Here is a 72,089-nt window from a genome sequence, read left to right as displayed (position 1 = left end):
TGCCAGATGATGTCAGATCCTTTGAACTATCAACCAGCTTAAGCTGTGGAGCTCATTAAGGGTGGAATTTTTCTAAACCGTCTCAGTGATTTAGGAGCATGGATTTCTGTTGACTTCTGATGGCTCATGTGAAAACAAGGGTAATTTGTGTACCTGCCTATGAAAGTTTCTTCCAGAATTTTTCTGCTGGTAGCCAGATTTGGCATATCCTAGATGTGTCTTTATAGGCAAGGTTATTCAGGATAACTAGGGTTCACCCTATTGTCACAGCTGAAGTGGACTTTTAACCCATCTTTCCCAGGTTATATAAGCCTCCTGCCCTATTTCAGTTGTGTGAAAAAGTTTGTTGGGGTATATCCAGGGATTTGTAAAATTGATCTGAGAAGTTTGGAGAGTGTGGAGAATCTGTGTGGCATGAAGAATAAATATAATGCATTAATCAAAAAAGAAAAAATAATGAACAGAGGTATTACGTTGCTGAAGTTGCTGTTTTAGCAGTTCTCAACTACTTTTGGAGCAAAAGCAATTTCCAGGAGGAAGTTTCATGAAAAATATTTTCACGGTGACAACTGATGAGGCACAGGAAAGTCAAAAAGTGTTCGTGCCTCATCCTCTGAGCAGCAACATTGAAGACTGGGTGAAAACCTCATTCTTTTGATGGTGAAATTCTCACTGACTTAATCATAGCCAAGTTTTCACCCTAAGTCCTCCCTGAGTACAGACTGAGCAGTCATGCACCTCAGTGCTCTTTTATTAATCTTTATTCTTACAATATTTATTGCATCTGAACTACCTTCAGTTTCCATTCATCTTCTGAGATTACCTGTGTTTAGGTTTCATGAGATTGAATAGCACAGGCATATGGAAACAGAAAATAATTTTTGAGGCAGAGCCACAAGAAAGTCAGGTATTTGCTTGCTATGGTAGAAGATTTGCACACACCTTGTATACGTGGAGCATGTTTTTGCGATAATATAGGGCTGTGATTAATAAAATTAGTGTTGAGTGCAATGATTTAAGGTTTAAATCCACAAGCAAATTTTCACCACCAGTTCTGGTTTTAAGTCCAAGTACATCAAAAAGGCACTTCTCAGTGTTTTGGACTGCACTGAGTAGTGTCAGTTTCTTCCTCTTTTCATCAGAATTTCAGCAAAACATATTTTAATATGAAAAGCTGGCTAGCATCCCATCAACTAACAAGAACCTGAAACTGGGCTGTGTTTCTATTGCAGTTAATTAAAACACAAATCTCTCTCTCCTCTTTCTGTGGGAATAAATATTAAGTACGTATGTTAGGGATTGTTCACAAACTGCTGTCCCTTTTGTAGTGGTATCTGGCCTATGGTGCTTGAAATCAATGCAGTTCATACACAGCACAGCCACAGCTCCCACGCCACAGTGAGTTTCTCTGGCTGTAGAGGGGTGTGGGCTGCAGGATTAGGCACGACACCAGGGGCGCAGCCCGATGTGCACCATAACCTCTCCCAGAGCGGAAAGTAAGGCCAGGCAGCACTGTTGCCTAAAACTGACTTGTGGATTTTTCTCTGCTCTGCAAGCCCTCCAGCTCATAGCACAGCAGAAGCCTGATACTTCATTCATGAGAATACATTACTCTTGCTTTTCGGAGTGTTTGTGACTGCCAAAGCCCTTCTCTGCCTATGCTTCCTCCAATATCTTCTCTGTTTAGAGGATTGTGTCTTCGAGAAAGGAACCTCCTGCAGGATCTGAACAAACCTGTTCCCAAAGGAAGCAAGCAAGGGGAGATTTTACTCTGAGGATAGTTCTTTTGGTAATCACAAAATTAGTGTCAGGCAATTCTGGGACCTCTTTCATAGATGATGTAACCCTGGTACTGCATTCTTGGTGGCAGAGATAAAAGAAAATTCCTAAGGGAAAAGAAAGTAAAAGAAAAAGTGAATAAAGTACAATTGAGGAAAAGAAGAGGAAAAAAGTGCCCATTAATTTTGATTAATTGCAGATTTCTCCTCTCTTCCTCTCAGTGGTTTTCTACGCATTTGGAGTCCTCAGATTTGCCAGGTGAGACTAATAGGAAAGTGATCCTGCTTTATAAAATCCTAAGTCTAAGTGGAAGTTAATGAGGTGGAAAGGAGTTAACTTAAGCAGCAATTTTCCCCAGTTTTCATTTTTACTAGTAAAAATGTTGCAAAGCAGGATTAATCAGCCTAACAGCAGCTCTGCTACTGCAGCTCTGCAGGGCTCTGACCCAGTCTAGGGCCTCTGCACAACACTACTTCGAGGTCAGTAGACAAACCTCTCACCCAGCTCCATCTTGATCACCTCCACCACAGTGCCTCACTGCACAGGAGTCTACATACCATTGTCCACCAGCCCTGCCAGCATGGCCCTTCAGTAATGTGGCCAAAAAAGCACCTTCTAATCCTGCAGGGAAATCCTGTGGATGGCCTGGGTGAAGCTCAGAAGACACATCCTGATTTCACAGATGCTATCTCGCATCACGTTGTCGGAAGCTTGTGCCCTTCTGGTGATGGGAGCTTAATGGCGGTGCTTTTAATATATCATACGGAAAGGCAAGCAGGCTCAGTACCTACAGACTCAGGAAGAAGCCTGGCCAGAGCACTGGGCCTTGCTTTGAAAGGATGCATTGTCCCTGTCCTCACCAACTGCTTTCTCAGCAGCTTCTGCTATTGCTGGCATGACCATCAAGGACTCATTGCATTATGGAGGTGCAAGGAACCTATCTGTTTTCTTCCCTACAGATGCATGTCTCTGTAGGGCTAGCTTCACATAAGCCTAGGATTTTACAGGTCTGATCTGAGCCCAAGACTGCAAACATTATACAGGCAGAACTCCATGGAAGTCCAGTAACCAGCTACTGGCTGAACCATTTTCCACTTGGAGACTGGTATAACCATGGAGCAGGTGTGAATGCAGACATTGTATCCACCAGAATGAAGACTATGCAACACTTTCTTAAAAAAAAAAAAATTAATATATGGCACATAGCGCCTTTGAGACATTTTCCTTGCAGATTCTGTAATGCATTTAACCAGATTGGAAAAACAAAATAAAATAAACAAACAAGTAATGAGAAAAACAAAAATCTACTGTCGATTTCAGCAATCTGTAGGATTAAAGGGGTAGTCTCCCCTTTCATCACACTGCCCACTTCAACCTGCTTGCTCAGTGTCTGCCAGGAAACTGTTTAAAGTTCCTGTGGCTTGAGAAATGGCCAATCTTTACAAAGAAGGAGATTTTTATCTGACCAGCCAAGATCTTAGAATGTCAATAGTTGGCTCTGACAAATAAATAAACAAATATGTATGCACATGCACACATCATCTAGAATGGCAGTCTATTGCTAGGTAGCTAGATTTAAGTCATAATGGATTCAAATCCTATTTTGTTTGAAAAATAGGATTTGAATTAATTAAAAAATTAAACTTTCTTCTCAGACCTATTAAATAAAAGAAGTTTACTATAAATGTTTGTCATATTACAAAAAGATTGAACTATTCTATTTAATTATGTTAAAATTCAATAACAAGTATAAAGTTAAGGAACAAAAATTACTAAAAAGATCTCAGGGAGCCTGCAGTCTTTCATCCTTCTACTGGGCTTACAGAGAAGTAGGACATGACATTTCAGATCTGTCTCTGTCATAGAATCATAGAATCATTAAGGCTGGGAAAGACCTCCAAGACCATCAAGTCCAACCATCAACCTAACACCACCGTGCCTACTAAACCATCTCCTGGAGTGCCACATCTACACGTTCTTTGAACACCTCCAGGGATGGTGATTCCACTAGTTCCTTGGGCAGCCTGTTCCAGTGCCTGACCACTCTTTCAGTAAAGAAGTGTCTCCTAATATCCAACCTAAACCTCCCCTGCTGCAACTTGAGGCCATTTCCTCTTGTTCTGTCACAAGTTATTTGGGAGAAGAGACCAACACCCACGTCCCTACAACCTCCTTTCAGGTAGCTGTAGAGAGCAATGAGGTCTCCCCTCACCCTCCTCTTCTCCAGACTAAACAATCCCAGTTCCCTCAGCCACTCCTCATAAGACTTGTGCTCCAGACCCCTCATCAGCTTCATCGCCCTTCTCTGGACACACTCCAGCAACTCAACATCCTTCTTCTACTGAGGGACCCAAAACTGAACACAGTATTAGAGGTTAAGATAAGGTAATTGTACTCCAGGAGGTAGTACCCCCTCTCCAGGATGTCTAAACAATGAGGCTTCACTCTGAGGTCTCCTACATTTAGAGACTTGACTGGTGATTATGATTACAAATCTATTTCAAGGAGAGTCAATGAAGCATTGAAATGTTCATTGAGAATTCATCTAGAAGTAGCCCAGCTTACCTGTTCAAGAGACAGGGTTTTACCCTTGCAAGAGTAACCAGTCTTCTCATGCCCTGGAAGATCAACAGGGGCAAGGAGCAGGAATTTTACCCTATTACTCCGCCACTGAACTGAGAGAAAGGTTGAAGCCTGGACTTGTCATACAAATATATTTATTAATTCAGTGATCTTCTCACTAATGCTATTTACAGTGAGAGTTCCTCACTCCAGTTCAGCTCCCACATCTAAAGTAACATATACGACAGGACATGTGGATGCTGAAAAGCTTGGCTGTCTCTCTAAACTGCATGTGGAGGCAGGTAATTGAAGAATTTTAGAAATTCTGAATTTAAAGGCCAGGGGAACAGAAATTATTTTGAGGTGAATCTTGGAGCTTTCTGAAGTGAAACAGCTTTTAAGGGAGACACCTTAAAAGACACACTCCAATATTGAGTACTCTGTAAAACAGGGAGACTAGCATAGGAGCCCACCTGCCATGTTGAGCACAAACATAAGGTGAGTTGCCACTGGCTTAGGACTTTCAATCTTTTTGGACTTTTACGATTTTTGAACTGGGATTAGTGCAGAGCCAGAGTAGCCCATGACAGAAAGACATAGCAGAAGCTTTCCTGCTTGGCAGCGAGTCTCCTTTCTACACTGAGAGAGGCATGTAGTTTGTATTACATAGGGGAAGCAAAACCACGCGTTACCTTTCCTTCAGAATACCCAGCAAGGGGCAGGTCAGTCTCAGAATAGGCAAGGATTCTCCTTGCATTTTTGGCGTAGTCCGTGACACTCAAAGGTGCTGCGTGTTGGAGAGACATGGGAAGAACAGCACAGTGGCCCAAAACGTGCTGTTTCTCTGGATAAGAGCTTCAAGCAATATTGCTCTAATTTTATTAGAGAAAAGATAAAACTATACATTTTTTAACCTAATGTAAATATTTTCCTTCTATTCCCCTCCCTTTGAAAATATTTACCACATTAAATGGGAATATTTCAAAATATTAAAAAAAAAAAATCCAATCTGCAAAAGCAATGATATGTTTTCATACTACCTCATGCTGATGGCAGATGGGAGTAATTTTTCACTTTCTCCTGCCTCACAGTTAAATCTTTTGAGGCAGCAAGTCTTCCTTAAATTAAAAGATGAAACACACTGTAAAGGAGTGCTAGTTGGCATGTCTGCTCTGTCTTTGCAGCACACTTGATCTATATTAGAAGAGAAAATTTGGAGTCCAGTAAATGCTCCTGTATCCAAATCTCTTCTACAGCACACAGCTACAGCAATACTACTTGAAAAGCAGAACTGTACTATCAGACCAATTGCAAAATTTTGCAGGGTTCGTGTAGGAGCCAATAACGTTGATTGCTCTTTTACATTTGCTTCTCCAAAATGAGAAAGCACAAGACTGCACCTATCTTTCAAAAGCTTCACTTCTGATTTGATGTGTTTTCTTGATCTGGCTTAAGTTTGCACCTTTGCCTTCAGCCTTTGTCTAATTCTATCTTTAATTCTTTTTGGTTCCATTTTTTTTCCTGCAGTATTTTTTGAATAGGCAGCTGTTCTGAGTTAATCTAAATGAAAAAGTTTTATTTTTTTTTAACTCTGCTTGAATTATGTTCAACTGATGGTTTTGATTTATCTTCTGCTTCAAAACAGTATCAGTGTTATTTTAAATACATTTCCCAAAATATCGATTCCTTGTAATATGTATTTCTTTAATTCACCTGGCAGTTGTTTTTCATGCACACTTATGTAGCAGCACCACTTGAGTTTCTGAGCCACTTATTATGGGATCTGAAAACTCAGCAGCTAATAAAACAGTCAGTTTTGGATAATGATCAGTCCAGGGAGGCCATATGGGGACACTAGGGGCACTGGGGAATTTTTGCTTCTTATGGAACTGAAAGAAATGGAAAAGTTGGATAACCACTTATTTGAAAATGCCAGTGATAAATTAGGTGATATTCTGGGAGGAGTTGACAACACTGTGTCATTTCCATTGTGACAGTCAATTTTTGAAGTGAAGCACAAATGAAGGAAGAAAACCAGGAGATTAGTCTCATATGTGCTTGATATGTTTCTGACACAGGAATAAATAAGCTTGCTTTGAGGGGGGTGAGTTTGTATCAGAGAAAACCCTTTGGTTTTTTTGACCTCCAAAGATACTGAAGCAGTTGCTGAAGCCAAGTTTTCAGCTCCTTTTGTTTTCTTCAAGTGCTTTCACCTTCGTATGTTTTTCCATGCCACTCCCAATGGAATTATTTCCTTAGTCCAGAACTTGAAGAGCCTTCTTTCTTCATTTAGGGTCTGATTCAAGTCCCATCTAAATCAATGGAAAGACTTTCATTGACTTTAGTGGGCTTTGGACCAATCCTCACATTCCTCCGGAATACGCTTTTCCTTCCATGGTTCTTACAGAAAACAATGTCAGATTTGCATAGTCCAGAAAAAAGATGAAATGCAGAGGGCTCAAAATACATGCTATGTTAGCAGAGATATAGGACTGTTACCACTTCTCAATAGCTATGTGAAGATGCATTCTATTTCAGAAAAAGAAAATAAAAAAAAATTCTATTCTTTTTTTTTCTCCTGAAGTGTTAGTCAGCTATCATCATGCTGATCAACCAGTTTAAGAAGGAGAATCTCAAGCTGTCCCTTAACATATTCTTACCAGACCTTTGTGTTTTTTATCTTATACTTGTGGGCTTTCTGTCTTTTGAACATTGTGAATAGCCAAAAAAACCAAAATATGGCAACTTGGTCACCAACTTGTCGCACAGCTGCTCCAGCAAAATGCCTATGTGTGCATCAGTTCGTCCTTTCTCCATAAGAGGATGCTTTATCATAGATTCAGTGACAGTACTTATGCTCTTATTGCAATCATAAGGAACTTGGGAGCTTAAAGAAGAGTGGAGCACTATGTCCAAGCACACACAATTCCACGTCTATTCAAAGTTCAAACGGAGACCTCAGAGGGACAACCTAGAGGGTAGGAGGTAAGAGTACGCAGATGTCAGTGGCTTGCTAGCAAGAACAGTTATGCACAAGCAGGTAGGCAGAAGCTGAGTACAGCCCTAGAAATAAGAAAAAAAAAAAACACACTCTGTTGGACATCAGTCTTTATTTCTGGAGAAGCAATTTCATACGCTTCAGTTGGGGTCAGTTGTTTTTGCAGTACTGATGATTTGGCCAGAGTTTTTGTGGAAGTGGAAATTCAAGGCACCGTCCAACACAGTTCAGGAGTGCTACGTTTTGAGCAGGAGGAGGGAGCTGAACTCTGCATTTGCTGACTTCCAAAGTAACTTCCCTATGATAAAACTACTTTGAGACTAAGTAACACAACAAGTGGGAACAATCAATTCATGGTCAACCCAACTAATCTCCTGCTAGAATTCTTGCTCAAGACTTTAGTAATTCACACTCAATCATTTGACTTTTTACATTGATTCACAGCTATGGAAAATAAATGTTTCTGATTCATTATTTCTTATTCTTGGAAGAGAAATATGGATCTATATTCATGTTAGATAGCTCAGTTTGCATATTGTTCCCCTTATTTCTACTTCAAAAACTGTGAGATCTCTGTTAAAGAATTTAGAAGAAATTATTAATTTCTCATCACAAAGCTGTGAAGAGTGATGGCTCAAAGACAGAATTACAGATGGTATCATACCTGGTCCTGAAGGAAATGCAGTAATCTTATTAGAGATAAAAAGTAGAGATAAAAAGTAGATATAGGTTGATATAACACAAGCTGTCTTTGATGACTGCCAGGTATTATATGACTGTCATAGTTCAGCCCTGATTGGGACCAGACTACGCAGTCTCTCTTTCACTGCCCCCACCCTCTGAGAGAATAGGGGGAGATAATATAAGGAAAACGGCTCAAGGTTTGAGATAAGGACGGGGAGAAAATCCTTAAAGTTACCGTTATGGGCAAAACAGACTTGACTTGGGAAAAACTATTCATTTATTACTAAAAACAGTAGGATAATGAGACAGAGAACAAGATAACCTCCCTCCACCCCTCCCTCTTCCCAGGCTTAACATTATCTCTACCACCTTCCCGCTTGAGTGGCACAGGGGTGAAGACGGAATGGGGGTTGCGGTGAGTTCATCACACGTTGTTTTACGCCGCTGCTTCATGGTTGGGGAAAGAACTCCTCACATTCCTCCCCTGCTCCGTTGTGGGGTCCCTCCCATACGCCACAGTCCTTCGTGAAACTGCTCCAGCATGGGTCATCTCTTCTATGGAGTGCAGTCTCTCCAGAACAGCTGCCCCAGCGGGCCCTCCATGGGCCATAGCAGCCTTCAGGCCTCCACCTCCCCCAATGTGAGGTCCTTCATAGGCTCCAAGTGGATCTCTGCTCCTCCGTGGACCTCCATGGGCTGCAGGGGGACAACCTGCTCCACCATGGTCGTCACCACAGGCTGCAGGGGAATCTTGGCCAGGAGCCGCATTACTCCTCCTCCTCCTTCTTCACTGACCTTGGCGTCTGCAGCCGTTCCTCTCACCCTCTCACAAGAAAAGTTCTTCACAGCAGGCTGGCAGACGCCTCTCAGAATCTCTTCACATCATCCAACTCATCTCCTCTCCACTTCTTGCAGCCAGGCCGGGCCGAGTCAGGCCCAGTCGGCCGCCTGGTGGGAGGCCAGAGGGTGAGGCCTGCAAGGCCCATGAGGTCTGCGCCTCCCCCTCTGCACCTCTGCCCCTGCTCAGCTTCTTCACATCTTCTCTCTTTTTTTTTTCTGTTTTCCCCTTCTTAAATATGTTATCGCAGAGGCGTTATCACGGAACATTCTGCTACCAATCGGCTCGGCCTTGGCCAGCAGCAGGTCTGCCCTAGGCCCAGCCAAGTCCACTGAACAAAGGGGAGCAACTTCTAGCAGTTTCCTACAGAAGCTACCACCTTAGGCCCCTCCTCACTAAACAAAACCACAACAATGATAAAGAACACCCTTTATAAACAAATACTGAGTCATCAGCTTTGATGCTGAAGAAGTGAAGATTATTATGAACTTATGTAAAAACGAATTTAATTTTATCTTATGGCAGTGACTCACCTTTCTCCCACACAACGTAGTGTTTTCTAACTCTCCTTTTGTTTTATGCTTGTACAGCATGTAGCAAAGAAATTTACTACTTAAATGTTTGTGCTTTATGTTTATAGAAAACAATACAATGAGGAAATTTTTCCTAAACAAATTTCCAAGGGAAAGGACCCAAGAGACAACAAACCAGTTCAAAAGACATTTTGAGGACATTGATGTTCTAATTTGAAATAATTTTCTTTATGCTAAAAAACATTCTGAATATTTCCACTTCAGTGTCACACTTCATAAAGCTTCTCTCTCACTGTCTGCCATAAGTGCTAAGAGAAAACTCTTAGAATACGCTGAACAACTGGAGTGAAGTGTTGCACATTAGATTCAAGGAGTAAATAGCGAGACATATATCTAGAGTACCAGGACACATGCTGGAGATTTTTGTCTAACTTGTCACCTGCTGACATCAGAAATCTCAGATGCTGGAAGGAGTGCAATAGTATTTCCTCCAAATACAACATACTTTTTCCAGCCAAGACTTCAATATTTGGCTTCAAGAGGTTCACTTCAGTCTCTGTCTTCAGTGAATTTCTCATTTTATTCTACTTCATTAAATACCTCCTCTCCCCATATTGTCTACAGAATTATCCTTCTCTTTTAGTCTCCATTTTTTTTAATGCTTTGGCATAATTTCTCTATATACTTTTTTTGTATTCCTGCCTCTATGGTATAAAAATGATCACTATCTTCTCAGCCACCTCACTAATAAGCAAGCTTCTCATCGTTCCTCAAGAAAACCTCTGAAGTAGCAGTGCTGAAATTCTCCCTTTCATTACCCACCTACATACTTGTCAAATCTGATTCTTACTTTGCTTTGCATTTATTTGCCCTTCTTCACGTAGCATTGCTCTTCATAGTTCTGCTGAGAATTAATCTTCATTTATCTCTTTCTTACATGCAAAATATTTTGGATTGCTTTGTTGTTCTATAGTTTCTACATTTTCTAACCAATCTAGAAATTTTTTGTTCACCCTATTGTTTAAGATCTTTTTTGTTCACTTGTTCATAATAGCAGATTTTGCTCAGAATCCAGCTCTGTGGAGACTCACAAAGTTCTTTGTCTATTCTTTTTCCCCTACTAGTCATATTGCCAGCTCCATATTTTCCATCTTACACCACTAATCATAGAATCATAGAATCATAGAATGGTTAGGGTTGGAAGGGACCTTCAAAGGTCATCTAGTCCAACCCCCCTGCAAGGAGCAGGGACATCCCTGACTAGGTCAGGTTGCTCAGAGCCTCATCCAGCCTGGCCTTGAACGCTTCCAGAGATGGGGCCTCCACCACCTTTCTGGGCAACCTGTTCCAGTGTTCTATAACCCGCATCGTAAAAAATTTTTTCCTAATTTCCAATCTAAATCTACCTCCCTCTATTTTAAAACCATTACCTCTCGTCCTATCGCAACAGGCCCTACTAAACAGCCTTTCCCCATCTTTCTTGTAGGCCCCCTTGAGGTACTGGAAGACCGCTATCAGGTCTCCCCGGAGCCTCCTCTTCTGCAGGCTGAACAGCCCCAACTCTCTCAGCCTGTCCTCATAAGAGAGGTGCTCCAGCCCTCTGATCATCTTTGTGACCCTCCTCTGAACTTGCTACAACAGGTCCACATCCTTCTTATGTTGGGGGATCCAGAGCTGGACGCAGTACTCCAGGTGGGGTCTCACCAGAGCAGAGTAGAGGTACAGAATCTCCTCCCTCAATCTTCTGGCCATGCTTCTTTAATGCAGTCCAGGATGCAGTTGGCTTTCTGGGCTTCAAGAGCACATTGTCGGCTCATATTAAGCTTCTTATATCCACTAGTACCCAAGTCCTTCTACTAAGGGCTACTCTCGATCCATTCTCCAGTCAGCCTGTATGTGTGCCTGGGATTGCCCCAACCCAGGTGCAGGACCTTGCACTTGGCCTGGTTGAACTTCATGAGGTTGGCACGGGCCCACCTCTCCAGCCTGTCAAGGCCCCTTTGGATGGCATTCCTTCCCTCCAGCGTGTCGATCACAGAACACAACTTGGTGTCATCAGCAAACTTGCTGAGGGTGCACTCTATCCCACTGTCCATGTTGCTGACAAAGATGTCAAACAGGGCTGGGCCCAATACTGACCCCTGAGGAACGCCACTTGTCACTGGTCTCCACTTGGATATTGAGCTGCTGGCCACAATTCTTTAAGTGCAGTCATCCAGCCAGTTCCTTAGACACTGAGTGATCTGTCTGTCAAACCCATGCCGCTCTAGTTTAGACAGGATGATGTTGTGCAGGACGGTGTCAAATGCCTTGCACAAGTCCAGGTAGATGACATCAGTTGGTTGTCCCTTGTCCGCCAATGCTGTAACCTCATCATAGAAGGCCACCAAATTAGTCAGGCACGATCTGCACTTAGTGAAGCCATGCTGGCCGACACAAATCACCTCCTTATTATCCATGTGTCTTAGCATGATTTTGAGGAGAATCTGCTCCATGACTTTGCCAGGCACAGAGGTGAGACTGACCGGCCTGCAAATGCATTGCATCAAGTCCCATTGACTTGCGCATCTTCAGGTTCTTTACATGGTCTTGAACCTGCTCTTCTCCTACACTGGGCAGTTCTTTATTCTCCCAGTCCCTGCTTTTGCCTTCTGGAACCTGGATGAAATGGCTAGAGCCCTTGCCAGTGGAGACCGAAGGAAAAAAGTTGTTAAATACTTCAGCTTTCTCCATGTCCTAGGTAACCAGGTCTCCCGTTTCTTCACGGAGAGGGCACACATTCTCCTTGATCTTCCTTTTATCCCTGATGTACCTAAAGAAGCTTTTCTTGTTACCCTTAACATCCCTGGCCAGATTTAATTCTGTTAGTGCTTTAGCCTTCATTACTTGATCTCTGGCCACTCAGTCAATCTCTCTGTATTCATCCCAGGCTACCTGTCCTTGCTTCCAGTCCCTGTAGGATTCCTTTTTGATTTTTAATTTGTCCAGAAGCTCCTTGTTCATCCATGCAGGCCTCCTGATATTTTTTTGCCGACTTCCTCTTTGTTGGGATGCATCACTCCTGAGCTTGCAGGAGGTGTTCCTTGAATATCAATCAACTTTCTTGGACCCTTCTTCCCTCCAGGGCTTTATCCCATGACATTAAGGAATGTTCAGAACATCATTATATATTCAGAAATTTGTGAGTCAGTATGCTGGCTGTTAGTGATAAAAGAATAATCTGAGAGGATAATGTGACATTTTTTAATCAGTCATTCTTCCAGCTATGATAAAGAATGAGTTGTTGTTGTTGGCTGTAAAATTAGTGTGCAGTGTTGAAATATTTTTATAAAGAAAATATTGTTTTGCTTTCCCTAGATCCTTGGCATCTCACATGTTTCTCACGTGTTCATAGTGTATTGATCAGACTTTGGACTGTCCTTTCACATTACAAATGAAACAAACACCAAAATTAAAGTCAAGTCCTCAAAGGGGGCATATATCCAGCCAGCAGTGTTAGCTTTAAGGCCAAGACCGAGACACATTCCTGTATATACCCAGTTTTAAACCTGGTGTCAAGTGCTTTACTGAAGTCAAAAAGAGCTGGAGACTAAAAATTGTTGTGGAGAATGGACATCTGTAGCCTCTGTGAAAACCAAGATGCTTGTGTGAAGTGCATTTGTCACACAAGTTTCAAGGGATCTTTCCAAAATCTGAAGAGTTTTACAGGGCTGAGTGTACTCCGAAATATTTGTCATACTTAGTCTTAAAAAATAACTTGTCTCACTATGCTGCTTCTCTAATAACTGTTTTATGTTGATCTCTAATAGGTCTTCCAAACAGGGCTTATGAAGTCAGAGAAGAGGAATTAGGCTGCTTTGCAGGACACGGCAATGCAGTTGACCCATATCTGCAGTAATGTATGGAATGGCTGAATGTGCACTTGCTGCCACGGTGATGTAAGAAGCAGACATCCCGCGTGACTGCCGTTGGAGCCGCAACCAGACGGGCAGTCTCGCTGAGGTGAGCGGAGCTGCTCAGCTCCCTGGCCTCAGACCAGGGTGCTAATTATTCATGCACAGTGGGCTATTTGCCTGTGGAAAAGGGATACAGTTAGAAATGCATTAGATCAGCTGAAAATTCAGCAGCATTTTTTTTTTTTTTGCAGAAGACTACAATGCAGAAAGTGTTGTTTGATCAGAACTCTGAGTTTCATAGTGTTCTCTCTTAAATTATAAAACTAACATATATGCAACGTTATACATCTAACTGCATTTGTGGTACTGCTATGGCCATTGGTTCTACGCAACAGCTATCCCCTTTAACAGACATCTGCCGTGTTAGTAGTGACTTTCACTTGAAAATCCCTTTTTAAATGTTCAGCTGCCTCTGAGATCAGAGGTTGGCAGTGTCCCTTACCCCAGCAAGAGAGCAAATGTTTTAGACAAGAAAAACTGTCAGTGATTTAGGTATGTCTCATACTGCCTTGGGGTCAGTAGGTAAAAGAAATGACCTCTTGATGCCTTTCACCCTGCTCCCATCTTAGAAATGAATGTATTATGACATGTCCTGTGACTAGATTCTCAAGTGGTGCAGTCCTATGCAGTTGTGTTTGTGGCCTTACGCTGACTTCTGTTAGGGGCATCAGGCCCAGCTCTACCAAAGCATGCCATAGGGTATTCCACTTCCCTGTTAGAGGAGTTCAAGACTGAAACAGAATGATACATTTTTAACTCACCAATTGAAGGTTATTAATTCCAAGGTTTAGGCCAAGTCAACGGGCAGTTACAAGATTCACATTTGCTATCATACTCATTGCAAACAAACCTTGCTCCTGAAAGTAGCACTCAGCTTTCAGCTAGGGCTGAAGAAACTTGTTACATTAAATAGTCTCATGTATTTCAGTTGCAATGCTGTTTGCTTCCTTCTGAGGAATGTAGAACAAAGCTTTCAGATCCCAGTCTGGCTGGGATCTGAAAGCAAGGTCTGGAGAGACTGAATTTACATGTTTAATATGTTTGTTTTCATGATCTGGCCCTTGGCTAGCGACTCAGAGGTGAGGGTTATACTGAAGTATTTCCTGGAAGTAACTGGTACTTTTGAAAGGAGGAGGTTATTAAACAGACATACTTTGCTCCATCTCCTGAGAAAAGTCTCCTGGTGCCCATCTAGATGTTGTAGGTGCTCACCTAGGCACTACATTGATAGTGCTGTTGAGTACCAGACTGCCAGCACCAGATACGAGCTCCACCTGGCTACCGCAGGAGATGCAAGCCAAGCAAGCCCTACCCTGCTCGATTCCAGAAGGGCTGATTCCCTCCTGCTCCCCTAGTTTAATGTTATCTTCTCTTCTTGGGGTTTCAGGTAATGCCTCTGCCTGGATTTTGGGTTCTGAACCAGTCAGACAGAAGTTAGTCGACTGGTGTCTCTTTCCCCAGAAAGGGAGGCACAAGGCACACACCTCAGTGTAGCTTACTAATTTAAGGAGGTTTTCATTTTTTGCAACGGCTTTTGTGAGTCCTGTTCCGGTGTCTGAGTCTCCTCACTCGTGGTGAGGATGTCCTCCTCAAGCCTAAATCCCCTTGGTAGATGGAGATTTTTAGTCACCATGAAAAGACGACTTTAGACTTTTCCTTGTCTCTACTAGTTCCTATATTATGGCTTTCTGCTACTCTGCTATATCTTTCCTAGAGCAAAAAGGAGAGTGAAGAAAATCTTATTTCTGAAGCACTCCTGTTCTTTGCTCTCCTGTGCAAATGCCGCCACCTCCGTCTTAATTCCACTGCTCCTGCCTCAGGGAATTTATTTTGGACTCTCCTCCCCTTTTTGGCAAAGAGTTTACTGTTTCCAAACAAAACAACCTCCCTTCATGACCTCCTCAGTCAGGACATTAGTTTTCTCCTGAGGAATGTTACTTTTTTGATAACTGGTCTCCTGCTCCGGTTCGTGCTGAGTCTGCCTTGTGCACCCAGCATGCTGCCAGCGCCCTTTGAAGAGCAATTAAAAAGTCAGAAACAGTTAGCAGCATTTATGTGCTATGAAGACCTTAATGGATCAGGACAACTACTATAAGCCATGCTACCCACGCAGTTTGAGCCAGGGGAAGCTTTAAAATGTATATATTTTACTAATGCAGTCCCGTGTCAGTCACAAGCACATGCCTGAGTGTTTGCATGTCTTGTTAATAGCCTTAAATAACCTAACACCCAATCCATGACTTGTTAACAACTTCCTTGCAATAATAAGGGATGAATAAATCACTGTGTTTGAGTAATCATGCCATTAACCTTGAAAAGAATAAGAAAATAGAAGGCAGAGCGAGAGAGACAGGAAATCCCAAAAGGCTTTGCTGCTTGAGAACGTGACACCAATATAATTGTACGTGTGAATTTATATAGTGAAAATAAAGCCATGCAGAAAGCTGCATCCTTTTTCACACCTTATTTCAGAGGGACAGCAACATTTATTTAGATTTACTTTAAATTATTTAGTCATAAATTAAGCCAAATCAAAGTTAAGCCAGACTTATTCTCAGGTAAGAGAATGAACACAGTCTATTTTATTAATATAAAGATTGATTTGAGCTACATCGGTCCAATCTTTTCTTGTCTATGAGCATTCAGTGAAGGCAAATGAGCACAGGCATATGTGATGGCAAAGCTGAAGCTGTAAAGTAAAATAAACTGCTTTTTTACGGACCTGTTCCTTCCTTGCTTTTTCTTGGTGTATTTGTAATACTGTTAGCAAAGGAGAAAATATCAAACGGCAAAAAGTAGCATTTAGCTAAGGAACAGCTAACGAGGACTTCTCAGGGAGAGTGGGATAGGAAGAAAGTATTTCACCAACTGGGACTGAATGTGGGCTGTTTTGGACTGGCCTGCATTAGGTGGCAACGTGTTGGCAGAAAGTCTGTCAACTCATTTGGCTTTCTGTCTGCATGTTCTTTCTGCTATCCTCAGTCTAGCAACCAGAATTTATTCTGCTAGCAAGTGTAGTCATGTCTCATATTTTTTTCTTTCAAGCCCTCAATGAATTTATAAGAACCTGCATAGTTTGTGGATTTTTCTCTTTCTCTGTGTTATAGTGCATGATGTAAATAAAGCAACATATTTGTTGTTACATAAACCTTAACAAGATATGTAGGCTAAGGTATGTACAACACTTACCTGTGCATCTTAACCTCAAGTACTCCAGGTTAACTTGACAAATCTTTCGCTGGCCTAGGTGAGAGTGAGTAGCAGCAAAGAATGACTCTTTCTTCACCTCATCATCAGGGCCTGCCAACATCCCAAAGAATGGCAATAAATGTGTTGCCTTTATTGCTTCTCACTTCTCCATACCATGAAGTGAGGCTCTTGGCTTACACAGATGTAAAGTGTTTTCAGTAGAAAGTCTGAGTTCTTCAAGCGGATTAATATATTTCCTCTCTTTGGATTGCCTGGTAAGGTAGCATTGAGTACTTGGGTACCAGAACACTTAATTCACAGATGCATGTAATTTTAGGTATCACAGGACTTCCCTGTCTTGTGGGGGAGGTGGTGCAGTGAGGGAGAGAAACTGGGCAGTTTAGCATGGTTTCTTCCATGAGTTCCTTGTTCTGCATGTGAGATGGCATAGTCCCAGAGGGAGATTGGGTAGGTCAACATGGTGTCTTCTGCCATGCTGTACTTCATCCTAGTACAGGAACATGAGATTTCCTGGGGTTTTTCCCTCCTCCCAGACCTCTGCAAAGGTTGGAGAGGTAGTCCTGGATCTGGGTGCAGAGCTATGAGTCCCCCATCAAAGTAATCAGGAACTCCTGGGAAGACGCCAGTATTCTTTCCTAGGTTTCCTTAGTTATAGGGTTGTGTAGGAAAATACCCCATTGGTGATTTGTTTGATCAACTTGAGTTGTTGTTGCCTGATTTGATCTCACCACAGTTGTTTGCATCCACAACCAGTTTGTTCCAGACATGTCCTGGACACTTCTGTGCTCCTTGAAGATCAACAGGTTTTCTTTTGTTTTTTTTTTTTTTTTGCATAGTTTCACTCTCTATTTCTCTGAGTACACCAAAGATTGCTCTGTTGTTTGGGGCAGGTGGTTGATTATCTTTCATCTACTACAGCAGAAATTCAGTTCAAGTACATGGAATTATGGTAAGAACTATGCTAACTGGGTCTATCTCATGCTAGCTGATACAGGTGGTTGCTATTGGTTAGCCACAAGGTTTCATGTATATTTGATATTTATGAAGCAATTTCTATTTTGGCTACTAGGCTTTGCTGGATTTGTCTAGACAAGTAAAATTATATGTAAAAGTTTTCAGGGCTAATCAAAATGTTCTCACTGCATCATTCTCATTTGCCTTTCATCTGATGACAACACAGTTTGAAGGGCCAACGCTCCGGGTTAAATGGATCAGTACATGTGAGGGACTTTGGCAGTCAAAAAGTTGAATCAAAAATCTTATACTGTCAGTACTTGACTTAAAACATTTTTTAAAAACTATGTGTTCTAGTTTTAGGAACTTGATTCCTATGAAATGCTGAAAATGCATCAAATTAAATTCTGCTTTGTGAAGTGTCTGGGAGAAGGAGGATCGAAGAAGTCCTATCTCTCCTAAAGCACTAAAGTACCACAGAGATCAGAGTTTTAAAAGATGTAGAGATACAGGAGTCTTCCCTCAATTACAGACTCCATGACCTATATGGTTTTATTTCTCTTACAAGTTCTGTGATATCAGTGTTAAACAGCTTTGGAGATGGAAACTTCACTAACATGATCCTTTCTTCTGCTGACAAACAAAACTGCATAACACTTTCCCCCAGCAGGGAGTTAAAGAAGCACCTGAATGGAGGCTGTTTTCTTCATGTAAGCTTGTGGAAATGGGGTGCCTTTTAGCCTACCCAGATGTGTAACAGGATTGGAGAAAAGCTTCCAGTTAGCACCTGTGCATCCACAATGAGGATTTTTTAGCTCCTTAGCTGCCTTTTCCTGAAGATCTGGTATCTGCAAGAACGAGTTTCTGACTCCTTTGGAGAAGGAAGTTCTGTAGCAAATGCAATTCCATGCTTTGCAGTTTGAACCCTCTATTTGCAAACTGCAGATAACATAAAGTAAGAGGTTTGTATTTTCAGTCTTTTCAGACCTTCGATGGCAAAATCATCAGAAACCAAAAGCACTGGAGAAGCAAACCTGCCATGCCATCCAGCAGCAGCAGGGGATCATATCTACCTGAGCCAACAAACTGCATGAAAAATAACTGAAATGAAGTTTCAGAATGTCAATAATAACATATTGCAAGTTATCAAGTATTTTTTATATTATCAGATCATTTTAGTAATTTGTTAAAATATTAGGAGAGAAGTAGCGTTTATACTGACAGTAGTTGAGAAGGGCTGGACTACTGTGGTGAGGTTTATGGGCTATAATGTGATTTTTTTTGTCTGTTTCCTATTAACTGGTCCACCTGCAGCAAAGTAATTTAAGATTATCTGTAATGACCCATACTACCCAATGCCTTCCAACACTTTTGTCTGGTAAGGACTATCACAGTGGTAAACAAAAGCTGGCAGAATGTCTTGTCATTTTATAGAAAATACCTGAAGATTTTTGTTGTCCATTAGTAGTTGCTCACTATCTTTGCATGGAGTTTATCTGAAGTGTAAACACAGTTAACCTTTTACAGCAAATGCAGCTACTGTCTACAAACTCTCATTACAAGTTCATGATTTCTTAATAGCTGATATCCTGTCCAATTTTTAGGTGTGCAGGGTGGGAAAAAAGAACTGGAGTGTTGCTTTAAAGCCAATGTGCATTTAGATTAGGTAATGAAATTCAGATCTGCTCCATTGATGTGCTATGGCTAAGCGTAGTACTTAGAGATGGAAGTGATAAGGCAGATAAAATATTTTCACTGACTCAATTATATTGCTGTAAGATATGTAAACATTTGGATTCAAATCTCTAGTTCCCATCTCTCTCTGCTATTGCTAATACTTCTGGTAATAAGTGATTTCCCACCTTTGTACAATATCATGAAGCTTTTTTGTACACAACAATTTACTCACTCTTCAAGCCCCACACTCAACAGAAACAGAATAGGTGAAACTATTACACGTGCAAAGTAGAGCTGGGTTTGATTAAGTTTTTTTGTTTGCTTGCTCTTTATTAAAATTTGGGAAGAACCTTTGTACGTATAACTTGTGGAAATTTTGCTGTGTTATTTAATAAAAAAAAAATAAAAAACAAACAACTATGAAAACCCAAACCTATTGTGTATAAGCTAAGATACAGTAGTTTGTCATAAGGAGAGTGCTAATAGACCAAATTGTATTCAAGCATTCTTCAAGTCTGGCCTTGCTTAATGAATAATTACAATTAGACTTTTTCCTTCTGGGAGAGTGTTATGGCTAATAGAGCTCACATTTTCAGGAAAGAACAGGAGAATGAAGTCTGAGGAGTTGCAAAACCTCTCCTTGGTGTGTGTGAGCGTACAGGCCTAGCAGATCTATCTCATTGCTCTTCCGAGTGTTACTGCAAATTAATATGTATGGTCCAGCACAGCTAATTCTATGAGACAACTTGTATGCTGGTACCTCTATAACCTCTTCTGATGCCTGTTTTGCAAGACTGAATCCAGTAATAGGTGTGTTTCATCTGCCTGTCAGTAAGGATCTGAGTAATGGGAAGATGCTCAGTGACTTTCAGTGGGAGTCAAATTTCAAAATAAAGCGAGAAACTTTTCAAATACTAGTTAGATGTGACTCTCAGAAGTTGCTAGTATCTCATACTCGAGTATAAGATGAAGATTTACTGCCAGAGGCTCAAAGGAGAAAACACTTGCAAGCTTTTAGTATTTGAATGATTACAGCACAGATACATGGAAATTAATGTTGGGAGTCCCCAAACAGGCCACAGCATGGACATTTGATTGTATCTTAGTTAGCTGCTAGTTATTTCTCACCTATGACCTGTTCTTTTCCTATTAGGTATTTTCTATGCGTAAGTGATTAAAATGGGGAGACTGTAAACACACCTGGATGGCTAGAGGCTATTCAGATGAGATCCAAATCCCTTAAAATTTGTTGCCACGTTCCACTAATGCTATGAATTCTGTTTAGCTGATACCAGTATGGTTTTATTCGTATTAAATTTCTCAAAGGTTTATTTACTTGGTTTAAATAAAAATAACAACTCGTCTAAGCCTTCCAAGAAAGATCCTTAAAAGTCTCAGTTTTGAAGTATGAAAAGATGAGGTAATTTAAAAAGAAAAAGAGAGAATTAAAGAAGGGAAAAAGTACATAGCTGTTCCAGGTTATCCTATTTCAAGAAAAAAAAATGCCTGCAAAAATGATACTCTCTACATTTCCAACTTCATTTTTGAAGACTTAAGTGTGAGAGCTTGCTATGTGTTTAAGCTGAATGTTTTATTGTTCGCTTAGTCAATATTTTGTGAAAAGACAGACACAGGCTGAGATCAGCAAGACATTGTATCTAGCTTTTTGTTTTCAATAAAAATAGCAAATTTGGCTCAACTGAAACATTTAATATGTCTAACAATCTCAGATAATTACTTTAAATATAAAATGGGGAAAAATGTAAAGATATCAAATACTTTTAAAGTAAATAACTTTCTATTTCATGCAGAAATAACTCATTTGAAATTTGCTGTATTTTCGTGATGTCTAAACATCTTAAATATTTTTCAGTGCAATAAAATGTTTTATTCAATCTGGAATTCTCTTGATGCTTTGATCACCTAAATATTCTTGTTGTCTGCATTCAGAAACAAACTTTCTGTAACCAAGTAACTTTAGTCTAATATTACTACTTATGTTTTCCAGCATCATAAGCTATGAAACTCTGTCCCATCCTAGAACCATGGTGACGGACAACTGTACAAAAACTGACTAGCTGCGCATGACTGGAGCTCTGGTTCCATCCCAAGGTCAGGCTGACAGATTTTGATATCTTGTATGATCTTTTGCCTTTGCATCATTGTTCATTTTACTGTGTGAGAGGCAGCTGGAAAAAGGGGCTGTCTGGGCCTCAGGGTTGATGGGAACTGGCATGACCACACAGCCGCTGGGGAGGGAGCGAGGAGCACCTTGCCTTTTGCTCAGAAGACCTGTGCAGAGTGACCATTACAAATGCTCTGCTGCAAGCATCCTCCTGGAACAGCAAAGAATAATCACATTTTGGCTTTTCAGAGCCGCTAGTAGTAGAATAAGTAAATGAAGCAGCACTGTAAATTCCAGCTACTTTGCCTTCCTGTGTATTTCAGGTACAGCATCCATGCACAATCCCCATTTTCCTCCCCTACCATTAACTTCAATTACCATGGAGAAACGTGTTACACAGGCAACAGCACATTTCCCACTTGTTAGTCATGAGACTCAATCAATAGCAGAGGTGCAGGAATGTAAGTATCAAAGGCAAGAGCATTTGCAGAGTCTTCCAATGCACTATAAAAAATAAACTAGACAAGTTGCCAAGACTTAATTTCTGCCTGAATTTTTCTTTAATTTCCTTAAATAACACACCAAAAGACCAAGCTCCATTGCTTATTTCTTCACTTTCTTTCTATAACACTCTTTGGTGCAATCCTTGTTCACTAACAAGGGTTCACCCTGTGCTAGAGCTGAGGACTTGCATTCAGCTCCTGGAAGTCAGCAGAACAGTCTGAGCAGTTCCCATCCCTTATCTTGCCCCATCAGAAGACTGACACTTGGTGAAAAAGGCTGAGTTTCTCTGTATTTTGTCATGCTGTGGATCTCAGAGCACAGAAAGAGAGGACAAAGCTCCATCAGAAATGGAGGGGCTGGGCATTTGTCATGGGAGCACACATGGTGCTGGCTCACCTAGGGAGGCAAAGGCGAGGAAAAGGTTCAAGGTCCCTTTTGCTAGCCCTCCTGGCCCGGATGAATAGGGCTGCAATCCAGTCCCTAAAAAGTGCTGTCCAGAGCATGCAGAAACACAGGAATGTGAACACAGTTGCAGCAGCCTGCACTGCTAGGCTGTATGCTGGTAAGGAGGACAAAAATTGTGTCAAAAATGACAGATGAAAGCAAGCTAACAAAGTCCTCACTGAGGAAGGGGAACCACTGAGCAATCACAGAAATCAGGAGAAATATAGAGCCCTTTTTGAGCCTTATAATGTTTTGATCATTCATTGGCTTATTTCCTCATATTTAAAACAAAAAAAAAAATCCTTATTAGTTTTCACTTTCCCCTTTTTATTCTTTTCCAGTGTCCTTGCAACTGACACCAGATTGAGATATACGCTCGAGTGGGTTGATGATTTTTTTTTCCATTCCGAAACACTTTTTTTTGGACTGTCAAAGTAACAATTTTCTATCTTAGTTTTCTTAAGGCTCCCTAAGTGTCTGAAAAGGCACTTTTGGAATCACCAGCTATCAGGCATATTATATAGACAACTGTACTCTCTTATTTTTCCCCTTCAGCATGTCTTTATCATTTATTTTTCCAAATTCATTGTGTAGGGATGATTGTCAGAATGTGCTGACTAACAGCAATACCTAATGAATGCATCGTGCATGCCAGTAGTTCTAAATTTGAAATTATTTCCAGCTGTCTTTTCTGGAATATGAACAGTACCTGCTTTTCTTCTCTATATACTGTATTTCAGATTCTTGCCTGAGCAGCCCAAATATATTCCTTAAGAAATTTCATGAGCAGTAAATCTTCAAATTCACTTCTTCATTGCTCAGTAGAGTCAAAACTTTACATAATTGCTGAGAAGTTATTTTCTTAGAATGAATATGAATCTTGAAGAAAATAGCTCAGTCCACAGTCCACTTGTCTTCCAGTTCAAAGGTCTTATTGAGTAAATTTTCATGTTGTGGGGCCAAGAAACTCTTCATATGCTGACTATTGACTAACACATTAAAAAAAACCACCTTTAAACCTTTCCAATAATATAGTCAAATCAAAAGATCAGTGCTCTGAATCTGAGTAGATTTTTTCCAGGAAGAATTTCCAGACTGATAGAAACCAAATTTTCTCTGCATGGCAGGACAAATGAGTAATGCATGAAGAAGCAGGATTTTCTTTGATTACTTCCTAAAATGGGAATTAACAAAAACAACAACAACAAAATTCTAGAAAGCAGCCACTTCTCCAAACTTCTTCTTCACTTTAATGTAACAGGCTGGATGTTCTTTGGCTGGAAAATAAGTGCTCAGTGGCAGGTCTTTTGGGTGATTTGTAGCCAAATTAGCTCTGGAGATTATGGAATATCCTACAAAGTCTTGCTTTTTGTAGGGGCCAGAGCCAAAGTTGGGGTCTTAGTGGGTTCCATAAAGGCACAAGTATATTCATGCTGAGATGAAGTAATTATCCAGCCTCTACAGCCAGTCTGTTGAATAAATTGGACTTAATATCACTTCCATTCATCTTTCTTTCCCATAATTTCTCAAAATTTTCATAACTGCAAGTGACCATTAAAATTTATATACAACAACAAAATAGACAGGAGCATTCTTTGACTTCTTCATGAAATCTTTGCTGGGGTCTTGTGTCTACCCTGCAGCCAGGATTATGATTGTAGCTTGGGAAGCAGTGATAAAATAACCATGGCAAGCTGGAGCACCACATGAGCTAGGCATCTGGATACTTATCAAGGTATGGAGGGTGTCTGTATGAAATTCTGGGGTAGCTGGGGAAGGTGGGATAGGCTGCGCTTCTGGTAATAGTTGTTTGATCTGTACCTACCAAAGCGTGAGGAGTGTTTCAGACTCTGTATCAGGATATATGGATATTAAGTTTTTGTTTCCACATTGGGTCATAGAAGCAATGTACTAAAATGGGAGTTAGGTCAGAAGCCTATCCACTCCATGAAGTTTAAATAATGGAGGGAAAGCATGAGCATACATTAGCTATCCTACAGAATATGCAGCCTTCATCTCTTCCAGACAAAAATCCAGCCTTCTAAAGAAATACCTAGCTGTATATGAGCTGGACAGAGGACATCATTACTTTTAACAGGATCAGGAGAAGCTAGGGAAGGATTTAGAAAGTTAACAGAAACACAGGTAAAACTTGCAAGGATATGGGAAGAGAACAATATTATCACTGCACTCCTTGAGTTGTAAAAATAGCAGCAGGGACTACAGTAACTGGACAGGAATTCAATGACTCATCTCAAGTGGTACCTGCACTACATGTCATTGAGGACCATGAGTTCCGGAGCGACTTTGCTCGCTGTCAAGTAGGGATGTTGGTATAATTAATGGGAGGGAAGTACCATGTCAGGGGACTCACAGGAGGAGGTCTTGAACCTCTGCTCCTCCTTGAGCCTTCAGAACACAGAGAAATTTCCAGGGCTTGATCATCACCCACAGTGAACCTGTTTGTTTTTTTTCTCTTTTTTTCCCCTCTGTATTTTAACTGTTATCTTGATGCCTAAGGTTCTGCTATTTGTCTAAAAGAGGTTCTTGTCTTTATTGGGTTTGGTACTGCTACTTCATAAAGGTGTTCGTATGCTGGATCAGATGAGGCCATACAGGTTAGTGTTCTGTCTCCAGCAGAGTTGCTACTGCAGAAACTTAAACTGGACAAGTTCTTGCTTAGATAGATGAAGAAAAATCTAATTCTTACTCCCTCTGAAAAACTCATCCTACTTCCTGGGATCAAGATATTGCTTTTATCTTGGAAAGACATATTATTATCATCCTTTATGTACACTCTTTGTTGTTAGATATGTTAACTTTGTCTTAGCCAATACAAATCTCATTAAATTAAGATGTCTCCAGTATCTAGTTGAATCATGCTGCAATCTTGACCCAGACACGTCCCTTAGGAATGAGCTGCATGTCTTCGCATCCAATATGTCAACATTTCATTTCAGGAATGCAATAACAGTGCCTTGTTCCTTGTCTGAGGACAGATAGGTCTGTATATTCAGAGTACACAGGCATGAAAAGATATCTGTGACACAAATAAAGGGACAATTTTACTTGAAAGCATTTTATACTAATTCTGTGCAAGTCTAACTGTATAAAAGATACACAAGACAATTTAAAACCCAGCATTTTCATTTTTACACTGGTCATGCGAGTTACACCACTTTTTATTTCGCTGTCTACTCTCCCAAATATATATGTAAAGAAAAGCAATAACTCAAACAGTAGGTTTCTGCAGCAGTGTAAATGGATCTCTTTGTTCATTACTATTATAAGAGATCCATCTCTTATTTCAGCAAAGTAGAACTGTCCTTGACTAGTAAGCAAATATTGTGTTGCATTCAGCACCTCTGTACCAAAAAGGTTTTTCTGCCACAACTCATCTATCTGTCACATACATCATCCAATATTTTGAATTATTTTCTGAAAGTGGGAAGACAGACCTATTTGAGACTACAGTCACTTTTTCTCTCATCCTACCTCTTTCAGATGCCTCCTTTTGATTTCACCTTCTCTGTTTATATGCTGTATGGAATTAATTGCTGCTAAATCTCACTGAAACAATTATTGCTTTGGCTCAGCTTCATCTTGGCTCCAAGGATCACTCCACCTTAGCTAATTGCTAATTGCTCTCAACTAGACCAATGCGTACACAGTGATGTTGCTGCTCCACTTGTGTCCTTTGCTTTCCAAGGCTGGAAATGCATCATTTCCTCACTGAGGGGATCCCACTTGTGAAACACTTGGACAATGTGGTCTTATGATCCTAGAGTATAACTAAACAGGCGAATTAGTGTTTAAACTCACTCTAAAGAGTGTTTATTTAAAACAGAAATGCATTAACAGCCCAAAATGTCAGGATTTTACTGTATCATTTGCACATATTCTACTCCCAACTGGGAATATGGAGAACTACACTTCCTGTAAAACACCTTTGGTGCCCTGTGTTGAGATGTATGCCCCAAAGTGTAATTAAAAGCAGCTTCAGAGAGATTATAGCCTGTACTCTGTTCCCCTGGGAAACACCTAATAGCAGCATTTCCCTAGCTAGCTCAAGTCTCCACCAGGAGCTACAAATTATTTTCATGTCTATGCCTGAGAACAGGTGCCTGTGCTGAAAAGATACTTAAATATAAATTTCTTAGGGAGTCAAAGTGACATGAAGTAAAGGAAAAAATGAAAGAGTGCTGAGCAAAAATGCAAAATGCAAAAATGCACTTTATCACATCTGTGATAAAAACTGTGGCTAACCAGAAAAGAAATAGGTATAAAGCAAAAGAAATTGACTGGAAGTCATTTAAAATATAAAACACTTTGTCCTGTGGTTTAACATATTTAGCACATTCTGATGTTTTAGGACTTGGAATTCATAAGGGGAAGAAAGAGGCTCCCTCTGCTCTCCTCCTGCCAAGAGCTGCTCCCCTCTGCACCATATTTGTGAGGATTTCACAAAAAAAAAAAAAAAAGAAAAAAGAGCAGTAAGCATTTTTCAAGTATTAGCAATACCCTTAAAAAAAGGAATGTTCAAAATCATAATAGTTTGCACATTTATTCATCTGTCTTTTGCAGACAGTCCTCTGGTGAGTGAAGCTATGTAAGAGCATTTATAGAAAGACTCGCAGTGACAGAAAGAGTCTGCTCTGCAGGGGCGCAGGGTGAGCAAGGTGTTGGATGAAACCTCTATAAAAAATAGCTATTTACTTCTTATATCACATTATTAATTGGAAGCTCTTTATGAAATGTGAAATTTACAGGAGCTCATGTTGACATCTGCCTTACAGACTTAATATTTTCACTCCTCTCTAAAGCAGCTCAGGCTATCGCTTGCCAAGACAAAAGTAGCCCTGGAGAATGTCAGCCTGTGTTATCTGCATGAGCCAGGCTCCTGTAGAGATGTCTATGGCAGATTGCTAGCCACACTCTTGGGGACCCTACAACCTAATGTTGTAGACTCTGAACAACTGTGTTTTTCAGACTCTACTGCAAGCCCCTAAATGTTTTCAGGCACTGCTGTAGCCTCCTGCAAGCTGAATTTAAGTATGCTGGCAGTAAGCTTGCTTTCTTAGTTGTTGTTTGTGGATCTCTTAATGAAATTACGTTGATGCTCAGGTAACTGCCACAGAATGAAATCCATTATTCCAGAATTTTGTAGGTCTGGCCTGGAAAATATGATCTTCCAAGGTATACTACAGTATGTTTTATCGTTAAACAAGGTGTAATGATGAAAAAAACACATTTACTTATCACTAGGGATTTACAATAATAGAGCAGTATCCCTGTTCTGATGAAACATTAGGGTTATAAGTAGCATCACCCATCCTCCTCAGCTGCTCCACTGCCCTTGCAGTGGAGCAAGGGCATTAAGTCTATTAGTTAGGTGACACTCCCAAAATTTCTTAGAGCTGTACGTGTCTTGCTGTGACTGTTGAAGTCGGAGCAGGACCTCTCAGTACAGCCATGCTGGACTCCTTTTCCAGCCCAAGGTGTAGTCACTGCACTTTTCTCCCTGGGTTGTGTGAATGCAAGGTCACACTCAATCTGGTATCCCCTCCCAGGTTCTTCTTGTAGATCTTTAGTTTCTTACCTCCATACTTTCAGGTTTTATCCTGCTTTCTCCAGCTTAGAGATGAACTAAAGCACTGGTTTAGCTATAAAAAGTACATACCATGAGAAATGCTAATGCTAGGAGCTTTTTTAAGGATACACACAGATTTTTCTTCCTCTGAATCTGCACAGACTCTACGGACTTCACGCTGCAACAGAAACAAAGACTTGTGTCCTTCTCTTCCAAACACACTTATCTCTAAGAGAGCCTCATCAGAGCCTCAGTAAAAGGCCACTCTGCTTTCTTTAATGTCAACACTACTAACTCTGTCCCCTTTCAGGGCTCTTTTGAGGAGGTGGCCATGCTACATGGCTCGGGCTGCAGAGAGGTGTTGTGGCCTCACTACTACACTGACCTGGCTCTCCACAGTCAGTTTAACCAGCACTTTCTGGGAAGACACATTGGGAAAGCATTTCCTAAGACTTAGAAGTGAGCTGTGGGATTTTTAAGTGACTTGGCTTGTTTTGGGGTAGCCAGCTGCCGGATCAATGGTGAAAATGTAGATTTTCACTTGGAGCAAACATCTCACTTCCAGAATTATCCATGAGAATATAAGCCCTTTTATTTTCATGGAATCATTAAGGTTGGAAAGATCATCAAGTCCAACCATTGACATAACACCACCATGCCTACTAAACCATGTCCTGAAGTGCCACATATACACATTTTCTGAACACCTCCAGGGATGGTGACTGCACCACTTCCCTGGACAGCCTGTTCCAGTGCCTGACCACTCTTTCAGTAAATAAATTTTTCCTAATATAGAATCTAAACCTTCCCTGATGAAACTTGAGGCCATTTCCTCTCATCCTAATATAAATTTCAATAGCTAGGAAAAAGCCAACTTTTTAGCAATGTCCTTAAAAGTGCAAATAGAACACCAGATGTGATGGTGACACAGAGAAAAATCATGACTCCTGGAGGATAATCCCAATAGACAGCTGCCTACAACTTTGTGTACCTCAAGGTGCTTAAAACAATTTTGATACTGGGAACAGTGACATTTTTGAAAATAACACCTTTACATTCATGCATAACTTTACTGAACACAGTTGTGCTCTGTGTGAATTTAGGGGTCTGGTTTTAGTACACCTAGACGAAGCCTGTTGTTCTCCAGTCACTCTTACGCAACAAGTGCGAGTCCATTGAAAGGATGACCACAGCTTCTCTTTGCTGCTGCTCTCCCATACCTGCCATTCACATTTTTGAGGCAGTGTGGAGAGCTGGAATGGGGAACTGATTCAGCTGAAAAATATCCTGGAAAAGATAGCTCATTTTCAGCTGGGTATGAGCCTTTTCTGAGCCATAGCATGGCTGCAGGGACACTAGGAAGAGGTAGAATGAACTGCTGTGGTGAGTGGACAGCACAAATTCATTTGGAGGCAGCGCTGGTTTCTGCTGGAGTGATGTGTTCATTGGGAATCGGGGTCCCAGCACCAGGTACACACCACCACGTCTGCAGTAGTCTGATGAACATCCCAGCAGGGGAATCGGCTGGAATATACTGCAGATCTAGTTCATGCATTCGGACTTCCTTCTCATGTGAACTGAGACATGAGAAATAATAAGGTGCATTCCCAGATCTCCCTCTGAGACAGGATCAAGATATGTCCCATGGTGCATGCTAAGACCTGAAAGCTCCTAATTTCTCTGTTTTGTGGAGGTTTTTGCAGAGTTTGGCTACTTTAAGTACTCTGGAAATCAGCTGTACAAGACTGAATTTACTTACCAGGGAAACTAAAAAGGGTTAAATAAAATCTTGCCTTTTAATTATTTATTTTAAATTAACCTATCAGAGGTAGTATCAAAATATGGAGAAAGAGGTAAGCGGGCGTACTTGTTTGTTAGACTCAGACTCAGTGCATTGAGCGTCTGTGAAAGAGACTTCAGGTCCCAGGCACCTGCAGGCAATGGCGAACACCTCCTGGCTCATACACAAAGCTTTCATTATTGTGTCTGTATTCTTTATAGGTAAAGAAATCCCTGATGTTCCTGTGGCTCCAGGAAAACTTTGTAACACTGATTAAGTTAATGTGCTCTAGGGAGGGCTGATGATGAATTTGCACCTTTCTCTGTATTAAGACCCTCTGTGGTGGATTTACTGGAAGACGGGTGAACAGGTACGACCTGGTGAGGCACGCGTGGTCCTGTGCCCTGCGGTCCATTTGTGGCTTCCTGGCTGCACAACTCTGCCATTCAGACCAGGCTCATATCTGCCCTTTGGGCAAGCCAGAGATCATAATTTATAGGTTGCCTTAATTAGCACTTGGCTGTCAGAAGGGCTCATCAGTACATACACATCCTCAGGGTGCTGTCGGCCAGTTGTGCTGATCCAAGGTTTGCAGGAGCCGTGCCTTCGCCAGGAGACTTCTGCAGGGGTGATGGCACTTGTGGGGCCACTGGCAGCTTTCTCCTGTCTCTGCTGGTGTTGAAGGGACAGAGACGAGGCGCGAGGGCTCTGCTTTGGGAGAAGAATCCTTTGTGCTTCTTCATCCGTGTTGACAAACAGGACGATGGGGAAAGCATGGCTCTAGTTCAAGTGGCAATTTTGACAGAACATTTTAGACGACCATGCTGGCTGGCTTCAGCTCACAAACAGGAACGGGTGCCTGCCTGTGCCATCATTTCTAAAAGAGACCCAGTCCATATTCAAGCTGCAGTGCAGAGTAAACACAAACTTATGAAGAGTCTTAACAGTGGCTTGCCTGTGGATGTACTGGGAACCAGCAGCAGTGTAAACGACTGATCTCTCCAGGTCGGGCTGGCTTCGCACGCTGCCCGCGAGTGAATTGTGTCTTTCATAGGAACATTCTCATTAAATCCAAATGATCACAGAACCCCAAATAGATGTATTACTGCAGTGCTTGTAAGCCCAGAATCACTGCAGTCCCTTTTGACCCTTTCATTTTCACAGCTTTTAATGTAAAGAGTGAATAAAATAACTAATTAACCCTTAGAGTGTGAACTTGGCTTTTGATCATTTCCATCCTGGCTACCCTGTCACACAAGAGTGCTTGGACTGCCTGCCTGATACCACTCCCCCTCTCTCCTTCAGAGCCAATGCTGCCGCCTCCAAAATAGCTGTGCTGGTACCATCACAGATCATAACCCAGAGACCAGGGGGGTGGCACTAATTTCTGCCACTATCCAAAATGTCAAATGGAGCAGGTTTTGATTTTCCATCTGTCGCTTACGCTAATTTGCAATGCTGAACTGCTGCTTTAAGAGGTGGAAGCAGTTAAAAGGCACTGCACAGTCCTTGCCTAACCTTCCTGATGTGCTGCAGCCTTTGGAAACTCTGCCTCGTGCTTTTTGCTGTGACACCAGAGCCATATGCTGTGTCATTACATGACAGAGGAGAGTCCCTGCTTTTAGCGAGCTTGAATCCTATTCATTGTGCTAGTCTTGTGAGCAACTAGTTTCTCAAATGCCTTTACAAAATGCCTTTGAGCTCACTGAGCTTTTATTTTTAAGACCTTGAATGAAGGGGGAAAAAAATTCTCCCCAGTACAATCCACAGAGCACAGGCACAAACTTAACGCTTAAACCTTGGCCATGCAGTGGAGGAAGTATATTTCTTATTCCCCCATAGGAATAACTCTATATTTAGGAAGAATATAGTGGATTTATTTAGTTACCATTGGAGTTCAGATTCACAGCCCCACTCTCCTCTCCCCTTCCCTCAAAAACAAATTCTAATAAATAAGACTGAGAAAGCACTCTGTCTCTATGCCAGGCGGTTATTTACTCAGCAGGAGTTAATGGAGCTCCAGGTGATGGAACCCCACATTTAGGAGATTGGTTTGCTCTGGTAACAGCACTGCAGCTTTTCACTTTGTCTGTGCTTTGCTTCCACCCTGCACATTGCATTCTTGTAAAGCCTCACACAGGCATACTTGTGCTCATTTGGAGCTAGCAACGTTGGTTAAGTTTTGCAAGTAAAAAAAATTAATATAAACCAGGCTGAGATCGATCTGAAAGTGTCCCTGCAAAAAAAGGCATCCTAATTTAATTGACTTTAAGGACTGTACTTTTTGTTGAAGTCCCTGTGTAAACCAAAATTCTAGTGAGCAAGACCACAAAGAATTAGGCAATCAAGTTCTCAAATCCTTACTCATAAATTCCCAAGAAACTCCATGAAAAATTTCACCAGGTGGATATTAAAGCCTGTACTGTTAGGACCTGCTATAAATGCACAGTGGATATAGTCCAAAGCCTTGGAGAAGGGGGGGAAGATGTGTGCGTGTGACAGACAGTGCGGCTGCACAGCTACATCTGTTCAGCTGGCACAGGCGCATGGGCTTGGGCAGATGCCCTTCATAGGATGTGCCATGAACACGAGTGTCAGGGAGCTTCCAGCAGCAAATTTGGATTTGCTGTGATGGCAAGGAGAGAGAGTGATGCAAGGATATCGACTGATGCCAGGGAGGAAGGGAGGCTGTGGGGAGGCCATTAAGAGACTCTGGGTGAGGGAGGGATGGATGGAGGCTGGTGAAATTTAGGAAGGTTGAGTGCAACCAAGGAAGAGTTTCACATTGTGTGTGGCTTTGGGAAGAGCATAGAGATCTCTGCCCTTCTCTCCTGTTCCCAGTACAGCCTGAAAATTAGGACACTAAGAAACAAACAGATGTGAGTTTGAACCTATTCACCTCTCTCTGAATTGCATATATCATATCTAAATTCAAGCTCCAAATCCAGATTCTCTGAACCCATGAAAAAGTAAAACAATCAGTTTGATAAGAAAATGTATATACAACTATTAAGAATTGTGTTTTCCAGAGGCCATTTATAGTACAATGTTTTCCTATGCTGATATCACTTATAAAATAATATCTCTCTGGCATCAGAGAGCTGCTGGAGAGTTTAGATATTTTGAAGCCAAACTTACTTGCCAATTCTAACTTTTTTTTTTTTTTTTTTTTACTCATGTTCTATGAGCAAGACAAGAATAATTCATTTTTGTTGTATCTTGTTTCCTGGCCTGGCACCTGACAATGCCTTGTTCTAAGAAAAAGGTTTTTAAAGCAAATTTGAAGATGCATTCGAAAGGAAGTGTTTGTCTTTGTATCTGCAGTGTAATGAACAGGTTGGAGAGACATAAAGAGAATGGACATGGCAGTCTTCCAAATGCTATTTCATGCATAGAGAATTTGAATTTATCCCAATTTTGCTTTTGAAAAATAGATTTAAACTTGGGTTTCTTTGGGGTAAAGGTGGAGATTAGCCTCAAAATAGCCATATCAGTTCAGAAACTCCTTCTGTTTTCTTTTGGTTTTTTTTTTTGAAACTGAGAGTTGGATCTAATTTCTAAATTCTAATGATAACAAGTCTTGTCTTGAAAACCTGTTATTTAATTTTGACTTACAAGCATCTGGGGATTTGACATTCTTTTTTTTTTTCCAAGGCATTTCTAGGAAACATTAAGCATTTTGTTTTGTAACCTTAGACACACATCCATAAATCAAATATTTTTACTGCTCAAGATCTGTGAAAAATAGGGTCATGAGAAATACTGGAATGCATCAGATAGGAACATATGTTCTGTCTGTTCATAATATTCTGTATTTACACGTGTTAAAGTTTCCACTTATGAGAATTTTCTTCAGAATGTTAACAATAGTACGTGATAGGGCATATAGCTTGAGATTGCTAGAGTTGCCCAGAAACTAGAATTCCTATTCCATAGGAATTTTCAAAATGAAAAAAAAAAAGAGTCCTATTTAAAATGAGAACATGTTCTTTCTTGCTCTCTCTCTCTCTCAGTCCCACTAAAAAAAAAAAAAAACAAAAAAAAAACCAAATAAGCAAAAATCAAAAAAGATTTCTTCACTTTCAAAAAGTCAGGTTTTAAATCTTTGTAGAAGTAACATTTCAATGAGGAGAAAGACAGGCAGCTCTGAGGTCTGGAAGTCACCATCCCAGAACAGAGGGCCTGGCCAGCAGACTCCAAGGCTGGCAGATCCCTTTCAGCTGGCCGGGTGGATTGCTGACACCCTGGTACCACTGGCAACCTGCCTATTGTCCCATCCTTCAGCTGTCCATATCCTGGTAGTGTTTTCCTACCTGCTGAGTTTCTGGGAGGGTTTATGTTCTGCCCTCCCAAGTAAGATGAACATTCCCTTCCCAAATTCCCTAGGGTTCAGAAAGCATAAAGCCCGATACAGGCATGATCACCTACTCAGAGAGAAATAATAGACTGAATATTCAAATCATTCAACTAATATATTTCAGAGAAACTACTTCATAAAGGATAACAAGATGTAAACCACATGAGTGGTTCAAAGCAAACAAATGAAACCCATGGACTGATGAGGCTCAGATAATGGCAGGGAGAAGCAGAGAGGAAAACAACAGCTTTTCCATGAGTTAATGAGACCATGCAAAGACATACTGTTGTATCTCTACAGCATGATGCCACCACCTGCCTTTCTGCAGGCTAGTGCTCAAACTCTGAGGAGAGAAGGTGGATGAGGATCACTGTGGACCAGACTGCCTACCCCATGCTCAGCTTTCACTGTGTGGTAAGGGGTTGGCAGTTCTTTGCCCACATCTCTCATCCAAAGAGAGACAGTCATTTTTTGGCAGTCTCAATCTTCTTTCTTCACTTTTTACCTTGTGAATGTGATTTGACTGAAAAACGTAATAAATGTGCAATTGCCTCTTTTTATCAGTCTTGTTACTTCACTTACACTGCTGCCTCCCAACCCTTTCCTGCTGCTTGTCTGTTTATATGGCTAGCTGAATGTCTCACACTGGAATGCCAGTGAAACAGCATTTTCTTAGAAGGTGCTGAATAGCATGATGGGGAGCAGAATAAAAATATGTTGTTGGGAATAAATTATTTTTATCATCAGTTTTTCTCTCTGGGACATTCAAAATATGTAAATGTTGTTACTTTGTCCTAGGGGAGAACCTAACACTTTTCAGTTTGCTAGCAGGCAGGGAAGGTGCCTAGGTGTTTTGAAAATCCCAACTGTGGGCTATTGGAGAAACTACTAGCTTGTACAAAATCTGTTCATTTATTCTGACATTGTGTTTCAAACAAAGAATGAAGTCAGACACTTATTCTCCATCTGCTGTGTATAAATAACTCCTTCCACCACTAATTGCAGTTAGATTTGCAAAAGATGAAACTTGTATACTAGGTAATTGTCCTCTGCTTCTCCTTTAGACTTCATTGATGACTTAAATCAGCTTACAGTTACCAGTTCCTTCCTGTTCAGATATGTAATCTTCAAAGCAAAAAGAGAAGTTGAAACAGTCTCTGTTAGCTGAGCTCCCTCTTCAACACATATCACCATTTCTGAGTTGCATCACTTATCAGTGAAGAGTTTTATATCAATTCTCAGTGGAAATAAAAAACTAAATAGCTAATTCAAGCAAAGTACAACAAACAAAGCTCTAATTAAAGAATGGAGGTTGACAATTAAAATTGTCAGTAATCCACGTCTCTTTTTTTCAGAATTGATTACAGAAAGGAGAAAGTCTTCTTTGCAAAACCACTCCCACAAAATAAAAATATTATTTCAAATAGCATTGTTTAAATGTTGCTAAACATTAGCAAACTGCAAGCATCAAACCCTTTTTGATACACGCCTGCTCCTCGGCGCCAGGTTTCCCACGCACTAATTCTGCTGTGAACTGTCCTGCTCTCTGAGGCCCATGGTAGGAAATGCCGTCAGCATGTTAATGTAGCTCTGGGCAGAGACTGTTGACTGTGTCAATTGTTTGCTAATCTCTTGGCTGAGTTGGCATTTGTTGAGCACAGCATTTTTAGGAAGTGGACCGAGATGACCACACTTTTTTGTTATCTTTAGCTAGCCTCTCAGGCTGATCTCAGGTTTTGAAGTGCTTTGTCATCTGATGTCTCACTGTCAGAAATGCATTTATTTTAGCTTATCTGATGAGTAAATTTGAACTTCACAGGTTTTTTTTGCTGAAGACTTCATGGTATTTACTGTTTGACTTTACCATATATATACATATATGCACACAAGTATGTTATAATCTGGTGGGAAAAGCCGTAACTGTAGATAGAGTGAAGTATTTTCAGGGGTAAAGAACGTGATTCAGTTACATTCTAGTCACCCAGAATCTCTGCTTAATAAGAAAACGTTGATAAAGATAATATATTGAAGACTGCTGCAAGGAGGGGGATGCAAACTTCAGATGGAGCCAGTGCAAGGAAGAGTTGATAGTGTTTTTGATGTGCTGTCAGCTGTACACCACAAACGTTGCCAAAAGCCTGCCAATGGAAGGAATGCCTGTACTGAATGAGTCAAGCAGTAATAAAAAGAAGAAAGGAGGTTGTGTAGGTGACTAGCCAGCGCAGGACAAAAATGCCTGCTGCCTGAACGGAGCAGGATAGCGTTAGCGCAGGATAACAGTAAAGGTCACACACACTTTTCTGAAAGGGAAAGAACTCCATGCTCTCATTTTTCTTGTTAAGGGAGCGAGTAAGAAGATTAACCACCTCCTTTTTGTCTCTCCATGCCATAAAAGAACCAGGACGTGAACTTGTGCTACAGATTTTTTTTTTTTTCCTTTGTGTTCATGGTGGTCTAACTGTGATTTTCTGACCAGTGGGAGAGATAATATCTCCTATCCTTCTGGGGAAAACCAAAGCATTAGAAATGGAATAGATCTGGTAGGTATTGGGAACTGACCTGTGATTCTCCTGCTTTGCGTTTTTTTCCTAGTTCAGCAGGATGCTTCCTTCAAGACATCTATGGGTTGTCTATGATTGATACCCAAAAAGCTCTTAAGAAGAAATATCCAAATAGTCTTGCTGTTTGTAACTGTCTGAGCAATATAGCTATGGCTCGAGGAAGCTGATTACTTACAGGCATAAGTCATACATGCATAAGCATTCTCAGAAGTACATGGAAACTCATGTACATGAATTAGTGTGTATACACATTAATAGAAGTGATAGAATTAACTGTCATGTCAAGAACAGCTCTAAAAAAAAAAGAAATGGCGTGATTCCAGGACAAAATTAGTATGAGTGAGAGGGGAATTGAGTTGTGTGTTTTGACTATTTTCTCTTGCTGTGATAGACAAGCTTATTTTAACTGGCACAAATTTTAGCATATTAGTAGCAAATGTGAATTGCTTTGTGAAACGGAAAGACAATCAAGTGCACTTATTACTGTAGTCTATCATTCTAATTGAATGCATTCCTTGGAATTTGTTTATATAGTATTCTTGGCTAAAATAAAGAATGTACTCTTTTATTTTTATAAGTATCACGGGGAGGCAGGCAAGTTAAATTATCAAGTTAAAAATACACTACTAAGATTTTTTAAAGTGGCTATAAATGATATAGCTAAGTTTCTTATTTTTTCCACTTTCATACACTGCCCAAGTATTGTATTTTTAAACTCCGATGACTAAAAGGCTCAATCAAGGACCTGAAAGTCAAGCTGCCTCATTTTCAGTACTTTTGACTCCATATACTTCGTCTCCACCTCTGATTTCTGGCTCCAATATCAGCCAAAGATAATGCCAGAAAACACTGTTTGTTCCCCTCATCCCTTGAACATCTGTGTACAACCACACAATTTTTGGTAGAGAACATCTGAACAGTAGACAAATCACTTGGGATACTTTTATGGAGTTCGTGAAGATGTAAATTGTGAATTAGTTTCTTTGTCTCCTGCTGCTCTGCTTCTGACTCACTGGATGGGATTCATCTGGCCTAAATTAGGCTTCCTCCTGAGCCCATGTGAGCATCTACTTATCCACTGCTGACTTTGCTGGCTTTTCCACACTCCTACTGTCTATTAAGATATCTAAAATTAGATGCTAAAGGTCTCTATGTGTACAGATCATCTTTCCTGCACATCCATAGTGTAGGTGCCTATGTTTTCATGACCTTTGCATGCCCTGCTTCTTAGTCATCTAAATTCTACATGTACTGTCTTTAAAACCCCAGCATCCAGCTCTCCTGAAGCAGTCATCATCTTTAGTGAGAAGGTAATTAGTGATCCCATCTGTGTTTGTCCTGGCACAAGTGGATGATAGAGTAAGAGCATATTTTGTCATAATGCACATAGTTCAGTACAAGGTGTCTGGTCAGGCAGGTAGGGATTGGTGAAAGACAGTAGAAAGGCTTAGCTGGTATCCGTAACTTGAGTAGACAAGAGACTAGTGATAGTTTGAGAGGGCTTAAGGAAGTGATTATTCAGGCTTGGTTTGAGCAGAGCCTGGACTAGGGAGGGAAAATGAATGGATGAGCTCTGCAGAGGCCCAAGACTGGACCTGAAAGAAAACCAAAACATTTATATCAAGGCATGTGATCACAAAAGGTACCTCACAAAAGGTACAGCAAGCATTTAATTAGCTTCCGTGCAGTTTCAAATCAGTCTACACACTCAATTTTTTTCAATCAACTGGTTTTCTCAAACTGCTGAAATAGCAAATACTCTGTATCTCAATATCCAAAATTTGCCTCCTGATGAATTGAATGGTTATTTGCCACTGTTTGTTTCACAGACATCTGTGCCAAGTTTCTGTGGCCTGTCCATGATGTGACTATTTGTTGGAGCCTGCCAAAACTGTGATAATGGATGCTTCCTCGGTAAGCACATGCTAGATAACTCATCTGTCTCTCCTAGATACTGCACACCTGATTTCCTTTCCTTTCCTTCTTTTCCCTGGTAGAAAACAGACACATACCTCACAGATAAGACATGTGGCTTCCATACACCCAAACCAATAGCTCTCGTCTTTAACTCTTCTGTTATTTCTGAAGGAGCCTGTGCCAAGCCTCCAATAACCTGAAAAATGCCACAGGTGGGAGAGCTTGAAAGAGGTGACCCTCAGTGGTGAGACAATTGAAACAAGCATATGACAGGAAAGACGTCCAGGAGCGAGTGATATTCCAGAAAGCGAAGACTCTACCGCAGCAGAAAAAAAAGAGTCAGAGGACAGGTTGTTTTTTTTTTAGGAGCCAAGGGATACAGAAGCACATCAGATCTGTGAAACCTTTCTTCATGACAGTACGAAAGGCAGAAACAAGACTAGAAATAATAGCTTCTGTCTTATCTTTTTTAGATGCTTTTTTTTTTCTTTTTTTTTATTCCCCACAGCTATTTCCCTTAGATCTGGACACAACCACAATTGTCATTCCCTGTATTAGTTTCAGAGGGTAGCTGCTAGGAAACTCTGCTTCTCCAAGCAGTAGGCAGGATGGATGTGTGAGATGATGTAAGCTTTGTGCCTGAGCTCTTTTTCAATGAGCGAAATGCACACAGCTGAGACGAGGAGTGTGGATGCCCATGCAGTGCCAGTAGCATAATGTTTTATCAGTAAAAGAAAAAAAGCCCAGAGATTAGATAACCCTACTTTCTTATTTCCTCACGTGAAGCATCCCCCAGCTGGAAGACTCCAGCATCAGAAAGCTCTCGTTAATGACAGCCATTCTTGAATATCTGATCAGCTTTCCTATTCATCTCTACTGCCCTGTACAGACTGGTCAGCAATGAAGGTCTTTAAAGCATTAATAACAGTGATTTTCATGTTTGCTCGCAGCTCTGATTTTTCCCTCTACTTCAATGCTGAAAGCTCAGAACTGGAACTAGATCCTGCCTCTGAAAGCAGCGAGCTCTTTTGGGTTGCTGGCCAAGATAATGAAGTGTGTCTGTTCCTCTCACTCCTCTTCTGCCTGACCATGTAACTCCTGCCCTTCTCCTTCTTCCATATAACTTCTCTTTTTCTAGATAACTGTTCTCCTGATAGTCCATGACTTTGGGGTGTCCAGACTGCATGCAGATGACTATGTCGCTGGCTATCCCATGGTCTCAGATTAAAGTATCTGAACAGGACATGGGAAATTGTCCAGCATGACATGGTAATTTGTTGGACATGACAAATGGCAATGTAAGAAGATGAAAAACTTACAGATGGTTCCATGAGGAGCAGCAGTACCTCATAGATGGTGGAGGGAAGGTTACCTGAGAAATGATGCAACTTCATAGATAGTTGAAAAGGAGTATTGAGCTCTGGAGGGAAGGGGGAGGGACCCAGTTTTGTACAATGAACAGCACCTAGGTATAACAATAACACAATTTAGGGCTGAAATTACCTAGGTAACCATAATGAAAATACCAAATTTGTATATGGATGTAGTAAAAATTAAACCAATGAGGGAAAAGTAATTAGATCAGAGGCATTTATTTTGTAGGAGATGGGATGGAGAAAAGAAATTCAAGGGCAGTTAAGAAGCGAGGTCAATAAGTAAAAAAAGAGATGATACAGTGTGCAAGAGATATTATCATTGCTACACGCCAGTTCTCAACACAGAGAAGGAAGTATAAGTAGTTGCCCGCGGAGCTGAATAGTGATTCCATGGAGATCTTTTTGCAGCCTTTCAATACTTAAAGGGGACTTATAATAAAGATCATAGAATAATAGAATGTTTTGGGTTGGAAGGGACCTTTAATATCATCTAGTTCAAAATCGCTTGCCCTGGGCAGGAACACCTTCCACTAGACCAGGTCCCTCAAAGCCCCATCCAACCTGACTTTGAACAGGTCCAGGGATGGGGCACCCACAGCTTCTCTGGGCAACCTGTTCCAGTGCCTCACCATGCACATATAATTTATTCCTTATATCTAAACTAAATCTACCCTCTTCCAGTTTAAAGCCATTACCCCTTATTCTATCCCTACATGCTCTTGTCAGAAGTCCCTCTTCAGCTTTCTTATAGGCCCCCTTTAGGTACTGGAAGACTGCTATGAGGCCTTCCCCAAGTCTTCTCCATGCTGAACAACCCCAACTCTCTCAGCATTTCTTCATAGGAGATGTCCTCCAGCCCTCTGATCGTCTTTGTGGTCCTCCTCTGGACTTGCTCCTACAGGTTCATGTCCTTCTTATGTTGGGGATCCCAAAGCAGTACTCTAGGGGACAGACTTTTTAACAAGCCCTGTAGTTATAGGACAAGGGGTAATGGTTTTAAACTAGAAGGAGACAGATTTAGACTAGATGTAAGGAAGAATTTTTTTACAGTGAGAGTGGAGAAACACTGGAACAGGTTACCCGGAGAGATGGCAGGTGCCCCATCCTTGGAAACATTCAAGGCAAGGTTGGACAGAGTTTTGAACAACCCGATCTCGTTGAAGATGTCCCTGCTCATTACTGGGGTGGTTGGACTAGATGACCTTTAAAGGTCCCTTCCAACCCAAATTATTCTATGATTCTATTCTATTATTTTGGTGTGGATTCTGCCCAGACTATCTGGGCGGGTTGTTTGATATCAAGATGCCAAACTGGAAGAGGCCTCTGCCACAGGCATAGACTACCACTTGGAGATGATGCTCTCTTTTTTGAGCTTTGGAGACAGTGGACAAAACATGGTGCTTCATCCTAGGAGACCTATCTGAAATGATGAGCCCAGTGCTTCAAGCCAGGCTTGTTCAAGTTCCTCATCTGCAGTTTGTGAAGAGCTGTCCTCAGCAGACCACGGAGTTAGCGAACACTTGGTCTGGGACAGTGATTGATAGAGGAATATCAGGATATGAAGAGGAAATGCAATGAAGATGAGAAGCAGGGTACCAAGAAAGTGAAAAAAAAAGTTATTCTCCTGCTGAAATCTGTTTTTTATATACTTCTGAGGATGCCAACATACCTCTTTGTAACTGCTGATACACGTGCCCTGGGCCTTTCTCCTGAGCTATGCTAGGAATTTACGGGTCATTTGGGAAGCTATGGCCTGTTGCCACGATGTCGCAGAAAGCCATTTCATCCTGCTTCTTCTTATTCTACTTCATCTTATGTCAAGAAAAGTCTACTTCCATGGCTTAGGCATGCTATTCTCTCCAAGGACAGCTGGAGAACACAGACTACGTCATGGCCAGAAATGATCCCACTGTCCACAGCTGATTTTTTGTCACATGAAATGCAGATGTCTAGCTGGGCTTCAGTGTCTGACTGTGCTTCAGGTGCCTGACCTCTGGCAGATGGGTCCTAGCCTTTGAGTCCTGTTTAAAGACACAATTCAAAGGCCTGTTTTCAGCTTTCCACTTAGATTAATTTAGGTGGTTTCATCGTCTATTGACGTTCAGTCTGAAAACAAGGCTAATTGATGTCTGACTAACACTTGTTTCCAATTGTGGTCTCTATACTAGATTAGCTATGTTTGGCTAAATAGACCACATTGTTCAAAACCCAAAAATCTTTCCTACTGTTTCTTAAACAATTTAGGATACTTGAAATGTTTTGATTTAAAAAAAAGAAATCACCAAACAAAGGGATCTGCTAATAGAGATCACTGTTGCTGGTGCTTCTCAGTTTTTGCTACCAGCAAGAATTCACTTTTTGGAACTTCACTCAAAGAAGCAAGACAAATATTTTATTTGCACAGCTTATGGTTTATATTTGGTGCCATGGGTGTCTTTTCATTTCTCTATAGACTTGTAAATCTCTTCAAAGAGAACTGCAGCTGTAAGCAGATGCTATTCCCTGATCCTAACAGAGGATCAGTCTTCAACAGTAGAGTCCTATGGGGAAGTTTGATAAAGCAGACTGTTAACATCAATTCTGCAGGTCACATCCTTTGTCTTATTTTTAGTCTTTTATAAAATCTTACTTCCAAGTCACAGGAATATTTTTGACATCAAGCTGAGTTTCGACTGACTTTCTGAAGTAAGCAAGTTCAGCTCATTTACTGTGAGAGAGAGAGGCCCCTTAGAGTAGCAATTCAACCTGCCAGACCTCAACTGCCTTCTGAAACATCTCCACTCCACTAACTAGAAAAGGAACACCTGCAGCCCTAGATATCTCAGCTGCCTAAGGGTAGGTCTACATTAGTGTCTAATGAGAAGTGTATGTCTAAGGTAAGTGTCTTTACAATGCTTACTCGCTGTGCTTCAGTTCATGAGCTGTGTCAGAGCACGTGAACTGGATTTCATTCTGATTGTCCAAGTGGCAAGATTTTTCCAGAAGTACACATAATGTGCACCAGTTGCTGATAGTTTTTGGTCCACGGGACTGGAGTAGAGCCAAACTGAAATACCCTCCCCGGAAAAAAAGTATGGTGTGCACAGCAGGCCCTCTTGCACCGAATGTTTTGCTTTACAGATCTGTGTGTGCTGTGTTGCACTATCTGCTAGTATAGCCTAAGACTGTGAGGAAGACACTCAGGACAGTGTGCCAGGAGGGTGCCAGCAGCTGGGTGTATGATTCAATAGACACCTAAGGTTGAGTTTACACTGAAGGGTAAATATGCTTTGCAACATGCTTGGCCATTAGGTAGAGGTCCATGTCCCCTTTCCACTCTGTGAAGACACCACGCTGTGCAATAGCCAGCTGTTTTTCCTTTGGGTGCTCAAGAGAAAGGAACTTGTGTACTACCAATAGATCTCCTGATGCATTTGACTAGGGCAAGGGACGGCTTGCCACTGTGGAGCTCTACAATGGGAACTGACTTCAAAATCTTTACCCTTCATAGTGCCTTGTCTTGTTGACAAAAAAAAAAAAAAAGGAATAATTACCTTTCCTTCTTCTGCTTCTTTTTTTTTTTAATGAAAGATCCTTTCTGGAATATCTCTCTCAAATCCTTTATGTCTGAGGGAGAAACCAACATAGTATCTTCTTCCCTCTGAGTCAGTGAAATTTCCTTAAGACTTTTCCTAGAGGAATCAACACACAGTAGCAAAGCAGGGTACTTCATGTGGACACTGAAAGCCTTTGTTGGGGTGATACAACACTAGGGGGAAAATGACAGGAAATATTTTGTGCTTTTAAGTAAAAAAAAAAAAGTAATAAACCATATGATTAATTCAATGAAGGTTGATTTTAAAGCTCTGGATGCATTTGGCTCCTTACATGCATTTGTGGAAAAATTTAAATTAAGTATTGACATACGTTAATTGATCTGTATGTGAATTCCAAATATTTTACAGAGAGGAAGAAACCTTTGAGCAAGGCTGAAGCTGAAACTGGGAAATTTTTCATCTACTGTAAATTGGGAAAAAGTAGTTCGGCAATTTGTTCTTTGAGTGTCAGGTTCCTTTAACTAGGAATCTCTGGACACCAGGAATCTCCGGACACCAGGAATCTCCTCACATTGCCTTTACTGTCTGCCTTGTGAAAGGGCAACGTACATATTAAAGACAGAATTAACAGGAAAAAAAAACACAGGGAGGTGAAGACACTGCCCAAACATTTGTTTTAAAACACATTAGTTTAGTCTATTTCATTTAAATCTCAGAAGCTAGTACTCCCACAATAAAATAAACAAAAATAAATTGACTTTGGCTAAAGACCATCACAGATCTGGCTGTTTTACCAAATGGTTTTCACCTAAATCTTTGACTTGGGAGCAAGGTTTGAGTTTCTTAAAGAACAGCTTGTTCAACTGCTTCATGTCTTGCTGTGCTTATGATTTTAATATTTTAAGAGTAGACACCAGAAGAAATGGTGAGCCTGCTACTTCAGTAACAGGTAAGGACATATTGTCACAATGGTCACTTTTGTGACCTCTATTTTTCACCTAGAAGACCATACAGTGCTGACCTCTGATGTGTTTTAAATTTCTGCAGAATGACTACAAAATATATCTTCCCTATTTATCGAAATTTTGTCTAAATATTCTGTGTTTTCCAGCAAAAGATTAGTGTCTCTCTTTTTCATGAATAAATGTAGGAGAGCCAAAAAACACTTTCAGAAAGCAGCCAGGATTTCAAAGATGTCTGAAACATTTCAGTCCATCTTCTGGCAATACGCTGACTATAGATAGAGGGGAAGAAAGAAGGGGCTAGTTAGGGGAGAGGGACAACATGTGGCACACTGTATCACTGGTACCTGCTTTTGGAGAAGGAGTGTACTGTTTGCTCCTTTCCACAGTGATCAAACAGATCTGACTAGACAAGCTGAGTCTGTAGTTTGAGTTTAAAAATGGAACTCATGTGATACCCTTGCTTAGATCCAGACAAGCTTTATTTTCTGTCCACCTGTGGAAGAAAATGAACTCCTAAGAGGTCCTCCCCACTACGAGTGCAAAGCAACAGTGATTTATAAAAGGCAATGCAAGGCTGTGGACATATCACAGGTCCAAACTTCTAGAATGTTCTGGATGGAGAAACGCATTTCTTCTCCGCTGGTGATATCTCAAAGATCCAAGAGGACATTCTATATAAAGAGGCAACTAATGACATTTTCAAATGCTGCTACTGTTTAATGAATGAGCTCTGGTCCTTAAGAACACTAGAAAATAGTGAGAAATGTGTCATCAAGCAGCAGATAGGTAGCCTGAGATCTCTAGTGTTAGTGTGCTAGTAATGACATTCTGGTAATCACCATTCCAGGACTTTCAACGAGCAATGCAGTTTTTCAATTTGGATATAAATCTAGAAAGGCTGAGCTGGGAGAACGGTTAGTAATGTGTCATGGGAGCTTTGAATAGATATTCACACTCTATTCCACAGTTGAGAGACAATCACTTACACCTCAAAAGCAATGGAAAGAAGGAAGAAAACTGCACCTGGCTGACCTGTGGGAATTTATCCTGAAAGGCTGCTTCTGACAAAGATCATGCCACATACAAATGTACAGCAGCTACAGATGGCAGTGGGATTCACAAAGATGAAATCAATGTCATTGCAACACTATGAACATTGCATCTTCTCCTTCAAACAGGGCCAAGAAAGACATATCAAAGTAAGATCTCCTTGATCAGCCCTCTTGAAAATGCAATGTGATCATTTACTTTAAAAACAGGATACGAAGGGTAGAACCCCATCAATCCATTGGCCACAAAAAGATTATATGACCTCCATCAGATTCACTTGCATGGCGAAGGTAGGTGAAAGGTAGATTCATAATGCAGACCTATTACATCTAAGATGCAATCCATGAAGGGTATTAGGATCAAATCTACTGCCTCTGATTCAAGAAATGTCTAAAGATCATGCCATCAAAAGCTGGGAGAGGGAAAAGGAAGCACCACAATACACCTTGATTTCACTTTTCCCTGTGAATCACATATTGTCAACATCAGAGACTGGACTGAACTAGATAGCTCTTTCTGTCTGACCAAATACTGAGAAATACTCCTGGGTCCTCAGGAAAATGTTCATATGGGGGCTGAATATCACTTCATTCACCTAATAAATTTCCTCTCAATGGGATGTAGTGGGCTGCACTAAGAAAGATGTTCTGTTTGCGGCTAAAATTTGGATTTTATTGTCATTGGCAGAATATCAGTTTAATAACACTCCACCTCAGGCGAAAAGATGCTCACCTGTCTGAAGCATTGCATTATTCATCTGGTTTTGGTTTTAGTATTTTGAAGTTGTTCTGAAGCAACTGTTTTATTTTGGCAAGGTGACTTAAACAATTTGAACAAATTACTGGAGCAAGGAGAGTTCAGCCTTGCTGAACGTGTGGAGATGCTTATGGACTCAACCCTCCTCCTGACAGTCTGAGTCTCCTACTACAGTGCACTTGGGAAAGGGAAGGAGAGACCTCAAACACTTCAATATAGATCACATTTTGCCAGTAGTTTATTTATCGCACTTCACTGGCTGGAATTCTCCATTTTTTAAATGACCTTTCTTGCTAGTGCTAGTTCTGTATCATTCAGTGGTATGGAAATCATGTATTCTTTTCCAAAAAAAAAAATAAAAAACCTCCTCCCAGTTTCTCAGCTTACCATAGGCACTTAGGTTAGCTTTGCCAGGACAGAGGACATATGTCTGCATACTGCTGGAGATGTTTCTCAGTGGTGTGTGAATGTGTTCTTCTGCACTGTGTAGTTTGGATAATAGCTCCGTTCCCATGCAGCTGGCTGTGGAACAGTATGCTGGGGCTGTGCTCCCGCAGGGAGGCATATAAGGCTGGAGTGTCTGCAACTCCTCAGCAGCCATGGCCAGCCCTTTCAAAAGAATATAATTTAGTTCAAATGACCTCCTTTCATCCCCTCTTTTTACTCAACCCCAAGAACCTAGGTGATACGTCAATGGCACAAAGCGACCCTTGTGCTTCTTGTGTAGATTTTATCCAGGGAGACATACCAGAGAGCAGAGTATCACACATTGGCTACATGAGTCTTTAAATGATGGATTTTCTTTAAGAAAATAAAATTACACTTAAGACTCACTAAACTGCTAGTCAGGCTTTTCCTTTGTAAGAAATCTTTCCATCGTTAGACCAAATAAATGAGATATTGATGAAAACCACAACCACTGTTGTTGGTTCTGTGCTGAAGAACAGAAACTAACCTCTCCGCAAAAAAATGCAATCACAATCACGCCTTTGAGTCTTTTGACTAAATTGAAAGCACTTCATGCTATTTACAAAGCAGGAGATTCCTCTCGTTGTTTATCTGTGGTGTGCCTCCCTGGTGCGTTCTGTCTAAGCATGAATGCATCTGTTCACTTCAGTTCTAGCCTACATCCACAGCAGTCCCAGTGGAGCAGCTGGAATAACTATTATGAGCAGCCAAGTCTGGAACTGTTTGGATTTATTGTCTTTTCTGGGCATACGGACATTGGTGTCCAATAGATTACGGTTGATTTCTTAATTTGCTCCGGGTTGTGCAAACTCTGGGAGGATTCAGCTGGAGCCATTGTTTGCTTGCCTGCTCCCTTCAGTAGTCCTTGATTTCTCAGTCCCTCAGTCCTTGGGTCTGTTCAGCTGTTCATCTCAGCCAAGTGCAGGACCTGACATGGGTGTCTGAGATGACTTGAGAAGGAGAGGAAGCAACATGGTTGTGGAGGAATGCCCTGAGCATCTCACCTCCTCTCGGCTGGTGATTTCAGTGTGCCCAGCAATGCAGTGCAGAGATCTGCCTATAGGCACAGTGCATTATGAGACCCTCAGTAGACCATGAGACCCAGCTCTTTCTCTGTGCCATCTGCCATTTCGTGGAGCTACTGTAAGAACACAACTTAATTAAAATCCGTTCTGAATGAACATTAGGAATCCCCGATTTAAAACTTGAATCAAAGTATTAACTCCAGTGTATATGCCATTGATATACAAATACAAGTAAATACAGTCACCTGCACTGGCTGAATTACACACACTCTGTGAGCCCTAGCTCTCTTGATGTCATGTTAATCATGTGTCAAGACTTGCTAAAGTTAAAACTTGACTGTTTTTTAAATAGCTGTCTTTCACTCTTCAACTCTTTTGTGCCTGATATTTTTTCCATTAATGTTCTAGACAATAGAAGTTTACAGGACTGAACACTTGCAAACTAAATGAACTAGACATGGAAAACTCAAATATTAAATTATAATAAATGTAAAATCCTGTAAAACACAGTTTATCTCATGCTTTGTTAGCTGAACAATATATATGACAGACCTCAAAGCAGAAACAAAACTATGTGAGTTAGTATAAACATTGACTAGTTCTTGTGAATTGCCTAAGTGAGATGCAAAGGTATTGAAAAGATCCATTCAAGAGTAGTTCATAAACCAAAAATGTGGCAAAATAAAATGAACACCTGTATATTATAAGGTATCTTTTCAGTTTCTCTCAGCAAGATTCAAAATAAACCTTTAAAAAAATTAAAGCCCATCAAAGACTACAGAGCAAAGGTGGATACGAAGCCATCCAAGCATGATTTTCAGTTACTACTGCACAGATTCCTTTCTAGTAAATGTCCCACTTAGATTTTAACAGCACTCGAGATTTGCCTTTTGGGACTGAATTTGGTTTTCCAAGGTGGCCACACTTTTACAAATACATAGGTTCTTGGCTTATACAGAGTTGAATCATATGAAACTTTGTAGCTACGGGGATTTGACCTGATTTTTGTCTTTACGAGTTGGAATTTCGAACAGGGGAAACAAACACTTCAGACTTCACTTTCACGGTGTGAAAGTGGGGTTATTTTCCAATGTAGGTCCTGTGGAAAGAAACAATATAATCCCAGCTTCCATTCAGCTAAATGTCACCTTCCTTGATCAGCACAGGTCTTTACAAGGGGACTTTTGAGTCCCCTGAGTGACAATGCCATATTTCAGTCAAACCAAAAGAAAAAGAATACTGTTCATCCTGGACAAAGCTACACCAGTGTGTGCTGGATGGTGATGCCCAGTGGGTCCACCACATTCACAGTTTGTTCAATGGTGCACAGACTGCTGTAGTCCTGTCGTGTTCAAGACCCACAGACAAGGGGTTACTCTACAGAAGAACCATGGGAGCATCCAGGGTTTCTGGACACCTGAAATCTCAGATAGATATTCAGGCTCTGCTCAGGGGGAAGAAAAAAATAAGACGACCTACTGAAGGAAGCTTGGTTCTGCTGAGAGATCAGTCCACCTTGCTGATTATGTGGGTCTGTGCAGCAAAAGAGTGTATGCAGTGGCAGATCTGATGGCTTTTAGCTGGTGAAGGCTACTGTGCAAGTGCAGTGCATTTCACTTTGTGATGTGTTGTGGTGCTCAGCTTTGTACTAGCGTGGGCATTGTCCACACCCAGCTGAGCAGGGAAGTAAGACTCAGATTGTACTGAGGGCTGTAAAACTCCAGTGGAGATAAACCCTACTATCCCCAAGGCAAGAACCATCCATGAGTATACAAGATCTTTATCCAGAGCACTTATCTCCTTTAGTGTTTATAATGACATCCAGCAGGTACAACCCACTATACGCTATGGCATCCCAGCATAACAAGAAGGAATGGCTGGGGATTTTTTTTTTTTTTTTGCAAAAATAGAAAAGTATGGTTATATTTAGTGTAAACATGTAGGAATATATTCACAGATGTCCCTTCTAGTCATGGGAAGAGGTGGTCCTGCACATAGACTCCATCTGTCTTCTTTACCTTCTGTGATAAGAGTCCAGGGTTATTATCTAGACTGAAGTAATGTTTCATGACTGTTTCTTCTGTAGCCCATATAAGACTGTTAGGACCTGGGCTGATTTGGGATGCGTTTTTGAATACTAATTACTGTCACTAAAATCTTGCCAATTGTTATTGTTTGTTCCAAGTTTCAATAGCAAAAAAAAAAAAATAGTGAGATCAACTGATTTCAATTGATTTAAAGTTTTGGCTACTTCTAGAAAAGGAAGTAGAAACTACGCGTAGTCCCATTTGGGATATGGTCTAATATGAAAAACCAAGGGTGGATTTACAGTGGAGAATAGTCAAATCCAACTTCTGTCCTTGAAATTCAGAATTTCCATCTGGAAACTATATCTTTTAACTCCTAGGAATGTCCTTTCATAGTCTGGCCTTAAAGTGCCAGTGCTACAGAAATACCAATGTAATAAAACCCAGCAGGGTGACTTCAAGCATACTTGTGATGCCACTGGAACCTATAATTCATCTTTGTGAGTTATTCTTAAATGAGCTTTTAAAGATAATTGACAAGGTGCTTTACAAAACTGTACACTGAAATCATTCCATTCAGGGGTGCATGTACAGAATATATGGAGGCACGCACTCACATTGTAGCAGCAGATCACTGTAGTAGCAGTAGCAGCAGCAACAAGGTGGCACTCAGCAGCTAACAGGAAAGTAAACTAAGTCAGGAATTAGGTCCAGAATGGAAACACAGAAAGAATTTCACATACTGTGCCATCAGCATGCAAGTTTCCAGAAGCTCTTCCAACCCCATACTATCCTTCCTCTCTGGTCTTTCTCAGCCCCCATCCCTCTTTAAGTGCTGATGTTCAGAGGGAACTTTGCCATTTCATTTAACCATATCATTCATTAAAAATGAAAAAATATGAGTAGAAAAAATATATTAAAAGTCAGCAGGGATAAATCCCATATGCCTCGTTGCCTAGTATAGTACAAAATGTACTCCTGTATGTACAGTACAACACTGCATTAAACCAGAAGGAAAACTCTTGTAACAAAACTATCTGTATATTAAAAACAAGCCCTTATTTATTAAGACCCCCAAATCCCAACATCCATTTAAAAACTGGGCCTCTTTCAAAGTTTCTGAGTCATCATGAAGAACATGATTCATTCAGTAACCCCAGCACACCACGGCTCTCTTAGGAGTAAGAACAGATTCAGTCTTAAGCTTCCTCTGGCAATTTGAAAACCAGTGTCTGGCTACCAATCTCTGTTTCTAATCTTAAGGAGAATTGCATCCTATTGCTAGTTCTGCATTCTTATCCTAAAAATGAACCTCGCTCTTTCTTCTGAGTAATTTGGAGTGTAACCCACTTAAATGCCTTCTAAGGAGCCATGAAATTCTATTTTCCACATCAGACACAGCTATTTTGAGGACTTGCCCTTCCAGGAGAGGGAATTTCACAAATATTAGTCCCTTCATAGAGCTAGGAACTGCTGCTATCCAGCTGTGATCTCCTGGCCCTCGCCTGAAAACATGCTGTTATATAAAACCCCTGTTAACCAGGGACTGAAAAGATGCCTGCGTCATGGAACACGTTTGTTCCAGGAATCCTCACCAAATGCAGGTGTCTAATGAATTTCTTTTCGTTAGCTTTAGAGTCACTCTATTGATTAACCTCTTGCGACTGTTTGGAAAGAGCAAGCAAAGCAAAAGGGTTGGGACCGACATTTTGTTCTGTGCTTGAATGCACATACGGAAGTATTTTCAAGTCAGTAGTACAGTGAGGATTTGTGCCTTTCTAGTTTAAGCAGTGCTTTCCGATGACTACTTGCTCAGGAAACCTGGCCACCATTCAGCTGTATACATTTCTTTATTCTGATACTCAGCAGCAGCACTGCATACCTTTTGCATTCAATAACACATGCTGGGATTTTCATCGCGTTTTCTTATTGCTTTCCATTTTATGATGCATGGCATGATGCACTGCATGAAGTCCCCTTGATACACACCCAAAGGGAGCATGTGACTTGTTCCCCAACCCATGATGTGAGGTATTCCTCTTTAAGCATGAGAAAAAAACCTCAAAATGCCTGCTCCTTTTCTTTTGGGAACTTTCCAGATAGCTTGCCCTTTCAAAAATGAATTATAATTACAAATCGTCCAGACACTTCACTGAGATCACTTGTTTCACACAGGTTTTTAAATAATGACTTACAGACTCTACAAATAAAAGCTGAATATGTTGAGTATTATGTTTGAGCCTAGCAGTTTGATTCACAATGAATTTGTTTGCTTTTCCCTACATGTAAATTTTTTTTTTTTTTTTGGTCTATACAAGGAGATGCATGCATTTTCCTTTTTGCTGAGTTTATTTGGTTACTGTGACCCTCCCAAATTATGCTGAATTATTTAGGACCTGATCTTGCTTTGTTTATGAAAAAAAAAATATATATATATTGTCGTAGTTCAGCCCCGATCGGGACCAGACGACGCAGTTGCTCTCTCGCTCCCCCCACCCTCCGAGAGAATAGGAGGAGATGATATAAGAAAAACAGCTCAAGGTTTGAGATAAGGACGGGGAGAAATCCTTAAAGTTACCGTCACGGGCAAAACAGACTCGACTTGGGGAAAACTATTCATTTATTTCTAAAATTAGCAGGAGAATGAGACAGGGAACCTCCCCCCACCCCTCCCTCTTCCCGGGCTTAACATTATCTCTACTACCTTCCCCTCCCGAGCGGCACGGGAGGGGAAAAGGGAATGGGGGTCGCGGTCAGTTCATCATGCGTTGTTTTACGCCACTGTAACATCGTCAGGGGAAGAACTCCTCGCATTCCTCCTCTGCTCCAGCGTGGGGTCCCTCCCACGGGCCACAGTCCTTCGTGAAACTGCTCCGGCGTGGGTCATCTCTTCCACGGGGTGCAGTCCCTCCAGAACAGCTGTCCCAGCGGGCCCTCCACGGGCCACAGCCTCCTTCAGGCCTCCACCTGCTCCAACATGGGGTCCTCCACGGGCTGCAGGTGGATCTCTGCCCCTCCGTGGACCTCCATGGGCTGCAGGGGGACAACCTGCTCCACCATGGTCGTCACCACGAGTTGCAGAGGAATCTTGGCCAGGAGCCGCATTACTCCTCCCCCTCCTTCTTCACTGACCTTGGCGTCTGCAGCCGTTCCTCACAACAGGCTGGCAGACGCCTCTCAGGATCCTTTTTACATCTTATTCACTTCTCATCTCCTCTCCACTTCTTGCAGCCAGGCTGGGCCGAGTTGGGCCCAGTCGGCTGCCCGGCGGGAGGCCAGAGGGTGAGGCCTGCAAGGCCCATGAGGCTCACGCCTCCCCCTCTCTGCCCCCCGCTCAGCTGCTTCACATCTTCTCCTTTTTTTTTTCCTGTTTTCCCCTTCTTAAATACGTTATCGCAGAGGCGTTATCACGGAACATTCTGCTACCAATTGGCTTGGCCTTGGCCAGCAGCGGGTCCGCCCTATGCCCGGCCGAGTCCACTGAACAAAGGGGAGCGACTTCTAGCAGTTTCCTACAGAAGCTACCACCTTAGGGCTACCACCCTCACTAACAAAACCAGAACATATATATATCTTGATGCATCTGATACCATGCATCTGATTTTAATTTTTTTTTTAGATAGTCACTCTCAGCAGTAGTTTACAGTCTGTGATCCGAAAGCCTTGGGAATGCCTACACTGTTTTAGGTGGCCTGCAAAAGCATAACTAAGCCTGCATTTGGGAGGCTTAAATTTTCTGAACAGGAGTCTGCTCGTTGATTAAAAATTTTTAAGGCTCAAAATTTTTAAAAAAAGGATTGCAATCACTGCCCTGCAATAAATAATATAAATTAATTCCCATGCTTTAATTGTGGAAGTACATTAATAGTGAATTAAATATGTTTGTTTATGTGTTGATGGGGCTATTTATAGGAATAATGGTGCTCTCTATAGTTATGTCTTAAGAGAAATCAGTCACTGGAATGCTCATAGAAAAATGAACAGCAGTTCACAAAGAGGATGAAACTCAGTAAGTCAGGTTAATTTTCAAAGTATCAGTAAATGTTCTTTCTGTTGTGGGAGAGCCTGAATAGAGAATTGATTTCAGAAGCATCTTAGAAATTAGATTTCCCTAAATAATTACTTCTTTGAAATTAAATACTTTTCTAACAGATCAGAACTGAAAAGGAAAAACAAAATACTTTAAATCTTCCTGATATATTTCTCAGAGATCTGTTTTCTGAATTACCACTATTTGAATTGTTTCTCTATTCCTTCAACGAATACTCAATTCTTCACTAAGGTGGTAAATTGATTTAGAATACTTGTGAAATTAAAGTATCACAAGGACTGACAGCAAAATTTAAAGTAATGGAAAGGGATTTTTAAGCTATATAAAACACTTTAATTTTTTGGCTTGTCCCATTTAGTTTCAATGAGCAATGTTAGAATAAAGTTTATACTGAACATCAGTCAACCTTGACCTCCTTTGGAGATATGAAAATTGCTACCCAGGAGAGATAAAATAATGCGTAAGTACACATATATATTCAAGAAAAAAAAATCAGGTAATTTTTAAGTACAAAAATATTCAATATAACTTGATATTTCAAAGCAAAAGAAAGCAAGAATTGATGTTGTTACTCTATGGAAGTCGGTCATTTATCTCTATGGAATGAGGGCATCATTCCACAATTTCTTGAAGGCTGTTTACGTCAACATGTAATACAACTGATGTATCTTCTCACAGGGCTGGCCACTACTCGATATGATTTATCATCTCACCTAGGATAAGTGTAAATATAAAAACTATAACTTACTGATACAACTAAAGGAAAAATTCTGTATCGTGATGAGATATAACATACTCCAAAATACTCCAGGACAAACCACCTTGGTACACAGATATCTGCAGGAAGTATATATTGCTACTTTGACACTAGCTAAGGGACGAGAAATTTGATCTTGAGAAATGGATCAAAGGCGCTGCTGCTCATCTTTGAAAAATGCACCTTCAGTATGCTGGAAGACCATGTTATGCACCAGCTGTAATCACTCTGGCTCCAGCTAAGGTGCATCCATCTACCTGATGACAAAATCACAACGCTTTATGAGATCAGTAGTACATGAAATCAGCTTTTACAAGTCTGTTTCAACCCAGTAATGAACTGGTAATCTGGAAGTATCAAAATAATAGGTCTAAAGGACTTCTCTGTCTGAAAACAAAATGATTTATTGCTTTTTAAAGCAGCTGAGTCAGGTCCAATCTTACACGCATTGCTGAGGCATCCTCTTAAGGGACTGGCAAAGTAAGGAAACCTGATGTGAAGCTAAAGTTTGACTGAAACGAGAATTTGTTACTCATGGATTTCATCCTCAGTGTTGTGTGAAACAGCCTCATGCTAGGCTGAAAGCCAAAACAGTTGCTTGTTTAAATTCGTTGCTGACTAGAGCACCCCAGGACTGGCTCTCTGGCAGTCCTCAGGCTGGGATCCAAGAGTAAGGGAAATGAGTCCTTAAGCACACAGTCTGAGATGTCCTCACCTGAAGGATTTAACTCTACCTCCTCCAGCTATGCCACTCACCCTTCCTAGGGATGACAGCAGCCAGCAGCAATGACCCCAATTCCCTCCTAGAAGGATGCAAAGGCTGGTGAAGTTGGTGGCCTGACCATCAGATGCTTCTGTGGGCAGTAAGACTTTCATGTAGCGAGGGTTTCAGGAAGTTCAGAGTGTGTCTGGGTGTGCTCTCATTGAGATGCTGAGGATGCAAAGCTGATCTCTTGAGCTGTGTCCACTGTGCCAGAGATAATGCGCTGACCTAATCATGGGCAATGGTAAAAATACCACTGATTTTCCTGAAACTAGGATTTCACCAGAAATCCCTAGAAAATAATTTGCTGGAGACCCATTTCCAGATAGTTCAGAGACCTGAATGCTTCAACAAAAATAAATTTTTCATGTTAGCATACCATTCACTAAAGAATAAAGTGGGGCCTCTGTTCATCTCTGTGAGAGCCACTGGCATGGGATTTGGCATGGCATTTTAGACTGGAGACCTGCAAGTTTCAAGAGATACTTATTTACCTACATCGGAATCAATGGATATTTTTGGAGGATGGTTTTCTCTAATCTTTTTTACACTGGCATGAATATTATCTCAGATTAATGAAGTCCATATAAAACACTACTTCATGGCATGTATGTAAGGTTTTGGCTATAAGAAACATTAGAAATAAATGCAACTGGGTTTCTTAATACTGAGGTTGTAGGATACTCACATACTAGACACCAAATGATACCAACAGATGACTGTGGTAATTCACTGCTGACTTGAATAAATAATTGCAAAAAACATGCTGTAAATTGTGTCCCAGTTGCACTACTTCTAAGAAACATTTGGATGTCTGTCTTTACTTTTTATATTTTTGCATATTTTTAAAGATGACATAATTTATTCTTTGTTTCCATTATGTAGCTGTGAAAATAAAACAAACCAAACTTAGAACCTGCTGTCTGCTTTCCTGTCTGACAGCTGCTTTTAGATACAAGCAGGCATTCATTCTTCCCTGCCAGGGGTGCCAGCTTCTTCTAACTGCTCTTTCAGCAGCAGCTCTGAATAACCACCTCTTGATCCTGCTTGTGTGGTGCTAACCATCCTCCCTGTGAGCTAATTCAGTGGCCCTGTGTGCTTCTCTCTCTCTCATACAGCTTTGAGAAAAACAGCCACTTAAAGCAGTGAAGAAAAGATGCAGATGGATGCTGTTTGCTCCCTTCTTTCAAAAGCTGCTAATGAATATATCTGGATCCACATCTTCGCCTTCATATTCAGTCAGCCACCCACCTCCTTAGGTCAAGGAGTATGAGATGGGAACTACACGTGCTGTCTCGCAGATCTCCTGGTATAACAGGACCTCTTGCTTGGGGCCGCTGAGCAGTATCTGTAAAGGAAATGTTAAATAAGCCTATGAGCCTAATTTTCCCCAAATGAGAACAGCTTGTTTCCTTCAAGCTCATGGCCATTGACTTCCGCAAGACCAAAGTACTCATCATCCTGAAAGCTACGCCTGTTAGCTCTAACAAAAGGGTATTTCTTGGTTTTTTAAATGTACACAAGGTTACAGCTCATCAACATAGCATCAATAAAAGTGTATGAAATGAGACAATGCTGTGACAGTAGTTTTTGCTCTTCGTTTGTGAAGGAGCACTAATTAGGGAGGATTTTCAGACATCAAACGGGAAAGCATTTGCCTTGTGAAACAAAGATTCTCAGGATCAAAGCTGAGTCATAACATCTCTGTGGCTCTTGAATTTGCTTTTCTTAATGGAAACAGTGTAATACGGTTCAGAGCAGGAATCTTGTTGAACTCTCCACACTTGAGGCTGGCAAACAGCAAACATGAGGAATTACGCAAGCCACAGTGAAAGCTTAAAATGATACTATGGCTGTGGAATTTGAGAGTCTTATAATTTCCAGTTCAAAATCTCCACGTTGGAAGAAGAGACCTTGCAGTAATGAATGAAGACACATTTAATCAGAAATGTACAATAAAGCCTCTGCAAGGATCCAGTGAAAGGATCTGAAGGAGCCGTAAGGGAAATGAGCTGAAGGAGACTACAGAGTATCTAGTGAGTACAGGGCCATCCCTGTGAGAGGGCCACATCCTGCTGCTGTCATGACGAGCAGCTCTCCGTGACACTCATACCTCCCTGATGAGGTGAATTGAACTATTCACTGAGTAAAAACCTGGTTGGCACAAGAAAGCTAGTAGAAGGACCAAAACTTCATAGCAACAGGACTGAGAGCTCTATTTTTGGGGATGTGCGTGGTATGTGTGGCCCTTGTGTTGACCATTAGGAATACATTTCATTCCTTCATGGTCAAAGAGTAATCCAGATACACTCATGACTCATTGCAGGCAAAAGCAAAAGTGAAAAAAAAATTGCAGCTGAAGCTGATAATTATGAATCATCCAGTGACTTTAACATTCAGATATTTTAAAATATTCAGACAGACTATTCATTTTTACTTAACCTCAAAACTTCATGGCCACTGTAACTGAGACACTCTTAAGCAACGAAAGGCAGTCTTATAAAACAAAATTTGCAAAGAGAAAAATATTTTTCATAGCCAAGGACAAGATTGTTTTCCATTATCAGAAATAACCAAATTAGTGGGTTATTTCCATTATCAGAAATAACCAAATAGACTTGCATATTTTCTAGAGCAGGACATGCCATGTATTAAGTGCCCGTTCTTGGATTTCCTATGGAGGGGTACCTTTCCAGCTACCATTGTATGTAAGAAGCATTGGCTTCCCTCTCTAAGTAGCCAGGTCTCCATGCCTCAGCATTTGACTTTTCAAGGGATCATACGTAGCCCCATATGTTTCAGATAATAACTCCTCACTAGGTTGGGAGATCTGATTTCTCACAGCTTAATGGATAAGGAAAAAACATTTCCTTACCCTGAATGTTCAGGTTTCTTCCTTAATGCTTGGTACACTGAAGTTTCCCAAAGAGTCCCAGCTTATCTTCATCAGAAGAGAGACATCCTGAAGCTCAACATGTTCCCCTGCTCGGCTGGCATTGCATCTACACTGTAATCATGAAGGAAAGCCTGGAGCTAAGCAGCAAATATTTATGCTGTTATAAGAGCAGGATCTGGTGATAGAAAGGCCTTTCTAAAAAAGTCTTGAGTTGCCTGTGTTTGTCTGATGTCAGCCATGTGGCTGCAAAGAGAAATGAGTGCTTGTCCCATCTGCACAAGCCTTCAAGCTGGTGGGACAAGGCTGCACAAAGATGATGCATTTGGACCCACTGCAATAAATCTAATTAAAAATAAACATGACTAACAAAACCAGAACATTGGATAACAAAGTTAAGCTCACATAACAGACCCACTGGTGATACTTATCCAAAGGCTGAAGGAAAGAGATGCACCTAAACTAAAAAAAAAAAAAAAAAGCAACTCTTCATAGAATCATAGAATACCAGGTTGTAAGGAACCTCAAGGATCGTCTCGTCCAACCTTTCTTGGCAAAAGCATGGTCTAGAAAAGATGGCCCAGCACCCTGTCCAGCTGAATCTTAAAAGTGTCCAGTGTTGGGGAATCCATTGCTTCCTTGGGGAGATTATTGCAATGGCTGATTGTTCTGATTGTGAAAAAATGTTTCTCTTGTGTCCAATTACCCCTTCTCTTTTACATGTGACTCCTTGTAAACACTAGCGCACACAAAGAAGAACTCTGAAGTGTTTTAATATGAAATGATGAAGCAAAATCTTTTGAATCAGAGGTATTTAGAGCTTTTGTTCTCTGAAAAGTTTAAATATTTAGACTTTTGGTCTTAGTTTCAAAAACGAAATATTGAAGTCATGCCTACCACCACTATTTTACCAGCTAAGCACAATAAAATTAAAACATTCAATTTTTTTCCACTTTTTCTTTCCTTTTTTTCCCTTGTTAACCTTTAATAAAGTTAGAGTGGTAAAGGGAAAAATGATGGAAAAATACAAAAGGTTGTTGTATTGGGGTGGGCAATGAGGGAAACTAATACATGATATAATTCATTCTATTTTATTTTATAGCAAAGGAAAGGTCATAAAAGAATAGGGAAAAAGTAGAAAAACTGGAAAAATCCAAATAAAGTTTGCAAAATAGGTCTTCATAGCTCGGGGGAACTGGTTATTTGGTTAGCCTTCAAAACAAAAATTCAACTAGCTCAAATGCTATCCTTCTTTGCTAAGATACTTGACTGAAAAATACCTCTAAATGTACCTCAACAACTTAACTGTTTTCCTCAGAGATCTTGGACACTCAAGAAGTTACTTTTGCAGGCTTTAGTGCATTTCTGAGAATTGGAAAAGATTATGAACTTGGGGCATAATGGCAAGGACCTTTTAAAAATAATGCTGGACTCTGGCTGGTTGCATTTTGAAGTGAGCTGAAGTAAAAGTTTTAACGTAACATAAATTAACTTTTACATAAAATTATTTTACAGGAGTAGTTCTCCTATAAAATGAAAGAAATCTTCACCTTAAGGAATGGTATAGTATTATCTTTTTTTTTATTTCCTCACAAACAATGTGCATCTTTATCACATGCCTACCATCATCAAACACCTTACTTATATGTATATAACACATACATGATTCTCTTTGAACAGTGTAATGAGCAGGATCCACTAGGAATTCTGCTTCACAGACAAGGTGTCCCACTTTCCTCAGCCTGCCCAGATCCTCCTGCAGGTTTATATATAATCTCCTTTCTATTATAATAGCCTACCTGCATATCCTCCATAAACAAGGTGCTGGATTTGTGTGAGTGACTTTTCAAGGGGCTACTTTTTAATTTTGCAAGCATGTTAAGCTTAGCCCTTAAACCATGATCATATGTGGAAACATAAGGATATCTATGCCAAACCATGAAGAAGAACTACCTAGACTCCAATATCTCCTCTGGGCTATCCTGTCAATTCACCGTCTTTCCCTCACAAAGATTAATAGCTCAAACCTTTGAAAAATTACCAGGACAGCATATTTCTGTCACCTGCAGTCTGAGGGCTTCCTAAGCCAAGAGTACAAAGTCTTTACATTTAACACCCTTAATGGATTTTCTTTCCATCAGTTTGCCAAAGGATCTGCCTGAAATGTTTCTCTATTAACATTTATCAGTTACAAATGTCCTGGGAAAAGACATTTGGGGTTTTTTTTACCGTCATACCTCTCTTGCTTACTGGATCACTCAGTGGAAAATATGCATATTGCTAGTGTGCACTGTATCAGAGTATCAGAGGCTGTTACTGTGGAAATGCAATCCATGTAATAACATCCTACAGGGACAATAAGAGAGATGATAAAAGATAAGAGGTAAAAGAAGCGATACGATGTAACTGGTAAAGCAGCAGTTTTTCTAGAAAATACAAGCAATTCACATGCACTCATGATAAGGAGTATAGTATTTTTAACCCTGGAATTTGCTTCCTGTTTCATCCTTTTGTTTTGAATTGCATAACTTACTTTTTAGCTTGGTGTGGGGTTTTTTTGTTTGTTTTCTTTTAATAAAAAAGCAGTGCTGCACTGATAGGCTCATTTTTCAATTGGATGTTTTTCTTTCTCTAATATTTCTTTTAAGTAATTGTATTTGCAGCTGAAAAGGTGTAATTTTTTTTTTTTTTAATGGTGCAATTATTCTTGATCTTTTCAAGGCCAAGATATGCACTTGCCACCAGAAAGGTCCAATTTCAGGAGGCTGGTGGAAACTTGGGCCAGTTTCTACCTCTGAGTAGGTCCTACTTGCTCCTGAGGACACAGTCTGCCCCAGTCTTGTCCACCTCCTGCCTCCATCCACAAACTTGGGCACCTCCTGAGCTCACAGGCCATGATTAGTGTTAGTGTTGCACAAGTCCCGGGGTACTGAGTCCCTGGACCGCTTGCAAAGGGGGAGTGTGTCCCTGTTCCAGGCTGCCTGCCCGAGGCTCCCAGCCATCCTGACCATGTGTGGAGACAGCTACTTACGGCCAGCTCTGGCAGGCAGGAAAAAGTGTTTGGCTTTTTGGATCCTGTTTGCTGTTCAAGGATCTTTTTCCAAGAGGGACGCCGAGCTAAGTAGCAACATTGTGCAAGAGAACTTGGGAAAGAGCTTTTAAACCAAAGGAGAGCTTCAAAGCTTCAGCTTTCCAAAATTCAAAGTCTCTTTAAGGACTCTATATTAAGGACTTTATGTCTCTTTATATTAAGTCCTTATAGTAAGGACTTTAAGTCTCTTTATTGCTCTTATCTTACTGCCTTTCCCTTGTATATCTCTCCTTAAAAAGACAAAGTATTCTGGATTTCAAGGTACAGGTGTATGGCTGTCCAGCTTAATAAATTACTTAGCACATTTGTTATTTATAACCAAAGTTTTAAAGATTGGCTTTGTCAATTTGCTAGAGATTGCTGAGCAGAATGATCAATTACACAATTAAGTTTCTGCTTCACACACTGTTGCCTAATCTTAGCTTCTGATTATTCCAAGCCTGCAAGAAGTGCTCACACACTCTTCTGTTGCCCAGTTTGGCCACTAAAATCAGAAAATGTTACCGCCGTTAAAAAAGCAAAAAGAATGTACAAGAATAGTCCAAAGTCCACATGGATCTGACAGAAGAGAGGACTACTTTGGAATAGGGGACTTCCCACAGTACCAAAGGGATTTTCTCCTATGGCTGAGTTGAACACCATGAAAGTAAGTATGTATTTACGGTCCACATGAAAACTCTAAATGTCTTTATCTTCGGTAATACCACAGTCTATGCAAGGAATGTTTCTTAACACAAGTACTGGTGGCAAAGAAAAAGCCATGGAAATTGAATATATTTTAAAGTCTTCCAATTACTTGTAACAAATTTTGACTCTTTCCTGACCACAACCATTACTAAAGCCATGACTATGACTGACTTTTATACTTTCAAAAATCAGGCACAGAGAAACCGAATAATTCATCTAGCCTCATCTAAGCAAACTGGTATCAAAGAGAGGTAGAACAGAGGGTCAGAGTTGCCCAAAATCTCCTGCATTACCCATAGACGTAGAGTGCATGGAAAGATCAGTTACAGCAGACACCTTTGTGGGAAGATTAAGGACTCTGCGCTGACTGGTGTTATAGCAAGGTTAAAAAAAAAAAAAAAAGAAAGAAAAAAAGGGCCATGGCTGCATTAGATTGGAAAGAACATAACTCCTGATAAAACTGGGCTTACTTCTAGTTGGCAGATACAGAATGCTTCCGAAATCCCCAGGAAAGCAAGCTGTTGTATCCTGCTCTGTATGACATACTAGTGCTACTGGCAGCAGAAACGGAGTCTGTCCTGGTGATCTGAGTAGAATAAGAGTATTGATCTGTTGGAGGGGATTCTGCAAGGAGACAGGAGTCTAACACATGATTAATTAATGCCTTCTGTAGCTTAATCAGTTATTTTTTTTGAAAGTGAGTAGGAGAAGGAAGAGGAATCTGATAAGAGAAGGAAGTATATACGATAAAGTGGCTGGAAGCTGCAATGAGAGTAGCTATCATACCCCATTTCTCATGTTGGAGTTACTTCCTGAAATGAATGGATGGTGCCTTAAGAGATATGACCCTGTTTAAATACAGAGAAAAGACTCAAAACAATTCCTTCTTCAGAGAAATTTTACAGCCAGTGTTATGAAGGAGTAGAGCAGCAGTACACTTTCTGGTAAAATGGATTTCATTGGAAAGTATGATTTTGTCAGGAACATCGCAACATTAAACTCTGGAAGCTCCAAGCCTGATGGGAACCAGGGCTTCAGGGATGTCAGGCAGCAGTTTGGTTAAATTAAATAGCAGGACAACTGTACAGAGTGGTTGTCCCACCAAGTAGCTGCTGTACCTGCTAAGCACACATTACTTTAGAAATGCTCTCTGATGGCATTTCCAAAATAGAATTTTTCAGATGTTCCAGGATTTCTTATCTTTCTCAATTTGGTTAAGTCTAGTTAAATGTGAAGGAAGCTATTCCCTTCCAGATCAGTCTGTGTGTGACATCTGTTATACTCTGTATGCTACTGCTGCTCCTGTCTTTTCTTGGTCTGTATCAACTGTGTAGTAGTGTTTGATATTTCAGAAATTAACTATCCCAGAATGAGGCGAAGGAATAAATCTCTGTGAAGGGCAATAATGTTTTCAGGAATACTGACAATAAAATAGAAAAAGTATGCAGGGTATGGGGATGTGAAAAGAAACACAGGGAAGGAAAAGGGAAAAGGGAAGAAGTTCCCCCATATAAGTGCTCCAATTGTCTTTTAGAAAAATTATTACCTTTCATCAGACTATATGCCTTAAATATTAGGAAAATGGTTCATCTGTTTTTCATGATGTCATATCCAGACTTTGAATGGAAGCCATATTTCAACTCCAACTTTCAAGAGATTAGCATCATTTTCAAAAAAATACAGTTTAAATAACATAAGAGAGTTTTCCCTCACTTTCCAATGTAATGAATTAAATGTACAATATCTTATGGTTTTGGTTTGGCAAGTTTCCTAGTGCTTCACTGGCATTCATGTGGGATGCATTTTATTTGAGCCTTGGATTAAAAGGAGTGTAGCTGACAAAGCTGTGCACATTTTATTGTGATGTATCTGTTGGAAACTAATCTGAAAATGTTTCAATTGTCATCAAGTAAATAAAAACTGCTGTACCTATATGAATCGATCTTAATATGTTCTCTATAACTTGGAATAATGTAGATAGAATTTCGTTTTTAAAACAGATTTAGGAATCTGGAAAGTTTTCTTCCAAATATATCTTTACTTCATTAGAAGTATGTAAAGTGTTTGACACAAATAGAAGCAAGGAAGAGCAAGAAAAGAGGAGTATGAAAAGAAGTATCATTAAAGGAGATGGATAGAAGTTTTCATTTAATCTTCTCACTGCTTCCTTTCTCTTCCCTCCTCACTTGTTATCCTTTGTATAGGAGGAAGCAGGACAAAAAGCAGGATCATAATCCTGGATGTTAGGAGAGAAGACTTTGGCCTGTTCAGGGATCTGCTTGAAGGAATCCCATGCGATATGGCCCTGGCTTAGAGGTCTCCTCTAAGCTCAGGAGTCCCATCCCAACTAGCAGAAAATCTAAAACAAGTAGGAGGGGGCCTGCATAGATGAACAAGGAGCTCTTGACTAAGGTCAAACATGCAAAGAAAGCATACAAGAGGCAGAAGCAAGTGACACAGGAGGCATATAAAGACATTGTCTGATCATGCAGGGGTAGAGTTAGGAAATGCCAGTCCACCTGCAAAGTACGTGGCAAGTGATATGAGAGGCAACCTTCTACAGGTATATCAGCAGCAAAAGGAAAATCAGAGAAAACATGGGCCTGCTAATGGATGGGATAGGGAATCTGTTGACAAAGGACACAGGGAAGGCTGAAGTACTTGATGTGCTCTTTGTCTTGGTCTTTAGTGATACAATTTAGACTCATCAATTGCATGTCCATTCATGTGGAAAAGTCTGGAGCAAGGAAGACCAGCCCTTGGAGGAACATGGGAACATTTCTAACCGGACATACATAAATCCATTCGACCTGATATGATGCACCCATGAGTTCTGAGGGAGCTGTCCAAAGTCACTTTGAGACCAGTGTCAATTATTTCTGAAAGGTTATGACAGTCGGGGAAGGTTCATCTTACAGAAGGGTAAGGAGGATCCAGTGAACTACATGCTGATTAGCCTCACCTCGATCTCAGAGAAGAAGATGGGACAAATAATCCTAGAAATCATTACACATAAAAGACAACAAGGTGACTGTCAGCAGTCCACTTGGATTTACAAAGGAGTGCTGAGTCCAGCTCTGGGCTCCACAGTGCGAGAGAGATATGAAGATACTGGACTGTGAAGGACTGTGAAGGACTGTGAAGATTATTAAGAGATTGAGGCATCTCACAAGCACAAGGAGGCTGAGAGAGCTGGATCTGTTCAACTCAGAGAAGAGAAGGTATTTAAATACCTGATGTGGGAAAAAGAAGAGAGAGCCAAACTCTTCTCAGTGGTGTCCAGTGGCAGGACAAGAGGCAATGACTATAAACTGAAACACAGGAAATTAATCTGAATACAAGAAAAATATCTTTTTACTGTGAAGGTGGTCAAACATTGAAACAGGTTGCCCAGAGAGGTTTTAGACTCTCCATCCATTGGGATCTTAAAAACTCGACTGGACATAGTCATGAGCAACGAGCTCTAGCCTGCTTGAGCAGGGCCTGAACAAAAAGTTCTTCTTGGCGCCTTCTGTGATTCTGTAATTCTGTGATTCTTACCTTCTTGCCTTTTCTTTTTTTATATTTTTTGTTCATACTGCCTTTAAAATATCATACATAAAGGCATTTATTTTTTTCTAGACTGTTGCACATTCCTTTAAAAAAAAAAAAAATTTGTCCTTTTGCATGTGCTGGTGAAAGAAAACACCCCTGACCTGGCTCCTCCCTCTCTATTCCAGTATACGTATATATATTCCATATGTATACCTGCAGCTTTTTCTTGTCTATTAGTAGTCTTTTCAAATCTGTCAAGTCAAATTACAGAGCAACACATGATATTTTGCAGTCTGAATTCTTAGTTATCTGCATTTTTTCTCAGGTCATGAGTTCAGCAACACCAGCCTTTGCCACAGATCTTCTAGATCTGTAGTCAGCTTAAATAAAGTCTCCAGTAAATTCATTGACTTTAAACAGGTGGCTTGTAATATCTTTTTAAATTCAAAAGCTGAAGGCAGTAGATAGAAGAAAATAAAATTAATGCTTTAGAGCTAATGTTATAAAAATCAACTTATAGATTGTTAAGCTATTTAGTGATTATTTTTCCACTGACTACAAACTTGAGCTGTCTCAGCCTCTGGACTGTTTTAAACTCTTAAAAATAAAGCTCATTCAGCTCTCAGTGGACCTGGGAGCTTCACTGAATTTGTCTTGTAGTTTGATAATGAAACATTTTAGGATTATATCCTTTGACTGTAATTAACATACTATAGTGTGCTCTTCATAACATTTATTTAGCACAGCAATACTTAATATGGACTGCACAGCACACCAAATGGTCCACATCCAGTTTTCAGTTCCTGCAGTGTGAATCTGCTACAATTCCTTAGACTTCAAGAGTGTAATCTCCAATTTCTATTAGAGTAATGAGGATGAGGGTACAATTTGTTAAGGTACATTTATCTGCATGCAGAAAATAGGATTATGTTGGCATAGTGATAGATTGTATGAGAATTGGAATCTGAAAGTTTAACAAATTTGCTCTCTGCTCTAATAAAATTTGGATTATTTTGAAATGAATGGGTATTAGAAAGTTATATTTTAAAAATTGTCTATATTGGGAGAATTAAATCACTTTTGATTTGACAAAGTGACAAAAGATCTTTTAAATAGTATGTTTTTCCCTGTAGTTCTTATTTCTGACAAACCTGGATTTTAGTCTGACATTACTCAGTCTTACCAGTAGAATTTCTGTTTTGGCACATTATGAACATGTAACTTTGCCTCTGTGTTTGAAGCCTTCAGGTCTGCATGCTTTACTTGGAGTGCTGCAAATCAGGAGCACATTCACAGAATGATGCAGACCGAGACCAGATTTGAAACCATAACAAAGATCTTGGTATCTTCAACATAGTTTAAGTGGGGGCACAGAAAAAAATATTTCATGAAACTTCCAAATGTTGTAACCAATGGGGTTTATGAGTTTTAATATTTTATAATGGGTCAAGGCTATTCTAGAGTCAAATTTAGCAAAATAAACTGATGACTGGAAAGGCTAATATGAACTACAGGTCTGGCCTACACTTAGATTTTACCAATATTTATGAGCTGATTAGAAGTATAAAAAAAAATAAGATGTGCAACATATGACTATGCTAGCAAAATTCATGGCAGACAGGTTTATCAGACAAAATGCTCTTTGACAAACTGCATCTTCAGTGGAGGCTCTGAAGCTCATAATGTACACCAGTAAAACAGTATTCTAGTTTAATTTGTGTTTTAGTTTGCATTCTAGTTTAATTTAATTTCCTTATTTCTTGTCTGAATTAATGTAACTTCTACTTTCATTCACTGAACCCTGTTTTACATCCTGGCTGATGGACTGGAGAACTCACAGTTATCAAATTTAACTTTTCTTATATACTGCTTATACATATATCAAAGTCTTACTTAAACTGGATTCTTGAACTCTTTCAGTGGAAGGTATTATTATGGTCTTTCAGTTGCTCTACTGAGTTTTCCTTGAGTGCTCTCCCATTCATAACCACTGGACTTGTCAGTGAGAGGTTGCTGGCAATCACACAGCCTCTGTATGCTCAGTGCAGGGGAGATATAGTAGCCCTGCTCCAATTCAGAAGCAGGATCTGTCAGGATCTCACATTGCGCTCAGCGATTTCCTCATCCCTTTTGGCCCAAGGGTTTCACAGAGAGCTGAGGAGGAGCTGACTGTGGACTGTGGACTCAGTGTTGTTTTCAGAGTAACTGTTTCCTGAGTTGAAAGGTTCACCTGCTTTGTGGTTTTCTGTATAAATCTCTTTATTTGTGCTTTTCTTAAAATACACAGCATTTATATTCCATGTAGCAAGCAATCCCACTCATTCTGTACTGGAGGCCTCTTCTTTTAATTGATTACCATTCTGCTAATCATCATGTCCTTACAAAAACTGTCAGAAAAGTCCTCATCATTTCAAAACCTATATTCTGGAAGTTCCCACTGGAAACAAACACCCTCAAGTACTATTGCTGCTCTTGAACACATTTTGACATGGTTCAACAAGCTGATCACTATTTTATTTTTTTATTCTTTCTTCTGTTTTCAACAAATAAATGTTGTGATTAAAAAAATACACAGCAATCCCTTAATACCATAGCTACACTAAGCTAACCATTTGAGTGAATCAAAAGCATAGCAACTTTATCAAATATTCTCCCTCTAGACTTATATTAATTAACATGAGCTCTTTTCCCCTAACTTAAAATTTTGATAAATAAACTTTTCCTCATTTTTTTTTTTTTTTTTTCATGTGACTGATGACAGGGCATATTATCTCCCAACTATTCTGGAATTTACTTGGCAAGTTTATTGAAAATCAGCATTCCTGGTCCTCAGTCAGCAGTCAGCTCTTTTAAAACTCTGGAATGCAAACTTCCAGTATCTACTAACTTAAAAGCATGGATATAGAAACTAGTCTTTAACTTTTATATCTCTTTTTTTTTTTTCTTTTTTCACCACAGTTAATATGGTGCGAAGGATTCTACCATTTTTCTGTAGCGATGGATGAATATCACTCTGTGGGCTATTCCCCTAATATAATATTCTAAAAGGCAGTAGGTGACACAAAGAAGAAGAGTTACCATGCACAGGATGCTCTGCTATCCACAACTCTAGTGTTTTAATAGATTGGAGTGTCTGCTCTGTCCCACAGAAGGTGCTCACTCATGCCATAGCTTCTAAGTTCTGCACAGAAAAATGCAGCATATTTGTCTCATTATTACCCATAAATAGCAGACTCATTTAATTACATGCATCAAGTACTGTACCAAAATTAAATCCTCCAACCGTAAGCCCCTAGAGCTAAATATCAGCATCTAAAGCACAACCCTCAGTTATAGGTACTGAGATGAAAGCATGTTGCCTTGCAAGTGCCTAACAATTTTGTTCCATGTTAATTACTTTTGTTTTATTTGGAGGAATTAACTGAATTGTACTCAACCAAATTAGATTAGAAACCCTCTCTTGTGCTGTGTTATCAGCTATCACCAAGCCCAAAATAATTTCCCAACATGGGCCTGCTAATGACACTTTCTTCAACAAGCCCTAGGCCTTTGCTGAGAATATATAATCTGGTTTATTTAGACCTTAATTATTCACCATGAATTCAGGTATAAAAGACGACTTATTTTGTTTGCTATGTTTTCAGAGTTATATTGTTGCAAGAGGCTATAGCAGCTTCTTGTTTTGTGTAGTGGTAGCAAGCCTCCAAGGCTCTGGCTTTGCTGCATGGCACAGGCAGACAGTAACTTTTTGTCCTGTTTAACTGGCCTGTTAAGTCTTTTTTCTCAACAATTAATTCCTCAACTGGCTTTTAAAATCTAGTCAGAACATAATTGCTTCAGCCCTAGAGTAGAGGATGAAATTAGCAGCTGTTTACCCTTGTTCATTTATAAATATTTGTACATCCAGCTACATCCATTCCTTTCTGTGTTATTTTATTACAAATTCTCAAGGATTTTAATTGGATAAGACTAAAAATGGTTTAGGACTAAATCTTTAAATGTTTGTATTGTAACTTTCCTCAGAACAAAGTAGTGCCTTAGGTCTAATCTGTGCATCTTTAATGCTCCCATCTCCTCAGGATCTGCAATAAGCGTATCTTAGCAGAATGATAACAAATAAGTAGAAGTAGAAGCCCTTACAATCTTCATTTAGTATCTACCTTCATATGCTGAGATGTTGATGATGAGTGAGATAGGACAAAAAGGATTAATGCAACTTCAATTTAAGGAGTAATTAAAAGTATGTCATGGTAGACTCTGTGCAAGCTGATCTCCAGAGGCTCTTTTCTCAAAAGGCTGGCAAACCAAACCAAACCAAATCAAACAAAACTGAAACAAAACAAAAAAAGAAAAGAAAATAAAGAAAAGGTGAACAACAGGATATGACAGATGAGCAGCCTGCAGCTTATCTGAGGTTTTCTTGGAAGATCACGAGCTAAAGGGGTGAGAAGGGTGGAGAGCGGACACTGATGAAGCAGAAGCAGGGAAAAACAGCCAGGGACAGGTCAAGCATGCGGTGTAGATGGGGTCGTGGTTTGATTTCTTCATCAGTGGATGCAAGAGCAGACTGAGAAAACTGAGGCCACTTCTGGGCATCTGCCATGAAAGCGCTGTAGTAGCACTCACCCACGCCTGGCAATGGAGGGGAGGTAGGGCGACGAAGTGTAGAGTAGCCGCAGCAACCTTCACACACAAAACACACCAGATAGGCCAAACTGGACCTGCTCCCGCCAGGCTAACCACCAGCACTGCACTCCCCTCTGCTCCCCATGGGGCTGTGCACGGCCATACCCCCTGCAATCAAGGAAGCAGACCCAGCACTTTCGGTTTGGGAAAGGTTAAGGTTGCGTAACATCTTAACCAGCACTTAACACTCAGGTTACAAGATAGCATCGGCTTTCAGCACATGGTGTTTTGCTCTCACTGGCTTGAAAAACTAGTCCAGCTTGAAATACTGTTGTCTGAGTGATCTTCCAAAGGAGGATAACCATGTGCAGGGAACATTTTGTTGTTGTTTTTTGCTTTTAAATATGCTTTACTTTCCATTAATTTGCAATTGCTTTTTCAGCATCATGTAAACAAATCGGAGTAATTGTGCCCAAACAGTAACAGCGTAAGCCTGGCTGCACTAACATCTGATGTTTTTCACAGGCAGGCCATCTCATCAGTTTTACCATGTGGGGAGAACAGACTCTGCCTGAGCCAATGGTCTTCTTGATTAACACCATATCCATCTTAAAGTTAGCAACAACCCTCCTGTTGTAGGTATAGGTGTGCTGTGAATAAAGCTTTTTTTTTTTTTTTTGAGAGTAAAATCTCTCAAGGTGAGAGAGATACTACACAGCTTTTTCCTAGATACTTTCCAAAGCAATAGCAAGACATGCAATGAACTAAGTTCTGAGATTCCTGTTCCTCATTCCTATCTGTGTTCACTCTGTTCCTCTCCTGTTTTGTTCAGTATAACAAAAAGTGCCCTTAGCATTCAAGTTTTGCTTGGAGTGTATCGATTGTATCACAAGGAAACACAGACTTGGTAGAAAGGTAATTCAAAGCTTTGAATTAACACTGCAAGAAAGTTTACACAAAGTTACTCTTCTGTAAGTCCCAAGTCTCCATTCACAGAAACGTGCAGATGTGTTTTTTAATTTTGAGGAACTTGGTGCAAAATTCTAGGCTGGTTGTTGTGTGTCTGGAATTTTTTGGATGAAAAGAGACAGCTTAAGATGTCTGCTAGCAAAAATATCATGGACTGGAAGACAGTGGTTAGTTCTGGTTTCCAACGAAATGAAAGCAAAAAATCTGTTTGTAAGCATTGCTGAGACAATGGCAGTTGTAGATCTGTCAGAAAGAAACAAACAAGAAACCCTGTGGATGCAATTGCAGCTCTCTGTGCACTTTGAAATCTAGCATGGCATGACTTGTTTACCAGAGATCATTGGTTTTGAAGGACCTAGCTCCTGCAGGCTAGAACAACCATATTCAGGATTCCTTGTCACTTAACAGCAAATACTAGAAATGGACAAATATTCTTCATGAAGCTATGCAACACCTGGTTCATTTATAGTGTGTTTTAAGTCTGATTGTCTGATTGTAACTTGTCTTAAGCAGCAAAGCTATTAGAGTGGTTAAAATCAATTGCTTGAACAAGCCAATACTCACTAATAAACAAACAAGCCAATACTTACTAATAAATAAACATTAATATCTATGATCCTTATCCATTGAGCAGTCCAGACACAAATTCTTTTGTTCAGAAGTAAACAACAGGAACAAAAATATTCTTTCAGGTATCTATGATATTTTAGTTGCATTTTGTTTTGTTGGAAGATTGCAATGATTTCAGTCAATAATCTTTTCTTTATGTTCCTTGACATGAAAGGAATAGGAGGAGGCCAAGATGCATTTCCTTCTGTGATTATTCAGGTCTAGCTACTGTTGAGACAGAGGAGCTCACATTTCCACTGTGCCAGCAGTGTGAGCAGTATTAAAACTGGAGCTTCCTGATTGTCTGAAAAAAAATTCTAAGTGATCACTACTGGCCAAGTGAAAATTTGACCAAGAATGACAGCTTTCAAGGGATACATCACTTCAACAACATTTTACATTTGAGAGATGTCCTAAGTTCTTCATTGGCCACGAAT

Source organism: Chlamydotis macqueenii, chromosome 3 (assembly GCF_036417535.1).
Source record: "Chlamydotis macqueenii isolate bChlMac1 chromosome 3, bChlMac1.mat, whole genome shotgun sequence".
NCBI lineage: Eukaryota > Metazoa > Chordata > Aves > Otidiformes > Otididae > Chlamydotis > Chlamydotis macqueenii.
The sequence above is the reverse complement of the archived record's forward strand: the minus strand, read 5'-3'. Positions refer to the sequence as shown.